The 69,390-nt window shown below is 40.2% G+C and overlaps 4 protein-coding genes across 8 annotated transcripts; 3 read left to right on the forward strand and 1 right to left on the reverse strand.

The window, feature by feature from the left end:
- Positions 19,632 to 31,242, forward strand: LOC109213179. 2 transcript variants are annotated; one of them, XM_019376938.1, is made up of 9 exons: positions 19,632 to 19,762; positions 24,478 to 24,783; positions 24,862 to 27,407; positions 27,497 to 27,639; positions 27,831 to 29,732; positions 29,891 to 29,939; positions 30,026 to 30,270; positions 30,358 to 30,465; positions 30,570 to 31,242. In XM_019376938.1, exons 2-9 carry the CDS (start codon positions 24,594 to 24,596, stop codon positions 30,799 to 30,801), a joined length of 5,415 nt encoding a protein of 1,804 aa, XP_019232483.1. In that variant the 5' UTR covers positions 19,632 to 19,762; positions 24,478 to 24,593; the 3' UTR covers positions 30,802 to 31,242. The 2 variants fall into 2 exon arrangements, with proteins under 2 accessions (XP_019232483.1, XP_019232490.1); XM_019376945.1 differs by lacking the exon at positions 19,632 to 19,762 and adding an exon at positions 20,312 to 20,408.
- On the forward strand, positions 35,364 to 37,128 carry LOC109223045. 4 transcript variants are annotated; one of them, XM_019387307.1, is made up of 3 exons: positions 35,364 to 35,491; positions 36,228 to 36,345; positions 36,448 to 37,128. In XM_019387307.1, exons 2-3 carry the CDS (start codon positions 36,295 to 36,297, stop codon positions 36,787 to 36,789), a joined length of 393 nt encoding a protein of 130 aa, XP_019242852.1. In that variant the 5' UTR covers positions 35,364 to 35,491; positions 36,228 to 36,294; the 3' UTR covers positions 36,790 to 37,128. The 4 variants fall into 4 exon arrangements, with proteins under 4 accessions (XP_019242852.1, XP_019242853.1, XP_019242854.1 ...); XM_019387308.1 differs by having other exon boundaries at positions 36,239 to 36,345; XM_019387309.1 differs by having other exon boundaries at positions 36,279 to 36,345.
- LOC109223046 (UDP-glycosyltransferase 83A1-like) lies at positions 38,039 to 40,067 on the forward strand. Its single transcript, XM_019387311.1, has 2 exons — positions 38,039 to 38,608; positions 38,968 to 40,067. Exons 1-2 carry the CDS (start codon positions 38,119 to 38,121, stop codon positions 39,840 to 39,842), a joined length of 1,365 nt encoding a protein of 454 aa, XP_019242856.1. The 5' UTR covers positions 38,039 to 38,118; the 3' UTR covers positions 39,843 to 40,067.
- On the reverse strand, positions 40,368 to 50,948 carry LOC109221327 (expansin-A23-like). Its single transcript, XM_019385802.1, has 3 exons — positions 50,592 to 50,948; positions 41,744 to 41,792; positions 40,368 to 41,017 (listed from the first exon to the last, which is right to left on the reverse strand). The coding sequence occupies exons 1-3, from the start codon at positions 50,946 to 50,948 to the stop codon at positions 40,395 to 40,397; spliced, it is 1,029 nt and encodes a 342-aa protein (XP_019241347.1). The 3' UTR covers positions 40,368 to 40,394.

The raw sequence follows: 69,390 nt of genomic DNA on the forward strand, positions 1-69,390 counted from the left end.
GAAGTCTTTGTGTTAAGCTTTAATCCGTGTGAATCTGCTTTATGACCTGAAATTAGACATACGACCAAACACTCTAAAACAATACTAATGTTTCTACCAGAGGATCGTCGCACTCTGAAATTTTTCATATACTTGAACATAACAAAATTCTTTTCTTAGAGGTCTTTGACAGTTTGTACAATTGCAATTGCGTGTGTGTAATTCTTAACTCCATTTTCTCTAATGAGCACTCTTTAGCTCTTGTAAAGCTCACTGCCCTAAAGTTTTGGGATGCCTGAAAACCAATATGACATTTGAAAGTAAGGGGGAAAAGAGGGTGCTGCTGGTTGTTTCTTCGTGGGCGCCATGGTTGTGCTTGCCATTGGCGATCGTTGGCAAGTGCATTTGGACTTGGACAATATTGAATCCTGCTTGTATCTGTTTCATGATAGTTTTCCTTTGCTTAGTTTAGTTTAAATGCTTAATTGTTGTCTAGTTGGTGGATTGAGCCCATGGAATGGAAGTTGAGGCATTTGGGTTGTTGTCTTGACCCAATAAAGTAACAGAATATGGTTTAATCAAAATTGGCGAGGATGTGATTAGCAAGAATTAAAAACATCTTTGAGGCGCTATGTTCAGTAGCCATAGTGAATACGCAGGAATGCTTTAAATACGCTCTAGATTAAAAATACGATCGTGGTTGCGTATACGTTCGCGTAACATGACCATGATCCTAAATTAATTTGGAGTATGCGTTCGCGCAACTTCGCTCAATCTTTTCTTAATAATAAAATAGGTTACAAGCTTTTAATTACTTTTAGCTCACATAAGTTCATTAAAATCACATATGGCCTTTTAGTAATTTCGTAGGCTAGATAAAAATAATATTTCGTAGAATATCCTTTAGGGCCGTTTAAAATACCAAGTGTGGTTGCGTATACGTTCGCGTAACACAACTACATTTCTAAAAACAAAGCCGGAGTATGTGTTCGCGCAACTTCGGCCCAAACTTTTCTTAATAATAATTAAGCGTTATTAATTGTGGACACGTTCGCGTGACATGATTTTTGACGCACCAAACAGGCGGGTATACGTACGCGTAACCCGTCTCAAGATAAATTTTTTTAATAAAAGCGGTGAAAGAAGCAAAAGCATATAGGTTCTAAAATTAGTAATTAAATATTTGATTAAGCCAAGTATGATCAAAACGACCGTGCTAGAACTACGGAGCTCGGGAGTGCCTAACACCTTCTCCCGGGTTAACAGAATTCCTTACCCGAAATTCAGGTTCGCAGATTGTATACAGAGTCATTCTTTTCCTCGATTCGGGATTAAAACCGGTGACTTGGGACACCATAAATCTCCCAAGTGGCGACTCTGATTTTTAAAAAATAAATCCCATTTCGATTGTCACTTCAAGTTAGAAATAACTCCCTTACTATACCCCTTTACGGGGGTGTAGTAAGAAAAAGGAGGTGTAACATTAGTCGCTTATTACACTCTAATTTACAGCACTTTAACTGAGTTTGAGCTTTAATCACTAGTGTTTTGCACTAATTGTGTGTTTTATGCCTTGTAGGAGTGATTCCGAGCTATGTAGATGTTATGGAATGAATTCAAGTGATTTGGAGCTTTAAAGTCTGAGTAAAATCCAAAGGAATTAAACCGGGATCGTGTTCGGGGATCGACAGATGATAGGTAAGAACGAACGAAGAATCGAGTAGGCCTATTGCACACTGTCTAGTAAAATGCACATAACTTTTGGCACAGAATTCCATTTGGGAGCCACAATATATAGTTGGAAAGCTAATTCAAAGGGATACAACTTTTATGTTTTACATTTTTTCAAATGTCCAACAGAACAAGGTGAAAAGCGCATATATAAGGCAGAACACTAGTCAAAATGCGCGGTCAATGCGCGGCGCACGTCCTGTCCGGGAAAAGTGTCCTTTTTTGCGTAGGAGAAGGTGTAATTGTTTGGGACCTACTTGGTATATATACATGGAAAAATGGTATTTTGAGGACTTTGGACATAATTTATACCTAAGGAGGCTAAGGAGACCGGGGATTCGACCTAAGGAGGCAAGAACACACTAGGAGCAAGGCGGAGGATTCTTCTACGAGTTTTTCACTTCCTTCTTCCTATTTTTATTATTGATTATGAATTCTAGTATTGTAGTTATTCATACTATTATGAATAGCTAATTTGTTATCTTGGATTTTGATAGAACCTATTGGAGGATGATTTTCCTGTTATGTTAATATAGTTTTGCCGTAGTATTTTCTCTATTTTTTCAACTACGTATTTATTGTGGTTAGTGAAGAGATCTCAATTGAATGTGCCTATTTAGTGTGTATTACTCGGTAGAGAGTGCATATTTAGGTAGTTGTTGAACAATATCACTCCTAACGTATATGAGGGATCAATACGGAGGGTTTAAAGGTGGGATCAGGGATAACAAAACCTTGGTGCGATCCGAGTGAGCCGTACTTAATGTCAGCTAGCATAATTTGGGAGAATGTGCCTAGTAAATTGTGGTAGTTACTCGGGAGAGAATTACAACACTCATAGCGCTCATGATCGGTAGAGAATACTTAGGCGAATTTAAAGAAAACGTAGCGAAAAGGATTTCGAAGGGGAATCATAACTCTAGACCTCCTTAATCTTGTCTCTAACCCTTAGTATCTTTAGTTATTAATTTACTATTTTAATTTATTAGTTAATTATTTAAACACAAGAACTTAATATCTATAAATTAGGGAATTGTTTGGACTTGTGTTTCTTAGCGATATTGAACAACTGTTACTAAGCCTTAGTTCTCTGTGGGATTTGACTCCGGACTTGTAAACTAGATTATATTTACAACGATCGCTTAGTCCTTTATAAGGCATAGTTGGGCGTGATCACCTACAATACCTTCTATGTTAATTTCTTTTTACAATATTTATAATTTCAAAATTAAAAAGTCAATCAGAGTTGTTTTGGTATGAATCGGCGTTGGTTTCGAAATTCGGAAGTTCATAATTGCTTAGGCTTGAAACTGGGTTGCGATTTCGTAGAATTTATGTTGTTTGATGTGATTTTTGGCCTTGAATAGGTCCGTTATATAATATAAATATTGAGATAGAGAGATAATATTATATATATATATATATATATATATATATATATATATATATAAAAGTTAGGAATTGTTCAAGCTTGTCTTCGTGGTGATAGTGAACAGCTGTAGCTAAGCCTTAGTTCTCTGTGGGATTTGACTCCGGACTTGTAAATCGGATTATATTTGCAGCGACCGCTTAGTCATTTTTATAAGGCATAGTTGGGTGTGATCAAATTTTGGCGCCATTGCCAGGGAACTAACGGTGTAGTTGTAGGTGTACATATTTCTAGGTTGCAAGTTTGAACTTTTATTTTTGTTTTCGTGTATTTGATTATTTATTTATTTTTAATTTTTTTATATTTGATCTGAGAGACATGGCATCTTGGAATTATGAGAGTTTTGATGTTGGTAATTCTACTTTTGATCCTCCTTATGTATTTAGTGGAGGAAACCACCCAGGGCAAAATTATCAAAATATTCCCGAGAGCGAGTTATGTGCACCAAATCAATCTTATGTGTGGAATGTGTGTGATATGTGTGGTGGTCAAGATGGTTACTTTCATGGTTGTGCTTATATTTCTTATCTTCCCCCAACCTTTACTTTGATAGTTCTTCTTTTTCTTGTGAAGTTAATAGGAACAAAGAACCCAGGGATGATGACCTGAAAGAGATCAAGGATATGCTAAAGTGCCTTGTGGAACAATATGATGAGATACAACTGCGGGTACAAGGGCAAGATGCAACTATTCGCAACTTGGAGGCTCAAGTGAGTCAACTAGTTGAAGCTTTTAATGCTCAATATGCCAATATTATGGATAGTAGCCAGGAGCAGTGTGCATTAGAGATGGAAATTGAGGTGCCAATGGAGGGGTCCAAAGTAGAACCCCAACACTCTAACCAGCTAGAATTTGAGGATGCCGATGTTGAAGAAGTAACACCAGAGTCAACCAGGGACGTTGAAGATACAAATTTAGTTGACTCTAGTGTGATTGGTGTTGAGGAGGTTAAAAATCTTGAAGTTCATGTATTTGAGCGCGTTGGACCTCATTCCAAATACTTTTCTACATTATGTTCAGATGGTGAAATAGAAACTGAGCCGTATGAGCCAATGCAAGAGTCAAAGGAAGAGGAAGATGAGCCCTATATTCTGAAATTTTCAAGGCCGTCTAGGCAAAGTGACATTCCTCGGTTGAAAACCAAAAAGTTCATAAAGTATCAATTAATTTTTGGCTCGCAACAATTTGTATCACTCTAGGGCATGATCATAGAGCAGAATCAAAATTTGGGGTCCAATTCATAAGTTCGAAGTGGAGGCAGAAAGTGATTCACGTCGTGCCGCGACGTTAAATCAAGTGCTTGTTGGGAGGCAACCCAACTTTACTGCTTTCTTTTATTTTTTATTATTAAGCGAATCTTACTATCTGAAGGAGCTTAGCTTCTTAAATGACTCTTAATAAAGAAAGCTTTTTTGAAGAAAGCAAGCCTTTCAAGTAGGGCTTTTTTTAAAAATTGTATTATTTTTGTAGTGTCAATTTTTGATTTTGTAGGAGCATGGAAAGTAAAGCTATTGGAAGGATGCAACAGCAAACCAAATGGTTGGAACTAAGTGTGAGGTACCCGCACGAAGGACCAAGCCTGGGAGAAGTCTGAGTACCCCATGAGCTGATAGTGCTTCGGCCTTTGGCCTACCAGGGAGTTTCTTTTACCCTCTTATTCGTTATGATGTGCATTGGGGACAATGCACAATTTTAAGTGTGGGGTGAGGAGATTGTCTAGGTGACTTTCTATGCTACTTTAGATGTGTTAGTTTAATTGAATAATGCTTTTTTTTGAAATGATTGGACTTTTCCCGACGATGGATCTATTAGACAATTTTCTTGAGGGATTTAAGTCTAAAGAAAAAAAAAGATTTTCTTTGTAGGTAGTGTAGTAATTCCCCCTTAGTTTTTCTTTGTGCCGCAGTTCTTTTCCAAGAGTTTTGTTTGAATCGGGTGTAGTTAGTTTTATTTTTTCAGGAGTAGGAGCCAGTGTGAAATGAATTGACTTGAAGCAATATCTCTTGAATTTGTTATGCCTTGAGAATAGCGAGTACTTTGGTTGTGACGCTTAGGCTCAGTTTTTGACTCTAGTATAAGTACCTTAAATCGTAGATTCTTAATTTTGCTTAACTGCTTTGACTAGAGTGTCTTGATAAAAACCAATCCTGAATGAGCTATGTGTCATGTGTGTGTAAGGTTTTGTGTTATTTTGTGCGTTGCATTTGATGCCTAGAACTTGCCCCGTGTGTTTACAATGCAAAATAGTAGTTTTGTTCAGTCTTGGAAGTGATATAGGCGTTTCTTTGTTGATTTGGATATGTATATTTTACCCGCCTAATTGTTATGTATCGTAGTTAACCCCTTTGAGCCTATAATCCATGTTCTTTGCCAATCACATTACAAGCCTTATCCCTTCGTTTGAATTAACCATCTATTTGAACCTTTCAACCTCTCATGAGCAGTTGAATTGTTATGAACTTTGTAAAACTTAAAGTGTGGGGTGGTTTATTTGGCTTTTGAGTGGAACTAATAAAATAAGGAGAAAGGTTACTGTGTTGAAAAAAAAGTAAGAGCCACTTGAATTGAAGAAAAAAAAGAAAAAAAGTAAAAAAAGTTGTATTGCTGTGAAAAATATTCTTTGATAGTGGTGACTCTTGATGTAATTGTGCTTAAAGAAGTATGGGACAATATACATTGATGTGAAGGTGGAGTTTTGGATTGACATAAGTATGTGCTTGAATGTTAAAGTATATGTATTAAAGTGCTTAGGGAGGTGTAGTCACTCTTATATCCAAATGTATCCTACCCGACCCGTAGCCTACATTACAACCAAATAAAGTCCTACCTGATCCTAGACTGAATGAGCTCGATTAGTAGATTAGTACACTACGGGCAAGCCTATGGTGCATCTTTTGTGGCATATGAATGTTATTTCTGAGAGTGAGTGAATTCTTTCTATCTTGAGTTCCTAAGTGCACTTAAATTTTATTGTGTGGAACTACTCTCTTTTGTTGTGTGAAGGCACGTGATTCATGAAGGAAAGGTAATATTAGTGACCTCTATGTTAGAGTAAGTTGGTGAGTTGTGAATAATGCGTGGTACTTGTGAGTCAAATCTTGAGGTGAAGATGTTACGTTTTTGTGCTTAGTCTATTTTAAGTATTCTTAGTGTGATAAGTTATGAGAATTATTTAAAAAGGTCGTGTCTATATAAAGTATAACTTGATTGCTCGAGGATGAGAAATAGTTTAAGTGTGGGGTGTTGATGATAGGCTATAATTACGTATTTTATTCGCTTATTACAATCTAATTTACTGCACTTTAATTGAGTTTGAGCTTTAATCGCTAGTGTTTTGCACTAATTGTGTGTTTTATGCCTTGTATGAGTAATTCCGAGCTATGTAGATGTTATGGAATGAATTCAAGTGATTTGGAGCTTTGAAGTCTGAGTAAAAGCCCAAGGAATTAATTCGGGATCATGTTCGGGGATCAATGGATGATAGTTAAGAACGAATGAAGAATCGAGTAGGCATATTGCGCACTATCTAGTAAAATGTACATAACATTTAGCTCAGAACTCCATTTGGGCTACATAATATATAGTTGGAAAGCTAATTCAAAGTGCTACAACTTTTATGTTTTACGTTTTACCAAATTCCCAACAGAACAGGGTGAAAAGTGCGAGGCAAGTGCGCGGCCGCGCACTGGCCGTGCATGTCAGGCAGAACACTGGTCAAAATGCGCGGTTGATCCGCGACCGCGCACGTCCTGTCCGGGAAAAGTGTCCTTGTTAGTGTAGGATAAGGTGTAATTGTTTGGGCCCGACCCTACTTGGTATATATACATGGAAAAATGGTATGTTGAGGACTTTTGACATAATTTAGACCTAAGGAGGCTAAGGAGACCGGTGATTCGACCTAAGGAGGCAAGTACACACTAGGAGCAAGGCGGAGGATTCTTCTACGAGTTTTTTACTTCCTTCTTTATTATTGGTTATGAATTCTAGAATTATAGTTATGCATATTATTATGAATAGCTAATTTGTTATCTACGGTTTTGATGGAACCTATTGGAGGATGATTTTCCTGTTACGTTAATATAGTTTTGCCGTAGTATTTTCTCTATTTTTTCAACTACGTGTTTATTGTGGTTGGTTGAAGAGCTCTCAACCGACTGTGCCTATTTAATGTGTATTACTCGAGAGAGAGTGCATATTTAGGTAGTTGTTGAACAACATCACTCCTAACGTATATGAGGGATCAATACAGAGGGTTTAAAGGTGGGATTAGGGATAACCAAACCTTGGTGCGATACGAGTAAGCCGTACTTAATGCCAGCTAGCATAATTCGGGAGAATATATCTAGTAAATTGTGGTAGTTACTCGGGAGATAATTACAACACTCAGAGCGCTCATGATCGGTAGAGAATACTTAGGCGAATTTATAGAAAACGTAGCGGAAAGGATTCCGACAATAGGGAAAATCATAACTCTAGACTTCCTTAATCTTGTCTCTAACCCTTAGTATCTTAGCTGTTAATTTACTATTTTAATTTGTTAGTTAATTAGTTAAACACAAGAATCTTAATATCTATAAGTTAGAAATTGTTCAAGCTTGTCTTCGTGGTGATGGTGAACAGTTGTAGCTAAGCCTTAGTTCTCTGTGGTATTCGACTCCGAACATGTAAACCGAATTATATTTGCAGCGACTGCTTAGTCCTTTTTATAAAGCATAGTTGGGCGTGATCACCCATAAGCCTCAAGCCCAATGATCCACTAGGGTTTTCTTGGAGACTACTCCACCCCACACCTATATAAAGGGGTCAAGGAGAAGGCTAAGACAAGCATGTAAGCAGAAAGAAAGGCTAAAGAAGCTCTGAAGAATAACATCAAGGTCTCAATCCATATCTGCAATCGTCGTCTGTGGTCAAATTCCAAAGGCGAACTCAAATAATAGGCGGGCGGCTTCAAATCTTCCGTTCATGATAACCCAACACCAAATCCTGGTTCGTGACGACCTTCATATTGTTCGTGACGCACTTCAAATCTGAAATCCGTCAAGTTCAAGTTCAAGCTCTCAAGCTCTTGAACCATCATCCGTGAGGAGAAGAATCAGAGGACTACATTGTTTACCTCGAAAACACGAGTAACAATTAAATTTGATTTATGGTTTTAAAGATATGTGATTTAGTTCAATACTAATTAATAACCAAGAAATCCAGCGTGTAAATGAAGGAAATAAGTAGAATCAAACCAGTATGTAAGCCAGTCTCGACCTCGAGCCAAGGTGACCTCGAGGTGAATCAAGAACAATAAAGCAAGAATAATAAAGTTAAAAGACAATTCTGATGAACAATGAGTGATAAAGTGAGAGAGTATATTCTTTGCTAATGATTCAATGTGTTTACAAATGATTGGGGGTCCCCTTTATATAATGGGGGAACCCTAAATAAGGTACATTTCTATTTACAGTAAAGAATCTCATTGGGACAACTGTGTAACCGCCTAGTACAGATTCATACAAATCTATTCCGGGATTTATGCCACGATCTTGGGGACGTGGCAGGAATCTTGCTCATTCTGTTGCAAATCCATAGCGGCATTATCTCGAGACTAGTCATATTAGGCTCTGATGTTCCTCGAACACTTAGTTCTTCGAGCCTCGTACTCCGTCCTTAGGCTCAAACTCGGTCCATGGTAAGTCTATTCCTCGACGCGAGCCTTCTGTTCCTCGATATGAACCCTCGAATCCACAAAATCGGGGGCACCTAATTTCACCGTATACATACATAAATGATGTTAGACTAAAGGAGCCAAATATCTTAAACAGAAACAATGCCAGATATTTCACGGCAAATCCATCATTCAAGTACTAACACTAAGTGGGCGTTTGGACCTAAGAATTGTAATATTCTGAAATAAAGTGAAAAAAATTCAAGTGAAAATAGTATTTAAAAATTAGAGTTGTGTTTGGATATGAATATAATTTTAGGTTGTTTTTGAATTTTTATGAGTGATCTGAGTGAAAATTTTGAAAAGCAGCTTTATGGAATTTTTCAAATCTTCGAAAAAATCCAAAATTCATCCTCAAGTGAAAATTACAATTTTTTGGCCAAACACTGACTTCGAAAAAAGTAAAAAAATTTCGAAAAAAATGAACAGAATTGCATGGCCGAACGGGCTCTAAATAATAATATCTACTTAATTGTATTTCTAATATTTTTTTGTCTATTTAGATGTTAGTTGGCTTCTGTTTTTTTTGGAACTGCATATGTACTATTCCAATCGTTTCAATTTATGTGACACACTTTCTCTATTAATCTGTTTAAAAAAGAAATGACATATTTTTATTTGAAAATAATTTAATTTAAAACTTTTATTTTACTCTTTTTACCCTTAATGAGAAGCTTTTATAGCAAAAAAAATATCATGGCCCCACATAACTTTTTTCTCTCAAGCTTTAATCGTAGTATTTATACTAAGCCTAAATACAATGTCACATAATGGTAAGATATTGGATATATTTAAGGTTATTGCAACATAAGCAATCAACACTTTTATCACGTTGTAACATAACACTAACTTAATATTTTTAGATAAAATATTTCTTAAAAAAATCATATGAAACAAAAAAAATAAGCAAGACTGGACGCTTCAATGTGAGAATATTTTGATTTTGTGAAACATGAGCCAAGAGTTCATACGTAATAAATCAGAAATATTAAGCAGTGTCACACACATCAAAAATATTTAACTTATCAAAATGTTGGGAGTATTTAGTCATCATCTTTTGAAAAGTGAATGAATTAATAAAGTTAGATCATTCATTTTAAATTATTTAAAAAATCTAAAATTGTCTTTAGAGTCGACATGGCAATACTTTTATTTTCATATAGTTATCCAGTAATGAACAAACCATCCACAATGAGCTATTCTTTTTGAAATATAAATGATGTCAAAGGACATGAAAATTATAGTGTATAAATTCATTTCATTGGCTCGAACTCGGTCCATAGTGAGTCTATTCCTCGACGCGAGCCTTCTGTTCCTCGATATGAACCCTCGAATCCACAAAATCGGGGGCACCTGATTTCACCGTATACAGATAGTCCTCGCGTTTCTTAAAGTAAAATGATAAGAAATGATTTGGACCTCGATTTTCCGGAGTCTCTGATGATGACGCCATTCCCATGATGTAGGCGCTCGAAGTGACCGAAACGTCCCGCCAGTTCGCTTCCCCAAAATATTAAATGCGTGCCAATAATGGTCGGCCATCAGCGCCGCCGAACCGTCGCCGCTTATCTATAAATATGGGACTCCCCTTTTGAATTAAGAACTTTACTCTTTATTGCATTCTCTCTGATCCCTTCTTCTCTTCATCTCTTTCTCTCACCTCCTGCTTCCGCCGCCCTTTAAGTGCCGTAAAATGCCAAGCTCCGCCATCTTCCACATTTTTAACTTAAAATCATGGCAAAAACCTCTAAAAGAGTTCCTAAAAAAGAGAAGGATTCTTCTTCCTCTTCTCGGCCGGCCAAACTTGTGGCGCCGGCCCTTCACGAGATCATTCCCGGCCTCTGTGTGATAATCAACATTGAAAATCCCCCTAATATCACAGGCCGATGCGAACATGTATCTCGATACATTAGCTCAATATTGAAGAAGTATCTCAAGGACATGAAGACTGACTGTGGCTGGGAGACGAGGTCGTGGTACAGATCCCCGGCCCCGAGGAGAGCATCACTACTCATGTAGAGGGGTTCTTAAGTGTTTACACTTACCCCTTCACACTAGGTCCCCTTGATCTAGTAGTGATTGACTTTTGCAAAAGGTACGAGGTTACCCTCGGCCAGATCCATCCCTCTTTTTGGCGCATCGTGATTATGTTGCACTACTTCTCCAGCAAGGCCGAGGGATTAGAGTTTACCCTCAACCATCTCATTCGGTTGTATCAGCCTCAGCTATTTCGAGGGCTGATCAAGCTTCAACGTCGATCGAAAAAAGCTTTCTTTGCTAGTAACGACGAGGATAAAGACCGAGGTTGGATGAGCCGGTTCGTAAGAGTGAGGACCTCGCACGTCATCCCTAGGGGAAAAATGCCATTCCCGAAGAAATGGAACTTCAATTATAAGTGAAGTCATTTTCCAAATACCCTCTCATATTCCGCTTCCGAGTTTCGTAATGCCTTTACCTTTTTTGCAGTTGTTGCTTGGATGCCCCATGTGATCCCCGACCTCGAGGATTGGGTCCGAAAATTAGCTGCAACCTCCTTGTATGATGAGCGCAAATGGCGTGACTTATCGAGGGGCAAATGGGAGGCCAAGCACCACAGTTAGTTCTTCTCCCGGGTTTTCTGATGCTTTCCTTTTACTGGAGATGTTTTCCACACTTACGCTCGTCTATGCAGGTACTGGAGATGTCTCTGAAATGAGTCCAGCCCCGCCCGGGGAAGAGACCGAGTCCCCGATTCCAAAATCGGGGAAAGACAACAAGAGAAAAAGGGCTTCGGAGCACGAAGACTCCCCCGATGAGAGGGCCCCTACTCAGAAGCCAAGGAGGAAACTGATTCATGTGGATGTAGATTCGGCCCTCCAACTTCTGAACGATGAAGAAAATGAGGGCGAAGAATTGGCACTGGTGCATCGAACTAGGAAATCGGTCGAGGCCGCCAAACCCTCCGAACTAGAGACCTTGCCTCGTGGTGAGGGCCCTTGAGGTCGAGATCATTCCCCCGCCTTCAACAAGTACACCGGAGGGGATAAGTGTCGAGAACCCTTAAGCTAATCAGAGCCTTGAGTGAAGAGCTCGGGGCCGTGACAATAGGTCACTCCCCTTCTCTACCATCTTACTCTGAGGAGGCGATAAAGGACGCTCGAGCTCTGCGAAAGCCCGACCCGAGAAAGGTCCTTGAAGAAGATCCATTTCAGGATTGTTTCACTGGGGTCGATGATGCCGCCGACCTTAATGACGCATCCACCCTCTTTGAAGAGGCTCATCGTCTCTTCTTTCGGGTAAACACTAACTTTTATTTGTATTTTTTCTTCTCCCCTTCTCTTGACTGATATCTCTTTGTTTTTTGTGTATGCCATCATCAAGTTCAGGGTCGAGCTGAGCCAATGTGAAGCCTAGCTCAGGAAGTCTTTAGATGAGGAGAAGGCCTTGAGGCTCCATTGTAGCCAAAATGAGGAGGAGCTCAAGGACCTCCGGGCTGATTTGGCCAAATCTCGCAAAAACGAGGCCGAGCTAGACAAGTAGGTAACCATGATTTTGAAAGAGTATGGTCTTCTTGGCCATACTGTGGAGGTTAACACTTCAATGTCTTAGCAGCAACAAAAGTTGGAGGTGATCGGGCAGCTCCGGAGTGAGGTCGATCAGGTTAAGGCTGTTGGTGGCTTCAAAACAATGCCAAGCCTGGACCTTTCACATTCGAGGCTCCGTCCGTGAAAAGGGTCCATACCCCTGATGATGTACCCGATTTTAGCAGAAGTTCTTTCTCCACTTCGGGTATGAGGGTCGGCGTAAAATCGGCCACGAAGTCAGCTAAGATTTGAGACTTGATGGCCATTCGGGGTTGATATTCGATGTCATACCCTCCAAGTTCGACGGCCTATTTGGCCAGCCGGCCCGATAGTTCGGGCTTATGCAAAATATATCGAAGGGGATAAGTGGTCAACAAACATATGGGATGACATTGAAAATATGGCTTTAACTTTCTAGATGCGCTTATTAATGCAACTGCCAATTTATATAAGTGTGGATATCGAGTTTCAGCATCACCTAGAGTTCGACTTACATAATAAACAGGGAATTGCGTACCTTGCTCTTCTCGAACCAGTACCCCACTTACCGCTATCTCTAACACCGCCAAATACAAGTAAAGCTTTTCGTCTACCTTCGGAGTGTGAAGCAGAGGTGGGCTCAATAAGTATCGCTTTAAATCTACCAATGCTTGCTGGCATTCCGGGGTCCATGCGAAATCCTTTTTCTTTTTGAGCAAGGAAAATAATCTATGACTTCGATCTGATGACCTTGAAATAAATCGACCCAAGGTGGCAATTCGTCCTGTTAACCTTTGTACGGCTTTCACACTATCTACGATAGTGATATCCTGGATGGACTTGATCTTGTCAAGGTTAATTTTGATCCCTCGATTTGATACCATGAATCCGAGGAACTTGCCTGAACCTACCCCAAAGGTACATTTCTCTGGGTTAAGCTTCATGTTGTACTTCCTCAGGATTTTGAATGTTTCCTGGAAGTGAGCTAAATGGTCCTCTGCGCGCAGGGACTTAACCAACATATCATCAATGTAAACTTCCATTAATTTACCTATCTGTTCCTCGAACATTCTGTTAACTAAGCGTTGGTGTGTTGCTCTAGCATTTTTTAGCCCGAAGGGCATTACATTGTAACAGTATGTTCCAAACTTAGTGATAAATGAGGTTTTTTCCTGGTCCTCCGGGTTCATCTAGATTTGATTATACCCGGAGTAAGCATCGAGAAAGGTTAGTATCTCGTGGCCGGCCGTGGCATCGATCATGCGATTGATATTAGGCAATGGAAAAGAGTCTTTAGGGCATGCTTTGTTTAAATCCTTATAATCTACGCACTTTCTAAATTTGTTTCCCTTTTTGGGAACTACAACTACATTGGCTAACCATTCGGGGTATTTTACCTCCCGAAAAGACCCTATTTTAAGAAGTTTGGTTACCTCATCCTTTATGAATGCATGCTTCACCTCAGACTGGGCCTCCTTTTTTTACTTTACTGGTTTGAACCTGGGTCGAGGCTTAGCCGGTGCATTGTTATTTCCAGTGGGATCCCCGTCATATGTAAATGGGACCAGGCAAAACAATCCATATTATCAATAAGAAATTGAATGAGTTTTTTCCTGAGTTCGGGGGTTAACCCCATACCCAGGTATACCTTTCTCTCGGGCATGTATTCGATCAATATGACCTGCTCCAGTTCCTCGACCGTCGACTTGGTTGCATCGGACTCTTCGGGAACGAAGAAAGTTTGAGGAGTTAGGAGATCCTCTTTTTCGTCTTCGGTTACCTGCTGCTCCGATTCGGTCGAGGTTGGGGGCGGTGATTGCTATTTAGCCGTCTGCTTATCTTTGGTGCTTGACTTTTTCGAGGTCAAAGGTGCTGGTACCGGTCTTCGACTGCAAACATCTCTTTTGCAGCGTGTTGTTCTCTGTAAACCATTTTGACACCATCCACTGTTGGGAATTTCATCATCTGATAAAGGGTTGAAGGTACTGCCCTCATGTTGTGTATCCATGGTCTCCCGAGAAGTGCATTATACCTCATGTCGCCTTCAATGACATGGAATTTTGTATCTTGGATGGTCCCGACCACGTTCACTGGTAGGATTATCTCCCACTTTGTTGTTTCGCTTACCATGTTGAAGCCATTTAGGACTCGGGATGCTGGTACAATATGGTCCTGAAGGCCGAGCTGCTCTATGACCCTCGATCTGATTATGTTTGTTGAGCTACCTGGATCCACTAGAACACGTTTAACTTGAATTTTATTTAACAAAATAGAAATTACCAGGGCGTCATTGTGCGGCTGAGATATGCCTTCCGCTTCCCCATCATTGAATGATAGAACGCCCTCGGGCACATAGCTCCGAGTTCGTTTCTCCGGTGATCGACCCTTGGTGCGTTTGAATACAGGCCCTTGTGGAACATCGACACCGCTAACGATCATATGAATTACGTGTTGCGGTTCTTCATGCTCATTTTTTCTGTTTGCATCTCTTTCCCTGAAGTGGTTCTTTGCTCGATCACTGAGAAATTCTCGAAGATGGCCTTCGTTGAACAACCGAGCTACCTCCTCCCTCAACTGCCTGCAATCTTCGGTTCTATGGCCATGTGTGCCATGATACTTACACATCAAGTTTGGATTCCTTTGAGAATGATCGATTTGTATAGGCTTGGGCCACCTGGTGTCTTTAATTCTTCCGATAGTTAACACAATCCCTGATGCATCTACACTAAAATTATACTCCGACAATCGAGGTGCTTCAGTGGGGTCGGTATGTCTGTCAAAACCATTCTTACTCATGAGTCCCCGAGAGTTTTGACCCCGATCATTTCTCCGATCATTCCGAGGAGCATTACGCCCTGAACCGTTGTTTCTTCGATCGACATATGGCTGATACCGTTCCTTGTTTGATCTCGATTCCCTGTCCGTATCCATCGGGGGCTTAGCTACCAATCTATTAGGATGAACCGAACTCGAGGGGGCTCCCAACTGGTCGTCCTCGACCCTGATCATTGATTGGTAACGATTATGTACGTCCGACCACGTCACAGCTGGGTACTCTATCATATTCAGCTTTAATTGTCGTGACGCGATTGAACTCCGCTCGTTCAAACCCTGCATAAAAGCCTGTACTACCCAGTCATCCGAGATCGGTGGTAATTCCATTCGCTCCATTTGAAACCGAGACACGAACTCCCTTAACATTTCGTCGTTCCTCTGCCTTATCTTAAAAACGTCTGATTTCCTTGTCGCCACCTTTATGGCCCTGGCATGTTCTTTCACGAAGGCAGCTGCTAACATAGCAAACGAATCGATAGAGTTCGGGGGCAAGTTGTGGTTAGAGTCGTCAATATGGGCTTGGCCCGTTGGGCCAGCCTAGCCCAGCCCGTGATTTAGCAGGGCTGGGCTAGAATTTTTGGAGCCCGTTTAAAAATGAGGCTTTTAAGACCGGCCCGAATAAGCCCGTGGCCCACGAGGCTTGATTGAGGCCGGCCCGGCCTGTGGGCCTAATAAAATATTTACTTAAAATATATAAAAAATAAAAAGTATACTGCCTTTAGATATGGAAAGTCAGAATTGGATCTTTACTAAGAGGAACCAAAACTTAATCTTGAGAAGTTTCAAGAGGTGATGTTGTCATGTATTGGAAGGACCATTCTAGAAAATATCCCGATCTTTCAATGATGGTGCGTGAATGTGATGTACTTAGCATTCTTATTACCATTGTACCATCGGAATCAATATTTAGCATTGGTGGCGTGTTCTTACAAAGTACAGAAGTTGCATTTATTATGAAAATGTCCAAACACTTGTTACTACTTGAAATTGGCTGCACAGGTTTTCCCGAACTCAAACTTGTAATATTTTTATGTGAATTTAAATATTATTAATTTTTAAAATTTAATTTTTTTAATATTTAACTAATTAATATTGCATATGAATTTTAGATGAAAGTGAAGATGTTAAGACAACCTTGTCACAAGCGGATTCAAATGTGTTTGATGAAGATGATGTGTTGGATATCTCATAAGCATCATGAACGTTCTCTTGAATAGTTTGTTTTAGTTTTGACTTTTAGTGAATGAAATATAGTCTTGTCTTTTACTTTTTCTTTTTAGTATTTATTGTGATATATTGGAACAATATAAAAAGCTATTAAGTTTTGCGTATTTTTTCCAATAAGATATTTTTTAACTTTTAAATAATTATCTTTTTTTAGGTCAGAACTTAAAGAAAAAATATAAAATTATATTTTTAAAAATGATGGGCCGGCCCGTGGGGGCCCGCGGCCTACATAGGGCTGGGGTGGGCTGACCATTATAAGGCCCATCAAAATAGTGGGCTAGCCCAGCCCAGCCCGTCAATTGCTAAAGCCCACGTGGGCTGGGCTGGGCTAGCCCGGGCCGGCCCATATTGACAGCTCTAGTTGTGGTACCAAATCATGGCTCCTTTCGACAAAGTTTCCCTAAAATTTTTCAACAATACTGATTCGATCTCATCATCATTCAGGTCGTTTCCTTTAATCCCGCAATATTATGAGGTAATATGTTCATTAGGGTCGGTTGTCCCGTTATATTTAGGTATATCGNGAAAATGTCCAAACACTTGTTACTACTCGTAAATTGGTTGCTACGACTTTTTACCCAAACTCAAGCTAGGTTAATTTTTTTATGTTAATTTGACTATTATTAGTTTTTAAATTTAATATTCTTAATATTTTATTAATTAATATTGCATATGAATTGTAGATGTAAATGAAAGTGAAGATGTTAAGACAATCTTGTCACAAACGGATTTAAAAGTGTGTGATGAAGATGATGTGTTGGATATCCCATAAGCATCATGACGTTCTCTTGAATAGTTTGTTTTGACTTTTGACTTTTAGTGAAAGAAATATAGTCTTGTTCTTTTACCTTTTTAGTATTTATTGTGATGTACTGGAACAGTATAAAAAGTTATTAAGTTTTGACAAAAAAATTTCAATAAGATTATTTTTTAACTTCTAAATATTTATCTTTTTTCTTAGGCTAGCACTTAAAGAAAAATAATAAAATTATATTTAAAAATGATGGGCCGGCCCGTGGGGGCCCGCGGCCTACATAGGGCTGGGGTGGGCTGACCATTATAAGGCCCATCAAAATGGTGGGCTAGCCCATATTGACAGCTCTAGTTGTGGTACCAAATCATGGCTCCTTTCGACAAAGTTTCCCTAAAATTTTTCAACAATACTGATTCGATCTCATCATCATTCAGGTCGTTTCCTTTAATCCCGCAATATTATGAGGTAATATGTTCATTAGGGTCGGTTGTCCCGTTATATTTAGGTATATCGGGCATGCGAAACTTTTTAGGAATGGGCTTCGAAGCCGCACTCTAAGGGAATGGTTTTTGTATGAACTTTTTGGCATCCAAACCTTTCAAGACCGGGGGTGCCCCCGGTATTTGATCAACACAGGAGTTATAGGTCTCAACTTTCTTATTATTATCCTCAATCTTCTTCTCTCCGGACTCGATTCTCTTGGTGAGTTCCTCGAGCATCCTCATAATTGTGGGATCAGTCCCCGAGCCATTACTGTTTGATCTTTCCGGTATCGGCTTAGTACGTCGACTGTTTTCTGGTTTGACTATACTTGGAGTTTTGTGCTGACTCTGAAGCTGAGCGATAGCAACCCGTTGAGCTTGTAGCATCTCAAATATTACTTGGAGGCTGACTCCTCCGTCTCCTAGACCTTGTGTTCCTTGGCCACCAGATCAGGCTTCCCTGCGTACACTTCTTCCGAGGTCCGCACTTAAATCCGCATCCAAAGCGATGCGCGTCCTAACATCGACTGGTTCCCCATTTGGCACTTCCATAGGGTTAACCGGTGGTACACCGACCCTTACATTGTTGTTTTCCCCATGAAATCTAAGATCCTCGTCACCATGTACGGGTGTGTTTTGCGAGTTTGACATATTTTAACCTGAAAACAAATTCTGAACAAGAACAAGTGTGAAAATAACGTGTGTTATCAGAATCAATACTGAAATAATCACTATTATCTTTAGCCCTACGGTGGGCGCCAAACTGTTTACCTCGAAAATACGAGTAACAATTAAATTTGATTTATGGGTTTAAAGATATGTGATCTAGTTCAATACTAATTAATAACCAAGAAAGCTAGCGTGTAAATGAAGGAAATAAGTAGAATCAAACCAGTATGTAAGCCAGCCTCGACCTCGAGCCAAGGTGACCTCGAGGTGAATCAAGAACAATAAAGCATGAATAATAAAGTTAAAAGACAATTCTGATGAACAATGAGCGAATAAAGTGAGAGTATATTCTTTGCCAATGATTCAATGCGTTTACAAATGATTGGGGGTCCCCTTTATATAATGGGGGAACCCTAAATAAGGTACATTTCTATTTACAATAAAGAATCTCATTGGGACAGTTGTTTAACAGCCTAGTACGGATTCGTACAAATCTATTCCGGGATTTACACCACGATCTTGGGAACGCGACAGGAGTCTTGCTCATTCTGTTACAAAATCCATAACGGTATTATCTCGAGGCTGGTCATATTAGGCTCCGATGTTCCTCGAACACTTAGTTCTTCGAGCCTCGTATTCCGTCCTCAAGCTCGAACTCGGTCCATAGTGAGTCTATTCCTCGATGCGAGCCTTCTGTTCCTTGATATGAACCCTCGAATCCACAAAATCGGGGCACCTGATTTCATCGTATACATACATCTCTTAGATTTAGAGATATTTTAGAGATTGTAATCCCATCACTTGAAACTGAATATAATATTTATCGCTATATTTCTTGTCTTGATTATTATTTTCAGGAGCGAAATTTCGTCGTTACAGTTACAATATATAACTTTCGATCCTATAAAGCTCGTTAAAGTAAGCTTAATAATGCAAAGCAAATAAGTCATTTCATGTAGACATGTACTCGTGTATTTTAATTTTAAGACAAAAAAAGCCACGTAGGAGTACTGTTTCGTGGATCATTAGTATGATACATATGTTTTGCTGATGAGAATGCTCAACTGTTGTTAGCGATGCCCGCACGTGACCTAACTTCCGTCTAAGCCTAACTTCTTCCGTTGAAGGACCAAAGTGCACCAAAATTGTAAACTTAAAAAACATAAGTTTATCCTCAATGTAACCTTTGAGGACCAAGTTAAACTAAACTATAAACTTAGAGGACTGTTGCGGCTAAAAACTCATTTCGATTACTTTATCTCTCTCTCTACGGGGCGCTTCAATTTCTCTTTCGTTCTCTCTCTCGCAGCTCTACAATTCCTATCGCCGATTCAAAACCCTAGAATTCAGATAACCGAACCGGTCGGTTGTAAGCTCCATTGGTATCAGCATCGACATCTTGTAAGTTTTTTTTAACAATTGTCTTCCATATCTTATAACGAGCCCTAATTTTCTCCATCTCTGCCGAATACACTATTTTTCATTCGATGAACTCGATTTCTTTAGGTTATTAGTTTTTGAGGTCCGGGTACAGTGTTTTAAATAGCTTGTACTATCAGCTTTGTTCTTGATTGTTGAGTAAATCTTTGCATTTTGATGCTATTTAAGTGTTTTCGGATGATACGCAGAGTTGTTTTAAAAATCGCCTTTTTGTACTTAGATGCTCTAACACACAATTTAGAAATTATGTATATTCTTTGTATTGACAGTGACGAGCAAGGTTGTGCTGAATGTGTGCAATGTGAGCGGATGATTATCACTAGTCTGTAGGTTTAGGTGAGAATTTAGTATGAAGTCTGAATTCATAACTTCTGTGATAGTTTAAAGTTTGTTACTGTATCAGAAACTCAGAAGCTACTTTTTGGATAAAATAACTGTATCACTGTAAAAGGAAAACCCCATCTACAGGGATATACAAAAGTAAAGAATCTTTCCCATTTTTTTTTACAGTGGTGGTCTTCGGGCCAAATTGCACGCATCTCGATTATTCCACAGAGTACCTGCTACCTGCTACCTGGCACCTGCAACTAGGGGTGCGGTCAGTGCGGTACAATATTTAGATATTTTGGTTCAGTATTTTCGGTATTTGGTTCTTAAAATGCTATACCAATATCATACCTAGTTAAATTCGGTATGTTTCGGCTTTTATCCTTTCGGTTTCAGTTTATTCGGTCCAATAACTTCACTTTGTTCGGCTTGAATATTAACTAGTGCATAGAGCCGTCAGTGTTGTCAAAAGCGAAAAGCTCTAAAAAGCGCTCGAGGTCTATTGGAGCTTTAAGCACAAAGCGCAACTAAAATGTGGGCTTTAGTAAAAAAAGCCGCAATGAATGAAATATTATATATTAACTAGTGCATAGAGCCATCGATGTTGTCAAAAGCGAAAAGCTCTAAAAAGCGCTCGAGGTCTATTGGAGCTTTAAGCACAAAGCGCAATTAAAATGTGGGCTTTACTTAACAACGTAATACACTTATTTGTTGATTATTATTGTTATTAAGTATTGCCTGATTCAAGATAGAACTCATGGGCAATAAGGCACACGCCTTAGTGCCTTGCTTACACTGAAGCGCAACTTAAGCGAGCGCTTGCTTAACACAAGACAATCTCATCAGGAGAAATTTTCAGCTACCTAATAGGTGTTACATGTGCCTCTGCAAGTCCGAGTCAATTAATCATTTGTTTCTTCACTGCTCAGTTACAACAGACATGTGGAACATGTTCCTAACTCCGTTTGGTCTGCATTGGTCTATGCCATGTAGTGTTAGGAAGGTTTTTGTGAGTTGGTGCTCATGGAAAGTTGATAAAACCACCAAAAGGATCTGGGCCACGGTTCCTGCTTGTATTTTGTGGTGTATATGGACCGAAAGGAATCAGAGATGCTTTGATGGGGTCTCAACTGCCAATCATTCTCTTAAAGCCAAATGTTTAGTTAATCTTTTTAGCTGGGTTAATCTTACCCCTGTTTATAACCTTGAACCCTTTTTGGAATTTATCAACTCCTTAGTCTTATGATAGATCTTTTGTTGATATTTTTGGGCTGATACTTTATGTTTCTTTGTAACATCTGCATCTTCTAGATGTCTTTGTTAATAATATTCACATACTTCATAGAAAAAAAGCGAGGTGAAGCGCGCTCCCTGAGACGCCTTAAATGAGCCTTTGACAACATTGAGAGCCATATACTGTAATTTTCTTAATTAAAGTATCCACAAATGCAAAAAAAAATATGTTCTAAGTTTACTCAACTGTTGATAAAATCTTTGTACAAAACCAGCAAGTATCAAGCCATAGAGAGAAAAAAGGTACATAAAGGAATAAATTTGTTCATTGAAAATGTTTTGTTAATTGCTGAACTTAGAGAGTATAATAAGGACTAATCCAACCTTAACCCTCAGGGGTTGGCCTGGTGGCAATTGACTTGAGCCTTGGGGTTTGCTCCCTTTCAAGGTCTCAAGTTCGAAACCCATTGGGTGCAAACAATTTCTGAGGGCCATCGGACTGGGTAAAACCTGAATTAACCGTGGTGCACTGGCGGGAAACTCCTTGCCGAGGGCCTGTGCACCCCCGGGATTAGTCGGGTTTCTTAGAGACTCGGACATCCGGTGCAAATCAAAAAAAATAAAATAAGGATTAATCCAACCTTAGAAACATTACGTTAAACTGCATGACAACCTTGCTTGGCAATCTGGAGAGTAAGAGTTAGAATCTGCAGCCTACCTTGTTCCTCCATTTTCCTAACGAAGTACATGGCCGTTACTACCAATCTCAACATGAATGTCAAAGAAAAGTTTTGCGTAACTTAGCATGTTATAATCAATAAATATGTGTATTGTGTAACTTAGTATATATTTCGGTACGGTGTCGGTATTTCGGTATTATTTCTTTAAATACCAAATATCATACCTAATACTCCCTCCGTTTCAATTTATGTGAACATGTTTGACTGGGCACGTAGTTTAAGAAAAAATGAAGACTTTTGGAATTTGTGGTACTAAACAAGTCAAAAAGGGGCGCAAAGTATTTGTGTGGTTATAAAAGCTTCTCATTAAGGATAGAATTCTAAGTTTAAGCTAAATTGTTACCAAATCTAGAAAGGAGTCATTCTTTTTGGAACGGATCAAAAAGGAAATATGTTCACATAAACTGGAACAGAGGGAGTATCATATCTTTTGGATTTAGTGGAATAAGGACCACATTTTTTTTATGAAGTAGTATTATAAACGACATCAAGAAGATGCATGGAAGCAAAATAAGTACAAAAGGAGTGAGTTTGTTAGCTCTGTTCAATGAACCTATGCAATCGCTAAAGAGCTAACAAAGTCCAAAACTACCATGTTTTTTCTTAAGGCGATATGATGGATCCCGTCTAACTGTCTTGTTAGCATGAGTAGTTTGGCTTGTCATTTGCTGACAATTCTTCCATATGGTTCAGGAGAAAACGATTACATAGATTTTGCAGCTCAAGGTGCCAGTAGCGCCAAATCGAAAAAAAAAAATCTCCACCACAGCAATATGGAAAAAATTTGTTGCCATTACCATATAGCATTACAAAGTAAATTAGTTTAATTCTTAGGAAACTTTTCGCATGTTAGGAATGTGATCCCACTGTTTTGCAGTAGGATTGAGTTGATACAAGGGTGACATAGTTGAAGAGGGCAGCAAGATGGGTCGTGGGGTCTCGATGAGGTCGTAGTGCCTTATGATAAATTTACTGGGACTACTTGGCCTTGGTAAATAAGAAAATAGCATCACAAATTACTAACTATGACTATGAGGATCAGTATTCAAGTTGACCAAAGACCTGTGCTATTTTGTAGGTGTCCTGGTGTATGCCACAAGTTAGCATTAGGGACATTGTGAGATCATGTGCACACTGTGTTCCTTGCTAAGCCAGTCAAACTAAAAGCTCATAAAACCAACATGCTAGTCCTGTTCATCGCGTGGAATTATAGATATGAGTCCAAAGGAAAGTACGCATTGACATGTATGTTAGATTGTTAGGTCCAATTTTTGATTTTCCTCTGCCGGGGGGCTGAGAGGATGTCCGTGAATCCAATACTCTCCTAATGGCCTGCCTTTGACTGTGCCCGGGGGGGGGGGGGGATTTTAATCGTGGCAGGCAAAAGCTATCTTGAAAACTCAGCAAATAACTACTATTATGCCTCAAAACCTAGACATCAATGTTAGCCATTCACTCCTTTGGGCACTTTTTGTCTTTTCGGAAAAATTATTGTGTCTCTAAAATTAGAGATTCTCTATCTCTCACACTTGACCATGTGATTATGTAGAATCCCTAACCAACAAAAGACACTCGTGTCAAACACCAGACCTGTGTAAGTGAACCAGTAACGACAAAATCTTAGTCCCAACTAATATATATCGTATGTATGGGCACTTTGCTTCATTGTGCTCTACTTTCTCTTTATTATCCATATAGCTTTCGAGAGGTTGTAGTTTTTTCAAGACAATTTTGCTCCATATATTTTTAAGGTTACATCGTCCTTTTTTAACATTTTCAATCATCATGATAGCACCAACAGGCGGTGCATTTGAAGGTCTACGTAAGATATGGCCTAATTGTTTAAGGCAACCTTCTCTATTTTTTGCCTCTCTGTGCTACTTGCATTTTTGTCAGATGTGAGCACATCATGTGAATGTTAGGTGGCCCCCAGTTTTTAGACATATTTCCACTTATTCCCCTTTGTATTGTTCACCTAGGAAGTGGAGCATTTTTCGAATGTAAATTTAGATGGTCTGTTGAGCTTGCTGTAGTCACGTGTAGATGCTTTTTAGATATCTAATCTTGATCTTTTCCAATTCTCACCTTCGTTTTTTGCTGTTTATGTCATGTCCCCTTGGTCCACCATATAGGCTGTTTCTTTGATTTGTACAAAAGGATAACATTGAGCTTCAATGCCTGCACTTGTTCCTTGTGATTTCTGTCTATGTAGTTTGTATAGATGGTGTATGGATGTAGTTCATTAATGTTGATGTTTAATTCTCACATCCATACTACCTTTTCTCAGTCTCAAATAATATCACAAAGAACCAGCCAAGTGGGACTAGCAGCATGAACTTTTCAGCTTTTAAGTAAACATTAATGATCCTTTTGCAGGAGTTTTAGGACAGACAGCTGGTATATGCTCTGAAGTATACATTGATTGTAATGCCAAATGTTAGAATAGTCAGTTGCAACATTTTACGGTCAAAGGTTCTGGACTTAAATCATCTATGCCTGGCAATGAAGTTGGAGATAGAGTTCACAAATTTTTTGCACAAGACATTTTATCACAAGTACAGCCTCATTCGCCGGTAGTGGACGTCAATTGGCCAACTTCAAGTGACAATATGTGGGCTGGAAGCCAGAGACAGACAGGTGTACTGAGTTCCAACACAAAAAATTACAATTTGCAGAACTCTGGTAATTTAACATGTTGTTTGCTCTCTATTTGCTTGCTGAATAGCTGTTTGTGTGATCTCTTACTTTTCCTGCATGCAGACACTGGGAGAGGACTAAGCAGTTATCCATTCAATGGGCAGCATGGTTTAAATTTTACACAGTCAATTCCGAGGCTTGAGTCCGCTAAAAATCAGTCACAAATCCAGCAGCCAAATTTGAATGGTTTCATGTATGGTAATCAGTTTTACCAGACAAGGCAGGGCGAAACAAACTTCCCCGCTGTGGATACTAGTTCCGATCAATGTAATATAGCCTCAGGAGGCTCACCTTTTTTTGAGTCACAGCAATGGTTGGGTCCTGAACAGCACACAAGAGCAACTGTTAGATCAGAACCTTCTGATAGTCCTGTCAGTGTTGATCTTTTTGGTGGTCAGCAAATCTCTCATCAGCAATCAAACATGCTGCATTCTTTGCAGCGGCAGCAGTCTGGGATTAGTGACATGCAGCAATTTCAACAGCAAGTTATGTTCATGAAGATGCAAGAGCTTCAGAGACAGCAGCAACTTCATCAACTAGAAGCGAGGCAACAGAATACATTAAATCAGGTTTCCTCCTGTTCTAAGGTGGCATCTGGTGTCCATTCCCCAGCATTAGTTAACGGCACTGCAAATTCTGGTACACTAAATCATTCCTGGGGAAATGAGCTTGGCAACACAAATTGGCTGCAGTGTGGTTCTCCAGTACATCAAGGGTCCTCCAGTGGAATCATTCCAACCAATAATGGCCAAGCACAACGTGTAATGGGTTTGATTCCTCAACAGAATGATCAATCTCTATATGGGGTTCCTGTTTCTAGTTCAAGACCGTCTCTAAACCATTTTTCACAAGGGGTGACAGATAAGCAAGCTGTGCAGCCAATGCCAACCTTTAATAGTTCATTTCCAGTTAATCAATATGCTCCAGTAGCAGATCAGGTCAGTGGGCAGGATGGGACTTTCATCTGTAGTCAGAGCCTCCTTGAAAATGTATATGGAGATGCTCCAAGCCAAGCTCTGTCTAATGCAGTAGATGTGGGTAACCTTCAGCAAGATGATACTATGCAAAAAGCTTCAGCTCTCCAGGACTTCTGTGGCAGACAGGATATAGCTGTTCCTTCAGAGACCTCACATGAAGAAGCTGCAGTGCGAGCTTCTTCCGCACAGAACGAGGTTGGACTAGATCCTACAGAAGAAAGAATTTTATTTGGTTCAGATGATAATATATGGGCTGCCTTTGGCAAGAGTCCTATGAGTGGTGAAGGTGGTAATCCTTTTGATGGTGCTGAATTGCTAGATGGGATTTCGTCTATCCAAGGTGGTACTTGGAGTGCTCTTATGCAGTCTGCCGTTGCAGAAACTTCTAGTAGTGATGCTGGACTACAGGAGCAGTGGACTGGTTTAAATTTTAACAGTACTGAAATTCCTTCTGGGAGACAGAATTTGACATATAACAGCGACAGACATAGAACATCTTCTGCTGAAGACAATTTCCCCCAAGCCTCATCTTTGAAATCTGTTTCTGTTCATCCCTCTGATAATATCGATATGAGAAATAGCTGTCACAATGTTCAGGGACACAGGTTTCCATTTGAGCCAGGCAAGAGTCTGCAATCGAATTCTTCTCAAAGACTTGTGCAATCATCAGACGAAGGAAATAAGTGGTCCAAGTCAGGTCAATCACAGATGTTAGAAGGTCACCAGATGGTTGAGAAGACTTCAAATCCTCTTGACAGAGAAATGATCTCAAAAAACATTTCTAGTCCTTTGACACCCGAGCTTGGTGGAGTTAGGGAACAATATAACAACTCAGCTGGTTGGAATGTTCTTGAATCAGCAGTGCCTTCTGGAGATGCAGTAAGTGTCTCAGGAGAGAAATCATTTAAATGTTCCCAAGATTACAATCAGAAGAAATTCATTCAAGGTGAAGTTGTTCATAGTGGTGCCAGGTGGAATTCTAATCCTGGCCATAATCCTACAGTTACTATGGAGCGCGCAGAATCATCTGTTGGTAGTCCCCAGGCAAACTTGGAGGTCTTTAGCTTGCATAATTCTTCCGCTATACGAAACTCAAGTACCATGAGGAGTGGCGAGGAAACCAGTCAATTTTTCCAAAATAATCATCAAGCTAGTTCTTGGAAGAATGCTGATCCACTGGTAAAATCTAGTGTCAGCAAAGGCTTGGATGTCTTACAGCATCATGTTTCTGAGGACAACCAGCTTTTGCATTCATCTCTGGATATTGGTGACAAAGAGTATAGACTGCATGAGATGGAGAACAGCGATAAACAGGAGAACTCAAATGACAGCCATCGTTCTAACTTATCCCCTCATTCTTCTGCTGGTGGTGTTGGGGAAAATGTTTTGTCAGATGACAGGGATTCAAGGTTTCTGCCAGCTGGGAAGCAGCAGTTGTCTAATCATGTTGGTCGGAGAAATTCTTGGGCTAACAAGTTTCAGTACCATCCTATGGGTAACTTGGATAAGGATGCAGATCCTTCTTATGGAATGAAACACCCTACTCATTCTCAGCCTATGTTGCGGCAGACTGCCCACCATGGCCAGTCAATGTTTGCTCAGGTTCCTAATATTCAGGCAGAATTCGAAAAGGTTTTATATCTGATTTATGATAATATAATACTGTAAAGTTCTGTAAACCTGTGGTCAGTAGTGAAAGGACAATGTTTCCTGATTTACAGGCACGTTCATCTGATGTTCTGGCCGATGGCAAAGGCTTTGGTCAGGTGCGCTCTGGCGGCAGCTTTCCTGGTGGTGGATCTAATATGTCTTCACCGTTAAATAGATCTGTTGGGCTATCACCAAATACGGCTCCACAATCTAGGTTGTCAATTCTTTATTCTGTAGCTTACTTAGTTAATCTCTTAGGTACACAGCGATAGCTTATATCTCTAATCTCTTCATAACTTTACATGGTTCTTTGGAACCATGTTGACTGTAAAATCAGCTGTACTACTCTTTTAATCTGTTCATGCTGTATAGATCTGTTGTTTTTGACTGGTTTTCTCATTGCAGTCCAAACATGCTACAGCTTCTTCAGAAGGTGGATCCATCGAGAGAGCATGGTGCAATGGCTCACTTCAGCAATTCTGAGCAGAAAGCATCATCTGAGGTGCCTGAATCCGGAAATGCTGATGGGTCTGGTGGACACCTCCGGCGAAATCAGTCTTCTGCCTCTCAAGGTTTTGGTCTTCAACTTGGTCCTCCATCACAGCAGATCTCTGTCAAAACCCATCTCTTGTCATCTGAGGGTCCTACCAGAGCTCTTAGCTCTTCACATTCAAGCCATGCTATCGTTGAGATTAGAGAAAAAAGTCAGGGGCAGATGCCCCGTCCTCATCAGGCTCAATCTTTGCCTGCCCCGTCAGACCTCCGACCACAAGAGTTGAAGCATAGTACATCTAGAGTTCCAGGAAGTACAACTAGTGAAACTACTATGCACACCATGCCTGGGAACTTCTCTTCAGCATTTGAATCAGCTTCTGTCCTTACCCACTCGAGAAATCAACTTCAAAATCCCCACATGGTTAGGGCTAGTGGGCAAGACTCCACAAATCAATCTATTAGTGTATCTTTTGATGAACATGCTCCCCATTCAACAGAAAAAGGAGATTCTGGCAGAGGACCCTTGCTGAATGGGGCTGGCAATATACCGTATGGCCCTGCTCTCTCTGGGGGCAAGTCTCAGTTAAGTAATGCCAGTGGTCCCCATGGAAGCGTCCCTACTAATCGAGTGTCAGCGAAGGAGTCAGTATCAGCCTCTCCATCTTTTTTAACTCCTGGGATATCTCTGCAGGGTGCATCTTCCAAGAAGTTCGCTAATATGCGGATGAATTTCCCACCACCACAGCACCTTTTTAGTGGTCAGTATAGCAAGGAGCCTTCCCATATTCCCCAGCCGAATCAGATGAATATTATGGAGTCATCATTATCTGCTCCAGAGAGGCAAGGTGATCAAGATGCCTATAGAGGAGGGGCTTTCATGTCTGGGCTTGGTAGTAGTTCAGTGACTTCTCTGTGTTCTGTTGAGGCAGAAGAACTGCGAGAAAAGGAGAGCACTTCTGAGCCAGCAGCTTCGGATAATGTGGACTTAGTGCAGAAAATGATTGATTCACAGGGTGGAGAATCTATTGTCAAGAATCTCCCCGAAGGATCTCCTTCAAATTCGGCCTCTATGCAGAAAGATATTGAAGCCTTTGGCCGATCACTGAAACCAAATAGCTTTCCCAATCAAAGTTACTCCTTACTAAACCAAATGTGGAGCATGAAAAACGCGGACACCGATCCATGCAATATGGCCCTCAGAAGAATGAGGGTACCAGACAGCAATGTAGCTGCACAGCAAGTTCCTTCTGCTGATTCTAGAATGCTAAGCTTCTCTGGGCAAGATGATTTGCAAAGAAGTGTGTCATTTCAACATGGAGGAAGGATGACTCCTCCGGATGTTGCATTCCGTCAGGATGAATATCAGACTGGCTCTCATAACGGTGATACTAATTCTGTCATGCCTGAGCAAACTCAGATCAGTCCACATATGGCACCATCTTGGTTCAACCGGTACGGAAGCTTCAAAAATGGGCAGATGTTACAGATGTATGATGCACACAGAGCTGCCGCCATGAAGACAGCTGAACAACCTTTCACACCTGCGAAGTCTACCAGTGGTTTGCATGCATTTAATTCTATTCAGCAAGTAATCCATGCAACTGCTGATAGAAGTCAAATTGGTAATCTTGGGCCAAGTTCAATTGCCAGCTCTGCTGCAACTGAACATTTTTCTTCTCTACAAATGTTGCCTCTGAACATTGGTCAGCAGCACCCAATCTTGAAACCCAAAAAGCGGAAACGTTCTACATCTGAACTCACTCCTTGGTACAAAGAAATTTCTCTGGATCTATGGAGCGATCAGACAATCAGGTTCTCGTTTCACAGCAACTTTTAATAGATCCCTTTCCTTTTAAGCTATTTGTCTGCTGCCGGATGTTTTCTGTTATTCCTTTTGTTGTTTTCATTTTGGTTGTTATGTTATTTCCAGCTTCATATTTATTGATGCATGTTAATTTTTTCGTTGGCAGCCTGGTGGATATAGAGTGGGCCACAGCAGTTAATAGGGTTACCGAAAAGGTATCTTGATTTGCCTACTAAAATCCTATTATTTCTACAATTTGGTTGCATTTCAGTTCTGACAGCCTATATTCTTCTAATAATAGGTTAAAGAAATTGAGTCGGTTGATGATGGGCCACCTAGGCTTAAAGCTAGAAGAAGGCTTATATTGACCACTCAGCTTATGCAGCAACTATTTTATCCTCCGCCTGCAGCAATTCTTTCTGCAGATGCTAAATCAGAGCATGAGAGTGTGGCTTACTCCATATCCAGATTGGCATTAGGGGATGCATGCAGCATGGTCTCTTGCTCGGATGGTGATACCAATATGCCTCATGATGGAAAAGAACCGTAAGTTCTAGTTATTACTTGAGATTGATTAATTGCATCTAGAAATTTGTTGCTTCAGTCCTAATATTTTGTTTGGTGTATTATTAGATTTCCTGACAAGTGCAAGGTATCTGAGAAGAAAAATTGGCATCAGTTTGCCAGAGCTATGGAAACGTTAATGGGAAGAGCGAGGAAGTTAGAAAGTGACTTTGTTAGGTAACTGGCTCATATTCGTTTATGCTTCTGTCTTTATTTGATACTAACAAAAGCAGCTTCCATCAATTTCACATGGTTCTAATTTTGCTACCACTATGGTGCAGTTTGGACAAGAGAGCGTCGGTATTGGACGTGATAGTGGAAGGACAAGATTTGGAGAAGTTCTCAGTCTTCTATCGATTTGCAAAGTTTCATGGTCGGGGGCAATTCAATGGTGCTGAGTCATCATCAACAGATGCAGCTGCACATAGCCATAAATCTTTTCTGCAAAGATATGTCACTGCGCTTCCAATGCCTAAAAATCTTCCTGATAGGGTACAATGTCTTTCATTATGATCATTAATTTAGTTAATATTTTTTCCGCGTTCTCGTCATCTATCCAGTAGCTCCCTAGGAAGTTTTGTCGCTAATTATGTACTGGCACTAGCAGCAGCATGAATAGAACCACACAAATGCAATTGCAGAAAGAACAGTCTCTAAATTGCCACCTCAAATGCAGTATAGGCAGTCCATTTTGCACGTTAGCCAATTATGACATTGTCAAGAAATGTGGTTCATTCCATGTGCATCTCTCCCGAGCTAGAGAGAGAGATGTCCATATATAGTTAGTTCAGTGTTGTGAATGTAATGGTAATTATTTAAGTCAGGTTTAGTGCACTTCAAGTTCGCATCTTCTAGGTAAATATATAATGTATAATGCCTAGGCTTATCTTAGTAGGTAAATATGAATTGTCAGCTTTTGCGAAATTAATGTTTTGGCTGTATGTACCTTTTTCATATTCCCGCTCTCTTCCCCTCCTCCCTTCCGCCCCCCCAAAAGAAAGAAGGATTTCTTTAGACCCCCATAAAATAGAACATGGTAAAACTGTTCAAATGTCAGTGGCCACGTTTTCTCTGGTCAACGCTGCTTCAGGCGATGAGTGGCAGCATGTTGAGCCAGGCTTTGATATTTACATGGTATGAGTTGGGAAGAAATTTTTGACTAGTTTGACCTAACATTTTGTTTTATGCGGTTGCTTACAGAAAGTAAAAAAACTGATGGTTAAGACGAACTGTTTTGTCCTCGGCAATTCCCAAAAAGCAAGTTTGGAATAATAACTTAAGCACTGAAGTTGCTGGGATTATCTCCGTTCATGTACTTGAGTTAGCTTTTTATGCTGCTGTTATAAAAGATATACTAACAGTTCAAAACAGATTCCTTTCAGTGAAATTTTACGTGAATGCCAATTTTGGAATCCACACTAGTCTCGTCATCAACGTATATATCTCAGGGTAGTGAAGCGTATATTCTCCCTCCCTATTAGTGGTGGCAAAATGGAAACCAGTTATAAGAACCATATTATCCACAAAGAAAATGGAGAATTAATGGATAACTAATGAGTTTAACTTTTACATTTATAAAACTTCAAATTGGGGTTCTTCAAGTTTGAGAGACTTAGAATTCCCCAAAAGTGATCACATTCAAGAAGCCATGTGTTAACCCTTTTTTTATCCGTATTAAAATGGGCCTGGTCGAATAATTTATCCGTTTTTTTGTATTACTCATTTTTTTGACCTATCCTTATCCACCCGACCCACCCGACCCGTCCATTTGCCACCCCTACTCCCTACTAATGAAATGTCGGCTTGTCTTGTGCTCACTTGGCTGACCATCTTCATCTTAAATCCTCTGAAGTTTTTAGTTAAGCTGTTATTGAAAAAAAGAAAGAAAGAAAAGCTTAATTAAAGAAAGTGTAACGTGCACCTCCTGTCTTACTATAGCAGAAAACTCGCCCACTCCCTGAAGAAACATAGGGTCAGTTAAAGCCTTAACTCTACCATCGTCCTGAACAGTGTAGTGAAATTTTGTATATTCCAATATCAATAGTAGATGCATAAATTGGAGTAGTAGATTTAGCACCTGAATGAGACAAAAGAAGAAATACAAGAACTTCTGCAGACCCAGAAAAGTACTTTTGTATCAGTTACATTTGAGTAATCAATTTAAAAAGTATTTCTGAAAATATCAAAGTGCTAGCTAAGAGCGAAATTTTCTTTTTCAGCTTTTGAAAAAATAATTTATACTGCTATTCAAAAGCGTTTATTTTTTTTTTCTTCTTAAAAGATTAGCCAAACATTTTAACTCTATAAAATAAGCACTTTATTTATTAAAAAAAAAATACTTTTGACTTCACATCAACTTGACAAAATCGGCTATAAACCTGCCGTGATAATGAAAAACAACATCTATAATTTACAAATTTTCATCAAATAAAACAATGACGGGTCTCTAATTAGTATCATTATTGCCTTTCAGATTACCTAGTTTCTTTGCCATCGGGCAGAAGATATTCTGAAAGTCTTATGATAGAATATCATATACCTTGAACGTTGGAGTATATCCTAAAGTAAAAGAGCATGGTTTCATTAGTAGGTAGAGCATGTCTTGCAGCAAAACGAAGTTTCTTTAATTTTAATTGATTTCAAGTTACAGATGAATATAATCTTCCGGTCTTGCTACCTCAAAACATTTTGCAGAGAAATGGTGATGCCATTAATTAATTAGTAGTAATACGCCCAAAAGAAAGCTTTTTACAGCAAGAAAATGTTTTTTTTTTCCCAAGCAAAACCTCCTTGCAACAAACATAAAGAAAACATACTACTACTAAGTACAGTATTTGATAAGGAGGGAGCAGAGCAATCATAGAAGTGGAGAAGGCAGCAAAGTTGAAAATATCGGATCCATTTCCAATGGGTTAGGACTAAGAGTGTGTTTGGTAGGAAAGAAAAAGTTTTTCATGGAAACATGGAAAATGAGTGATTTTATTACTTATTTTTTCTTGTTTGGTTGGTGCGTGAAAACTGTTTTCGGAAAATATTTTTTAGTGTTTGATTAGAGAGTATACAATATTTTTAGGAAAATAATTTTTATGCTACTCTCCTCAACAAACCTTCCCAAAATCCTCATGTTTCATGTACTCCTTCCCCACCTCCGGAACTCTATTTTTTTTTAAAGAATTTAATTATTCTTACAAAATCCACACAAAACCCAAAGGAACATTGTGCTGCTTTACTTTTTCACACAAGAACAATGTTGAAATTTGAGTTCAATAACTTACAAAAAAAATCCTTTTTTTTTTGTTGAAAAAGAAAATATACTTTCTACAACATGAAAAAAATTACCCATTTTGTTGAATGAAAGAAAATATTTTTTCTTTATCATGAAAAGAAAATACTCAATTTTGTGAAAATGAAGGAACATATTTTTTCTACATCATGAAAAGAAAGTATTCGTTTGTTGAGATGAAAGAAAATACTTTTTCTACACCATGAAAAAAAAATACCCGTTTTGTTGAAATGAAAGAAAATAATTTTTTCTACATCATAAAAAGAATATAATCATTTTGTTGAAATAAAAAAAGTACTCTATTTACAACATGAAAAGAAAGTACTCTTAATAATACTTCTATTTAGGGTGGGTAGTGGGCGAGGATGAGGTGGGTGTGGTGTGGTGGGAGGTAGGGGTTGTGGTGGTTGGGGGTGAATGGGGGTGGGTGGGGGTAGGGGTGGTTTGTGGTTGGCATGGATGGGGTGGGTGGGAGTGGATTGGTGGGGATGAGAAATATGGCGTAGAAGGTTGGAAAAGAGTTTTGAAAAATACTTTCATTCTTTTGACGGGGAAAATATTTTCCCTCCAATTGGAGGAAAATGATTATAGTTTACGAGAAAAATATTTTTCAAAATATTTAAGCTAACCAACATGGGAAAATTAAAAAATATTTTCCTTCATACCAAACACACCCTAAATGTGCACTTATTTTTAAAACTTTGAGAACAAATAGTGCTATGCGATTATAAATAAAAGAATTAACCTAAATAGTCGTTCACTCAATCACTTAAGTTAAAAAGACATATGTATAATACGAGTGAAATTCATGTATTAGTTCATACACAAATTTTAATTTATCTACCGGTAAGTACTAAAAGTGCTTTTAAAACAAAATCATCCAAAATTCATAAGTTGGTGGCATCCCAAATGTATGACTTTTCAGCTTATAAGTATTTTTAATTTGACAAAAATATTTTATTATTTTATCTCTAATATATTTTGTACTCTTCAATATCATTTCCTAAACACAACTACTAATTCCCTCTCCATCACTTCCACCGATTGTCATTTTTATATAAAGATACTTTCAAATTTATACACTATATAATTCTTATAAGTTTTATAGATATTTAAGTCATTTTAACAAAAAAAAAAAAAAAAACATGCTTATCAGTACTTTTTGATAAAAATTTAAATTATTTATCAATTTCACATGTTAGTGCTTTTGAGCTATACTTTATAAATTGGATTTTTTCACTTTTAACCCGTGCCAGAAACTATTTACATTCGGTAGTCCGTACGAATTTTTTTTAATTTTATTTATACACTGTATATACAAAAAATACAAAAGTATATATTTCAGCTATTATTTTGAGAGCGGCGAAATTCAAAAATAGCCAGATTTACAAATGGTAATTGAAAATAGCCCCAGTTTCAAAAGTAATCGAAATTTAGTCATTTTTCATATAAAGATAAATATGAACGAAAACACTGTTTAAAATCCGGAAAATATTCCAGCATAATATACTGAAGTTCCAGTATAATATACTGGGATTCCAGCATAATATATTGTAGTTCCAATATAATATAGTGGTCCAGCATAATATGCTGGAATTCATACACATGTGTTCCAATCTTCAGTATGTTATGCTAAAACTTTTCGTGTTGCAGCAAAATAATGCTTATTTTTCAATGACTTTGCAAATACTGGCTATTTTTCAATTACCAGTCAAAAAACTGGCCAGTCCATGCTATTTTCACTGTCATTTTACCAACTATTTTAACCTGCTAATCCAAAAGCGCTCTTAATTTGCTTCGTCACCAAGGCAACTTTCCCAAATTTACCTCCCAAAAAATCGTTCCATTGGACAAATACGGGTAACTCAAAGATCGTCGACAGAGTTTTATACAGGGAAGTTGCTTCTGCCTGGTAAATCGGTATGCACATTGTATACTCTTCAACTGTATTTGAATTTTACACCTAGCAACGGAGAAATTGTTCTCTTCCTGCTTAAACATGTTGTACTTTTACTCATTGTAGTGTTGATGTGGGTTTTTTTACAGTTGAATCGTTTATTCTTTTGGCGTAATGTAGTGTTGTTCCTTGAAGCATCAAAATCAATGTCCCCCTAAGAAATTTGTAAAGAAAGAGAGAAAAATGGGGGAAATTGGGACTTTCAAATGGAGTCGGACGACGGGACGAATGGGTTGGGTTGCTATCAAAAGACCCGTGAAGTAGTTCATTCAAAGAGGCAACATATAATAGGGCAAAGATCACTTTTAGCTCGAGTCTGAAAGTATTACATTTGATAGCCGCAAAAGTGTATAAAAATGTATATATATATATATATATATATAATATTTTTCGGCTATTATTTTGAGAGTGGCTATACAATGTCATTTTTTTTAATATAATATCCCTTAATTCATTTTTACTCAATGCTTCGATATTTTTTAGAATAATGAATAAATTATTTGAACTACTTCCTAACCCTATTTTAAGCTGTTAAACATTCCTTAAGAATAGTGGTTTGTCTACGATTCTCTGTGGGTTGTGTTTAACTAGGTAGTATAAATTTATTTATCAGAACTAATTATGAACCGTGCTGTTAATAAAATAAAATTTGATTTCTTTTTCGTGATTCATATCTTTGATTTTTTCCCCGCAATGAAGTATCATTGCAGAGAACAGCAAATTCCTTTTTAATTATTCACACTAGTTTAGTCTTAGAAGAGGGGAGATGAGGAAGCAGCTGAGGATGTCGTGGCAGCGGGTTTGTAGGCTCATAATGGTAAGCCAGTTACTCTAATCTAATTTTGATCTGCCTCTAAATTATGCCTTATTAGCAAATCTTGCAATATATTTTCTTCTGAAGCCAAAAATCCTTGTGCAGATATCTAGACCATTTGGGAAGTCGTTGCGAGATAAGGCAATAGCAGTTGCAGGAAGAGTCACTGTGAAGAAAGATGGAATGTCTTTGAAAGCTTCATGTCCGGTGTGTTTGGAAATTATCAGCACACCACTTGATTCTGATCTGAAAATGACGTTGGCTGTACACATGAGCTTATGGCACCCGGATGATGTTCAGTTGCACTGGGAAATGATGCAAAACAAAGGAAGATCAATTGTTCACATGCCCTCTTTCTGCTTTGGTGTTGGGACGGCTGCTGGAATTGGAGCTCTGATTGTTTTTCTTGCCAGAAGCCATGCTCGAGCATTTGGCAATAAAAGGTGAAGCTTATCTCTATGTCCGGCTAGAGAGAGGTTACGATGATCTTTTTCTGTTTTGCTGCTAGTTTTTGCCTCAGTTATGAAGAATTAGCCTAGTCTAAAGCTGCTACTTCGCGGAATTAGGAAATCAAATAGATAGACTTTTCAAGTGGATGAATGTTGTGAGTTCATATTATTGTTATAAAAGATCCATGGGATGATAGTAGTTAGAGACGGCAGAGGAGTTTTCCTATTTCTCTGTGAAAGATTATGTGATTTTTTTTGTTCCTGATCTGTGTTACTACTAGTTACTATTTGTTTATTTGTTTTGAGTAATCCATTTTGTTCCTTCCTTTCTCTTCAACGTTACGGAAAGTATTTTATTTTTCAGAGTAGTTTATGTATTTTTTTTCTTTTGGAATGTATTTTATCTAAGTTTTTACCATTCTACAACAACAACAACGACAAAAAGCCTAGTGCAATCCCCAATACTGGCATTTGTTTTATTGGGAAGTTTGTGAACATAACGTCGGATAGTTGTGGGAGTTTTGAAATTTTGCTTAGTACACAAAAGAAGCTCATGGAGAAAGTGTCTCAAGCAGTTTAAATCTCCCAAAAAAGGAAAAGTTTCAACTGAACCACACACGCATGAAACGCCATATTTCAATCAACTGGTCAACAACATCAAATTAAAGTAATCCAGATTTTGCTTATTCTTGACTAAATTGAAAAGGTACTTTACCAAGGTAGTGAGTGTAATCAGCTAGAGGTGGCAAAATAGTTAAAAGAAAACAGTTATCCACCCATATTATACATCAAAAAATGGGTTGGATGATGGGTTGGTAATGAACCATTTAAAAACGGGTCAAATATGGATAAAGAACCATACTATCCACTTAGAAAATGGTTAATCAAATGGATAACCAATGGATAACTAATGTGTTTAACTTTTACATTTGTAAAGCCTCAAATTGGAGTTAGTGATCATATTTAAAAAGCCATGGATAATATGGATATTCATATTATCCGCCAGATAAACCCGTTTTTATCCGTCTCAAATACGGGTCGGGTGGGATAATCCGTTTTTTAAATTATCCGTCATATCCGACCCGACCCGCCTGTTTGCCACCCCTATAATCAGCTATAGATTCAGGAAGGATAAGTGTAAGGTAACTAACCAAGGTATATTAAGTGAGTTAAATCAGCTATATACTCGGGAAAGAAGAATGTGCCCTCTTTCTGTTATAACAAACCATGCATCAACTTTGGCTGTGTACGAGTCTAAGTCGTCATCTCATACAAACTGTATAAAATCAAACAAATTTATAGCAGAGGTGGTACTTGGAAATTGTCCATGGATACCGATGGCCGTAAAGTTTTTGGCAGTCATGGCCATGTTCTGGTGATGACTTATCCCTTACAAGGTCACGCAGCGCCTCTCATCAAACTTTCACATCGTTTAGCCGAGTATGGGGTGAAAGTCTCATTTGTGAGTACAGAGTTCTCGTCTGCAACTTTGTCCGATGAAATTCCAGATTCTGGGGAAGGAATGATTCGTCTAGTCTCGGTTCCTGATGGGCTCAATCCTGAGGATGATAGGAAAGATTTACATATATTGTCTGAAAGTATTAGGAAAGTTATGCCTGCTCATTTGGAGGACTTACTCAACAAGGCCAGCGACAAGGTCACTAGTGTTATACTCGATTCACCATTAGGATTTCTGATCGAAATTCCTAAGAAATTGGGGATCAAGACTGCTATTTATCTCTGTTCTACACCAGGATGCTTGGCCTTGGGTCTCAATATATCTAAGCTTATGGAAGCAAAAGTCATTGACACTGATGGTAAGCTAATGTCCCTTATATATAATCCTAAACTTTTTATTGTTAATATTGATCGTCTGCCCATGTACATAAGAACAAAAGAGATTTGAGAAGTAAAACTTAAACTGAAGCAATGTATGATCGACTGATTCAACTGAATCAAAACATTTTTTATACGGAACATAAATATATATGTGAAATATCACAAAAATTTCAATAAATATTAAAATCTGGACTCGTAATTGCAAATTAGTGGTGAGAATATAAAAGTTGAAGTCATCTAAGTTTAAATTTTGGACTCATCTCTAAACTTAGTGCCATGACAAACGTTGGCTGAGGCACTTATGAATCTAATCTTGGGAAGATTGTAACTCTTGCAGGAACTCCATTAAAGAAAGAAAAAATCCAAGTGCTGCCGAATTTACCAGCCATGAGCACTGCTGAATTTACATGGTACCATCCACAGGGCACGGATGCACAAAAGATAATGTTTGCATCTATTAAAGAAATTTTTGAATGGATGATAAGTTCAGACTGGATCATTTGCAACTGGTTTAGTGAACTCGCCCCTTCAGCTTCAGCTTTGGCCGCCAATATTCTTCCTGTTGGTCCGTTACTTGCCAATGGGCAATCTGCTGGTAGCCTTTATTCAGAAGATTCAAGTTGCTTGAACTGGCTTGACAAACAAGCTCCAAAATCAGTTATTTATGTAGCCTTTGGCAGCACTTCAAGATTCAGCCTACAACAGGTTGAAGAACTGGCATTAGGCCTCGAGCTTATGAATCGTCCATTCTTATGGGTGGCTTGGTCTGGCCTGGCAAATGGTTCGTTTGCTCTGTACTCGAGTGATTTTTCAGAGAGAGTGGCTAATCGTGGGAAGATCGTTGAGTGGGCACCTCAAGAAATGGTGTTGGCTCACCCTTCCATTGCTTGTTTTGTGACTCATTGTGGTTGGAATTCGACAATGGAGAGTCTAAGTATGGGAGTCCCTTTTCTATGTTGGCCTTATTTTGGAGATCAGTTATATACACAGACTTGTATTTCTGATGGTTGGAGAATAGGCTTATCGTTGAATGCAGATGAGAAAGGGATCATTTCCAGATATGAAATTAAGCAAAAAGTGGAAGATTTGTTATCAGATGACAGCATAAGAGCAAATTCACTTAAGTTGAAGGAAATGGCTAGAAACAGCATAAGTATAGGAGGATCTTCCACCAAAAACTTGGAATTCCTTGCATCACAAATGAAGCAATGAACATACAAGGCTTGATTATTAATTTTAATTACGTATGTGGATAAGTGAAGTAAAATTGCTTATTGGCGTGTTATGGGCATTTGCCGAGCCACGTATAACTAAGGGGTGTCAACTGTCAACTACTGACGATCCTCCCCCAGAAAATTACACTATGTTGATATGTAAAAGAACTCTATTTTATGCATATATATTATATGTTGAATCCCCTTGGCCTTTTCGTATATTTATCTTCTTTTTTTATATTTTGACACCCTTTAGTGAAAATTTTGGTTCAACCATAGATTCTCTCTGTAAATAGAAGTTAATTTATTATGTATGTGGATAAATGGGTTCAATTGAGGTATTGTGTTTATCTTTTGTTTCTTAATCTAGCTCTTTTTGTCCTAAATAAATATATTACACTAAAAGCTATAGCGAATGAATGTACGAAACAGAAATTTAGAGAAAAGATCGATAAATAACAATAACAACAACCCAGTGTAATCACACAAGTGGGGAGAAAAGATCGATAAACTCTATTGATTATGAACGGTTAATCATTTCCACAATACATCACGAGTTAAAATTATTCGTCGCTTCAAAATTCTGACCAAATTGCCAGTTAGTAGGAACAACATTATCAGATTGAACCCATTGGCCATCACTAGTTTGTACTTGGAAAGACAAGCTCTGTCCTACCAATTGTGCAGAAGTTTGCCAATTTTGGCCCCAATTTCTTGACATAGTAATCCAACCAGTTTTAGATCCTTTGATTTTGACATTGGCCACATCTCCAACACCTCCAACATTGTAAACAAGAACAAGAATCCAATAAGGATTCCCTTTGATCTCAAACTTGATCCCTCCTTTTTTGTGGCACTTGACTCTCCTATAAACTACAGGAACAACCCCTGCTTTATATTTGGCTATTTTTAGAAACATTGGCTCTGACAAATCAAAGTGTTCTTGGGGAGGATTGCACCAAACATCTACAGTTTTTGTGTAATTTGGTGGGCAGAAATTGGTGGCTGTTATTGTAATTTTCACCCCTGCATTGCACCATTGAGGAGCATTTACACACATTATTTCAAAGCAAGCTCCACATGTTGCCCCATTGTGAAAAAGTGCTGTACTTAGTGCTGCTGTTTCCAAGCCATATCCTTGCTGGAATAAATTTCCATAGCCACAAGCTCCCTCTGCAATAGTATCCAAACTTTCGTTAATATGTATATTGTGAACCAACCAAACTATGCAATATCTTTTTTTTTTGGTACGTTGGAAATATTAAATGGAAATATTAAAATCTCTCATAAGCTACATTGCTTAAATCTACCAGGAGCAAAAGCTACGTATACTTGATTGCTTCTTCCAGTGGCGGAAGCAGGATTTTCCCCAAGGGAATTTAAAAAAATAAACATGCGAAGAAGTTACCGGGATTCAACATCTTATATATATACACGAAAAAAAAAATTAAACCTTACATAGACAGTATAATTTTCCGCGAAGGGGATTCGGCTGAACCTCCTTCCACCCACCTAGATTTGCCCCTGGCCGCTTCCCATACTACAAAGTTGCAAATATTTTTTTACGCATATGTGAAAATGTTCATGTAATACCATCTTTCTCTGTTCTATCTTTTAATTCAATCTTCAGATGAGACGATAATAATCTTTCACATACTCGTGTCTAACCAGGACCACTAGCCTATTATTAGTAAAAACGTTTCATCAACTGAGCAAGCTTCACTTGTTTTTCTCGATTTCTATTTAGATGGAAAATTTGTTTCATTTCAAAGAAGAAAAAGAAAATTATAATTGTGAAATGACGTTCATGCTATCCATATCATGGTTTGGAAATCATGTAGCCTTTATAATATTATTAGTGCAAGTATTGTAACAAAGTATTGTACAAGTATAACTTACGCATGGTTTCGCCACCGGTTTGGTCTCCATAAAATGTAGCACGAGCATTCTCCACCCATCACCATTCAAAGCTCCTTCTACCTGTTTACTTTCAAATGCTACAACTATAAAACTAGCAAAAATGGTGACGAACAAACATAAAAAAGTTTGATGTCTTGCCATTTTAGGCTTAACAATATTTCTCTAAATTAGTTTCAACTCTGTGGTTGATTTGGCTGGATAATGGAGTGCTTTCGCGTGAAATTTATAGCCAAAATCTTAAGAGGGTAACAACACTAAGGCCATGAAAAAAAGATAATCCCAATAGAGATTACAATTGTTGTTGTAAATTTAGAGATAACGGAATGATTAATTTCGCAAATTAATGCAATAATTTAGTCATTTGCTATTATACTAGTAAGATTGCTGCAATTTAGCTGGTCTTCCCAATTAGTCATGATTTGCTTTTACGTGCATATAAGTAGGCAATCTGCGTCAGTTTTGCTAAAGATAAATGGGGTTAAGTTACTTCATTTGTCTTATATTTTAATGAGAAAAGTAAGATAATAGAAAATTAGAAAGTGGCTACCAGTAAAATGTAAGGAAGAGCTTTTTTTTTCTTTATTACTTTTCTAATATTGGGTCTTTAATGTAATTTATTATACATTACAACAATCAGATTACTTATAGTAATGTGGTAACTAAGAGTACTAATTAGATTAATTTTTTAGAGTACCTAATGATCATTTCACTTTGATACTTAGAAAAAAAGAACTTGGCTTATCTCGTAAATTCGATTTTGTTTAAAGCGAATGATTGAATGAAAAAAATGATAAATATTGATATTGATAATCTTTCAAAGAATTAACAATAAAAATCATTATTTCAATGGATAAAATGTCTCAAACGTACTTTAATTCAACTAAGAGAGAAAAACGATGTCAATTTCTTTGTAGTTGTTAACTGCCTTCAATTATGTTCGTATAAATTTTAAACACTCAAAGTCAGAAATGTTTTCTAGATATTCAAAAATCTTTGTCAGTATTGATTTAATAAAATTAAATCATGAGTAAACAAAGAAAAAGAATGGGAAGACCAAAAACAAAACAAATAGAGGTGACGGATTCGTATTCTTGATAAATTCTTATTTGTTCGGTGGCGAAACAAGAAAATTTTCCAATGGTGTTCAGACTAGAAAAAAGTAAAAAATCTCTTGACAATGGTTGCTCAATTTCTGTTTATACATCTAAAATTAATTTACTTATATATACGGTGTAATTTTTCGTAATATTTTGACGAAATGTGGTCAATTGACCATCCTTAGCAACAGGTGATTTCGCCCCTGATTTTGATTCTCATAAATTAGGCAAAACACATATAACCTTGAGGTAATTAAAATGTATATTTTTGGTCTCTTTATATAATAAATATATTTGGATAACTTCTAGAATTATATTATCTTCAAATATACAATTAAGCAGTTTAGCAATTAATAATTTGTTATATTTGTGAAGATTTTCAATCAAGGGGATCAAAAGTGCATATATAAATTAATTGAAGGTTGAATGAGCTTAATCAGAAATCACAAGGTCCAAAAATTCGAATTTGTTGATATTTGAGGGACAAAATGTGTAAAAATTCTCAGTAATTTAAAACCAAACAGCTTCTATTTCGCTTTGCAAACACACAGGGCAAGTTCTAGGTATCGCATGCAAGCACAGAATGCAAGTAATAGCTCACACACACTTGGCATATAACTCATTCCGAATCAGTTTATCAACACACTCATACGAGCGTTCAAGCAAGACAAGATGTGCAAAATTAAGGCATCAAAGTATGAGTCTACAAACGAGCCTAGACGTCGCACCCTCAGTTCGTTTTTGTTATTCTCAGGTGTGTACATCTAGAGTTGCATTCTAGCCTTCACCCATCTTGGTCCTAAAACTACAAAAGAAAAATCTATCTAACCCGGTTCAAGAAAAGCCCTTGGAAAAGAACCGTGGTCAAAAGAAAAACCAAGGGATAATTACTACACTACCTAAAAAATAAAATAAAATAAAGAAAAATCTACCTGGACTACTTCCCTCAAGAGTACTGTCCAAGTGGTCCGTCCTCAGGAAGAGTCCTCTACAATTTTTTTTTTTTTTAATTATTCAATTAAACTAACACAATTAAAATATCATAGAAAGTCACCCAGATAATCTCCTCACCCCACACTTAAAATTGTACATTGTCCCCAATGCACACCATACTAATAAGAGGGTAAAAGAAACTCCCTGGTAGGGCAAAGGCCGAAGCACTAGCAGATCATGGGGTACTCAGGCTTCTCCCAAGCTTGGTCCTTCGTGCGGGTACCTCACACTTAGTTCCAACCATTTGGTTTGCTGTTGCATCCTTCCAATACCTTTGCTTTCCATGCTCCTAGAAGAAGAAAAAAAAAATTGACACACTTTTCTCGCCACTTGGATGATATGAACTGGGCACCTAGCTTGGAATCAAGCTTGTGACCTCGAGCGATCGGGGGTGGTACGTTGATGATCGAGCCAAGCTTTAAGTACTTCATTTTGCACTTCTTGGCTTTCATGTGAGGAATGTCATTTTGCCTCCTTGTTCCCTCAAATTGTAAGATGAATGGTTGTTGCCTTTCCTCCTTGCAATCCTTCATTGAGTTGTGTAGATCAATTCCCATATCACCACACAGGTCCCATGTTGAAAAATGCTTGGAATGCGACTTCAAACCTTCATTTTGCAATTTTTCTCGGATTTTGACATCCTCTTTTTCCCCCGGGTTAGAGTCAATCTCAACCAAATTTTTATTTACACCGGTTGACTCTAATCCTATTTTTTTCTCGGCATCATTAACACTCATGGAGTCGGTTGGCGGATGTTCAATTCTTGAATCCTCGAAGTAATGCTCACTTTCTTCCTCGAAATTGGATTCTTCTTGGTTTTGATCAAGTGCCAAGGAAAGATTTTCGGCTTCCACATCTAAGGAAAGTTCTTGGCTTTCATTAACTTCCGAGGCTTTTTGGACCTCTAAAGCTTCAAGCATTTCTCCCATTTGTGAGTGACACCTTTCAAGTGCCAAGTCATTTCGGAGACTATTTTCCAAAAGCTCCTCCAAGGTACTTTGTTCTTTGTTTCCTCCTTCAAGTAAACATTCCAACATGAGCTTGAACTCTCCATTTCGGCCATGCTCAACTTCTTCAACTCCCATGGCCCTATAATTTTCATCACAAAAAGTAGAATCATCATAGTGTGGGCTTGGGGAAGGGAAGGACAAATAAGCACAATCATCCCAATAACCATTTTGAAAACCACACTTATCACAAATACTCCACTCATGGGTTTGAGATTGTGCACACAATCCACCCCTGGGAGAATTTAAACAATTTTGCCACGAGTGTGGTCCTCCATAATAAGGACAAGGGTCATCAAAGTATGAACAACTACCATCCGACCAATTTTTATTATATGATGCCATTTTTCAAATCTAAGAAAATAAACACGAATAACAATAAAAATAGACCAAGGTAAGAAAAATTAATTACACAAATATTCACAAGTTGGGTATAGAGAAAACTGACTACACTAAGAATTTTTGTACTTCTTTCAATTGTAATTGATAACACCGTTAATTCCCCGGCAACGGCGCCAAAATTTGATCACGCCCAACTATGCCTTATAAAAAGGACAATGCGGACGTTGCAAATATAACCTGAGTATTGTGCCCAGAGTCGAATCCTCAGAGAATTAACCTATCAATCACTATCTTTAGACCTACTAAACTCTTTAGAATCAATTTCCCAAACGTTGAGAATCACAGTTGATGGTGTTTTTAATAATTAAGATTAACAGTAACTAATAGCTGCAAAGTAAAGATGCTAAGCTGTAAACAATAATGAGAAAGCGCTAAGGTACTGATTTCCCTTATTGATGGAATTCCTTCTGTTTATGTTTTATACAAATTCACCAACACATCCTATCAATCATGAACGCTCTTCTTACCGTAAATCTCTCCCGAGTAATCACAGTAATTTACTAAATGCACTCTCCCGAGATACACTAGCTAGCTTTATTTATCACAGTTCACTTAAGATTGCACCCAAGGCTTTGTTATTCCTAATCCCGCCTTTAAACCCGCAGTTATAGATCCCTCTTATACTTTGGGAGTGGTGTTGTTCAACAATAACCTAAATATGCACTCTCTCCCGAGTTATGCACACTACATAGGCACAGCTAATTGAGGATCCTGTCAATTAACTACAACAAACACATAGTTGAACAAATAGAGATTGAAACTAGCAATTTGTATTCACATAAATAAGAAGTTCATCCCTCAATAGGTTCCAACAAAACCTTAGACAAAAGATTTAGCTGCTCATGACTATGGGTAAATAAACTAGAACAATATTCATAATTATAATTGCAAGAAAAATTAAAGAAGAAGAAGATATGAAGTTTTAGGTGATCTCTCACAATTGTTTTGCTTGCTAAAAATATTCTCCAATATAATCCTCGCCTCCTTTGGGCGAAGTCTAGTGTTTAAAATAGGGTTTTGGGCTAAAAATCCCGTATTTTGCACTTAAGTCCCTGAACTTTTCCGCCTCTGCCGCGGTTCTGCCGCGGTCGCGGTCAAACCGCGGCCACACACCTTCTCTGAATCTCAACTTGTCTGCGACAGTCTTCTACCGCGGTTCTGCCGCGATCGCAGTGGAACCGAGGCAGTCCTTCTTCAGGCCTGGCTTGAGCTGCTTCGCGTGGTTCACTTGGCGGAATTTTACGATTGACCTCTTTTTCTCCATATTTGATCCCAAAAGTACTCCATAGCCTTCTCTTGTCATATATCACCTGCAAAGCATGAAAAACACTAATCAGAGCATTTTGTTATCACTTTTATCATCAAAACTATACAAGAAGGTGGTTCTTTAGGGCCTAATTATAGTTAAATTTACCTATTATCAATTTCCAGTACTGCAAAACATCTCTTTAACGTATTTCGTGGAAAAACTTATTCTATAACCTATAAATGAACAAGTTTGCTCTTCGTATGTTATCTTATTTTCTTCTGTAACAAAATTAACTTATTTTCATCCAACTTTTTCTTATTGGATGCATACTTAATCTTTTCAAGTGACTTAAAATTAAAGCCAATACATAAACAAAAAGGAAGAGAAGAAAATTGAAGAAAAAGAAGATACATTTCTCTGCATGCTATGTTTTAAGCTCGTCTTTCTTTTCTCTTTTACTGTATTTTCTATTTATATTCATGAGAGTTAAGAAATTATTTCAAAAATTTGAATAAAGGATAATAGGATAACCTCAATTCTGACTTGTCAATATTTTATACCATTATTTAACATGAGTGTGCTTTAAGCTCTGGATGTATAATTTGCAAATACTATGCAATCTCGATAAGGAGTTTCAGGTTTTGGACATGTTAACCTAACAAATAAAAAAATTAAACCATTATTCATATTTTGACCTCACTAAATTTCTTTTTGGAAAATATCCTCCTGTCAAAATTTTAAAACACGCTCAATTCAATTTTGAATTACCCGCCAAAAGTTTGAAGCACCAAAACTTTTGAGTTTTGAGGATCACCAGAATTTTGTAGCACCATTAATTATGATGATCATTAGAATTTTCAGCCACAATATTGAAAAATCCTGGTGAATTCAAGATTTGTGGTAAAATCTTACAATCACCATAACTATTGCGTGCTTTAAAATTCTGGCGTCCATGAAAAGTCCTGGTGAGCAAACTTTAAAATTCTGACATTAGACATTTTTCTAAATTTTTATTGAGTAATTTATGCTATATACCTAGGGGTGTCAATGGTTCGGTTCGCCCGGTTATTTCATGAAATTTGTACCATATCAATTTTTTGATTGTTCTATTATGTATAACCAAAATTAAACCTTTTGAAAATGTCCGAATCATATCGGTTTCTCTTCGGTATCGGTACGATTCGGTTAATTCTCGATACTTTTTTAAGTCACTAGTAAAAGTAGAATGCATGTATACGGTCAAAATCGGAGAGCTCGAGTTGGAGACTTGATTACATTCCGAGCCCGGGTTCGGGGAACTCGAGGTGAGAATCAAGCCAGGCCCGGGTAAGCACATCTCGAGAAATAAATTGAGGACACGTCATGATCTGCCTCGAGGGCAGTACAATTTCGAGGGCACTCAAGAAAGAGCGGGAATTTCCAAGAACACGTGGGTCAGGACTTAAATTATAGGATAAGATTTGTACGAAATAGTACAAGTCCGTACAAGGTTATTATACAGCTGTACCAATAGGATTCTTTATCATAATTGGAAATGTACCATATTAGGGTTTTTCCCTCCTATATAAAGGGGACCCCAATCATTTGTAAGGATATCTAATTGACTGCAATAGAACATTCCACTCTGCTTTTCTTGTTTATCGTGCTCAACATTTGGTTTTAGCTTTATTGTCTTTGCTTTATTGTTCTTAGATGACCTCGAGGTCCCTGGGTTAATCAAGCTTGAGGCCCCTATTGCTCCAACAACACTGATTTGGTTCACCAACTCTTCTTACTTAAGCCTAATATTACTTGTATAATCACTAGTATTAGAATATATCACATATCTTTAAAACCACAAATTATCTTTAATTGTTACTAATATTTTTTGAGGTAAACAGTTTGGCGCCCACCGTGGGACGAAAGATAATAGTGATTATTTTAGTGCTAGTTTTCTGATAACACATGTTATTCTTCACACTTTTTCTTGTCAAAGATTTTTTGATTTCAGGTCGAAATATGTCTAGCACACAAAATGCACCTGCTCACGACAGTGAGGGACTCGGAGAAAACAGCGGTATAGGGGTTGGTGTACCACCCATAAACCCTGAGGAAGTGCCAAATGTGGAGCCAGTTGATATCAGTTCGTACAACGCTCTAAACACGGACGCAGGCACAGACCCCCTAAGGAATGCACGTAGGGAAGCCCAAGCTGGAGGCCAGGAAACACGAGGAACGGAAGAAGGAGGAGTCAGCCTCCAAGTGATATTCGAGATGCTGCAAGCTCAGCAAGTCTCCATCGCTCAACTTCAAAGTCAGAACAGAACTCCTAACACTGCCGAACCGGTGAACGCCCGGCATGAACCAGCGCTAGAAATGCCCGATGAAAGTGGCTCGGGGACTGACCCCACAATCATGAAAATGCTCGAGGAACTGACTAAAAGGATCGGGTCAGCAGAAAAGAAGATAGAAGACAACGATAAAAAGATGGAAACTTATAACTCCCGAGTAGACGAGATACCGGGAGCACCTCCACTTTTGAAAGGTCTAGATGCTAAAAAATTCATACAAAAACCTTTCCCCCCAAGTGCGGCTCCGATGACCATTCCCAAGAAGTTTCACATGCCCGATATACCGAAATATAATGGAACAATTGACCCTAACGAACATATTACTTCGTACACTTGTGGAATCAAAGGAAATGACTTGAATGATGCTGAAATCGAGTCAGTATTATTGAAAAAGTTTGGGGAAACACTATCAAAAGGAGCTATGATCTGGTATCATAACTTAGCTCCTAACTCTATTGATTCATTTGCTATGTTGGCGGACGCCTTCGTGAAAGCACACGCCGGGGCCTAAAGGTGGCCACAAGAAAATTGGATGTCTTCAAAATAAAACAAAGGGATGACGAGATGCTAAGGGAGTTCGTGTCCCGATTTTAGATGGAAAGAATGAAACTACCGCCAGTCTTCGATGACCGGGCAGTTCAGGCCTTTATGCAAGGTTTGAATGAAAGAAGCTCGATAGCATCTCGACAGCTAAAGCAAAACTTGATCGAATATCCAGATGTGACATGGTCGGATGTGCACAATCGTTATCAATCAATAATTAGGGTCGAAGGCGACCAGTTGGGAGCCCCCTCGGGCTCAGTTCACCCTAACAGATTCGCGGCCAAGCCCCCGCGGGACACAGACCGGGATAAAGATTCAACAAAGAACGGTATCAACCATATGCCGATCGAAGGAACAACGGTCCGAGCCACAACACCTCTCAGAGCGATCGAAAAAGTGACCGTGGTCAAGTTTATCGAGGACTCATGGATAAGAACGGGTTTGATAAGCACGCCGACCCCGCCAAGGTCCCTCGATTATCAAAGTACAACTTCAGCATAGACGCATCAGGGATCGTCTTAGCTATTGGGAGAATCAAAGATACTAAGTAGCCCAGGACAATACAGATCGATCCCTCCCAGAGGAACCCGAACTTGATGTGTAAGTATCATGGCACACATGGTCATAGAACGGAGGATTGCAGGCAGCTAAGGGAAGAAGTGGAAAGGTTATTCAATGAGGGCCACCTTCGAGAATTCCTAAGTGATCGGGCTAAGAACCACTTTAGGGAAAGAGATGCAGGCAGGAAGAATGAACCTGAAGAACCTCAACATGTCATTCACATGATCATCGGTGGATACGACGTCCCACTGGGACCTATATTCAAACGCACCAAAGTATCCATTACAAGGGAGAAACGGACTCGGGATTACGTGCCCGAGGGCACCCTCACATTCAGCGAGGAAGACATCGAGGCCTTATCTCAGCCTCACAACGATGCACTGGTAATTTCTACTCTTTTAAATAAAGTTCAAGTTAAACGTGTTCTCGTGAATCCAGGTAGTTCGGCAAATATAATTAGGTCAAGGGTCGTGGAGCAGCTCAAGCTGCTCGATCAAATCATACCGGCATCTCGAGTCTTGAATGGATTCAACATGGCAAGTGAAACAACTAAGGGAGAAATCATCCTCCCAGTCAACATGGCCGGAACCATACAAGACATCAAATTTAATGTCATCGAAGGTGACATAAGGTATAATGCTTTACTAGGAAGGCCGTGGATCCATAGCATGAGGGCGGTGCCATCGACCCTTCATCATATGATGAAGTGCCCACAAAGAATGGCGTGAAAACAGTATATGGAGAACAACATGCAACTAATGAGATGTTCACAGTGCACGACTTGGCACCGATATTGACACCATCCATATCAGAAAATTTGAAGGACGAACAGGCAGCCAAATAGCAATCACAGACCGTGCCCTCGGTTGAGTCCGAGGGACAGATGCTCGATGAACAGGTAGCTGAGGACGAAGAAGAAGATCTCCTCATCCCCCGAGCCTTTGTTGCCCCCGAGGAATCGGATGCGACAAAGTCCACGGTCGAAGAACTCGAGCAGGCCATATTGATCGACCATCTTCCAGAACGAAAGGTATACCTGGGGACGGGGTTAGCCCCCGAACTCAGGAAAAAAAATCATTCAGTTTCTTATTGACAATATTGATTGCTTCGCCTGGTCCCACCTAGATATGACAGGGATCCCACTAGAGATAACTACCCATCGACTAAGTGCCGATCCCAGATTTAAACCAGTGAAGAAAAAGAGGATACCTCAATCCGAGGTAAAGCATGCATTCATCAAAGAAGAGGTAACCAAACTTCTCAAAATAGGATCCATCAGGGAAGTAAAATATCCCGAATGTCTAGCTAACATAGTGGTAGTCCCTAAAAAGGGGAATAAACTTAGAATGTGTGTAGACTACAAATATTTGAACAAAGCATGCCCTAAAGATTCTTTCCCATTGCCCAACATCGATCGTTTGATCGATGCTACGGCCGGCCACGAGATCCTTACCTTTCTCGATGCCTACTCCGGGTACAACCAAATTCAAATGAACCCGAAGGACCTGGAAAAGACTTCATTCATCACGAAATATGGTACATATTGTTATAATGTAATGCCCTTCGGGCTAAGAAATGCAGGAGCCACATATCAACGCCTAGTTAATAAAATGTTCGAACACCAAATAGGGAAATCCATGGAAGTTTATATTGATGACATGCTAGTTAAGTCCCTGCGCGCAGAGGACTATTTGACCTATTTGCAGGTGACGTTTGATATCCTAAGAAAGTACAACATGAAGCTCAACCCTGAGAAATGTGCTTTCGGAGTCGGCTTGGGCAAATTCTTGGGTTTCATGGTGTCGAACATGGGCATAGAGATCAACCCAGATAAAGTCAAAGACATCAAGGAAATCACCGTGGTAAACAATGTGAAAGCTGTACAATGGTTGACTGGAGGGATAGCTGCCCTAGGTCGATTTATCTCGAGGTCATCAGATTGGAGCCATCATTTCTTTCCCTACTCTAGAAGAAGAACAACTTCGCATGGACTCCGGAGTGACAACAAGCCTTGGAAGAATTAAAACGGTATCTTTCGATCCCACCCCTGCTCCATACTCCGAAGGAGGATGAAACACTCTACTTGTATATAGCCGTGTCCGAAGTAGCGGTAAGTGGCGTGTTGGTTCGAGAGGAGCAAGGTACGCAATTTCCTGTCTATTATATGAGTTGGACCCTAGGGGATGCTGAAACCAGGTACCCACATTTGGAAAAATTAGCCCTTGCATTAATAAGCGCATCCAGGAAATTAAAACCGTATTTTCAATGCCATCCTATATGTGTACTGACTACATATCCACTTCGAAATATCTTGCATAAACCCGAGTTATCGGGCAGATTGGCCAAATGGGCCATCAAACTTGGAGGATATGATATCGAATATCAACCTCGAACGGCTATCAAGTCTCAAATTTTGGCAGACTTCGTGGCCGATTTCGCGCCTTCCCTCATACACAAAGTAGAAAAGGAACTCTTGCTAAAAACGGGTACGTTGTCGGGGGTATGGACCCTTTTCACAGACGGTGCCTCAAATGTGAAAGGGTCTAGGCTTGGCATCATTTAAAACCACCTACGGGCGGTGTCATTAGGCAATCTATCAAGACTTCTAAATTGACTAACAACGAGGCCGAGTATGAGGCCATGATTTCAGGTCTCGAACTAGCCAAGGGCCTTGGGGCAGAAGTCATCGAGGCAAAGTGTGACTCCCTTTTTGTAGTAAATCAAATGAAAGGGAGCTTCGAGGTTCGAGACGATCGAATGTAGAGGTACTTAGACAAAATTCAAGTAACATTGCACCGCTTTAGGGAATGGACACTGGACCATGTACCTCTGGAACAGAACAGCGAGGCCGATGCACTTGCAAACTTGGGGTCATCGGTAGAAGAAGACGATATCATCACGGGGACTGTCATCCAACTATCGAAGTCGGTGGTCGAAGAAGGCCATATAGAGATTAATTCAACAAGTTTAACGTGGGATTGGAGGAATAAGTACATCGATTACTTGAAGCATGGGAAGCTCCCCGCGGACCCAAAATAGTCAAGAACACTTCGAGCCAAAGCAGCTCGATTCTCGCTCGATGAAAACGGAACGTTGTACAGAAGAACCTTGGATGGACCACTAGCAGTGTGCTTGGGACCCGTGGACACTAATTATGTACTACGGGAAATCCGCGAGGGTACTTATGGGAACCATTCTGGTGCAGACTCTCTGGTTTGCAAGGTGATCAGAGCAGGGTATTATTGGGATAGCATGGAAAAGGATACCAAGGAGTTTTTCCGGAAGTGTGATAAATGCCAGAGATTTGCACCAATGATCCATCAACCCGGTGAACAACTCCACTCGGTCCTATCCCCATGGCCATTCATGAAATGGGGGGATGGGCATCGTCGGCCCCCTACCAACGGCGCCAGGTAAATCTAGATTTCTTTTTTTTATGACTGACTACTTCTCAAAATGGGTTGAAGCGCAAGCCTTCGAAGAGGTAAGAGAAAAAGAAGTTATCGACTTCATATGGGACCACATCATATGATGGTTTGGGATACCCGCCGAAATAACATGTGACAATGAGAAACAGTTCATTGGCAGCAAAGTGACAAAATTCCTCGAGGACCATAAAATCAAAAGGATCCTATCAGCACCTTACCACCCAAGTGCAAATAGTCAAGCCGAGTCCACAAACAAAACCATCATTCGAAACTTGAAGAAAAGGTTAGATGATGCAAAGGGGAAATGGAGAGAAGTGTTACCCGAGGTGCTATGGGCATATTGGACGAGGTCGAAGTCAAGCACGGGGGAGACCCCGTTTTCTTTGGTATATGGGTCCGAAGCATTGATCCCATTCAAAGTCGGGGAACCTAGCGTCAGGTTTCAGCATGCCACCAAAGACTCAAATCGCGAAGCAATGAACACTTCCCTCGAAATACTAGATGAAAAATGTAAAGCCGCATTAATTCGAATGGACACACAAAAATAAAGGATCGAAAGGTATTACAACAGAAGGACAAACCTTCGACATTTCGGAGTCGGGGACTTAGTCTTGAGGAAAGTCACTCTCAACACTCGAGACCCAAACGAAGGAAAACTAGGTCCCAATTGGGAAGGACCGTACCTTGTACTCGGAGTCGTAGGGAAAGGATCCTACAAACTCAGCACAATGGAAGGCGAGCAACTACTAAACAACTGGAATGTATCGTTACTCAAGCAATATTACTGCTGAGGTATGACCTCCTCCCCTTTTCCATTTATATTTAAAACTAACTCCTTGCAGGTATTTGATTAGAGATATCGAGGCACCTTTCAGTTCGAAGATCTTGGGTTTTAAAGCATGCGTTGTACTCTTTTTCCCTTGGACCGGGTTTTATCCCAAGCGGGTTTTTCCAGCAAGGTTTTTAACGAGGAAACACCTATATGCTACCTATGGAATATTCAACAAGTGTTCAAGGCTTCCTTTTAATCAACCTCGAACACTGGGGGGCATCACCCTCGGAGGACGCATTCTCGAAGAAAGAAATTCATGCCAAGGAGGGCCTCGATAGGGGAATGTTGTAATGGGCCAAACGGTCAAATGAACCGTGTCCATGTAGAATAATTGATCTCCCAGCGGCAAAACATGTACACATGTACCAACTACTTGAAGAAGCATTTTTATTATATCAAAACACTTTGTGCATAAAAAAAGTGTATTATTTTCGCACTTAACGGCCTAAAGGCCAAAACCCCGAATGCACCCAAATACTCGGGGACTGTCATCAACAATCGACACATCGAGTCATCAAACACTCGATCTTATAAGACCTCAAAGAGGCACACTCGATTTCACAAGACCTTGGGCACCCCCTCGAAAATAATATACTCGGGGTCTAACTTTTCAAACAAGTTCAGAAAGTTATCGGGAAACAAGTCCAAGTGACAAACCCGAAGGCTACTACCATACTAAAGACTACGGTCACATAAAAGCTACGGCAAAATAGTGCGATTCGGAGACGTCCGATTTCTGCTATACATTAAAGGCCTTGAAACATTGAAAAACCGATTAAATCAAGCTACCCCCGGCAAAAGCAAAATATAAAGGGCTTCGATAAACTCGCCCCCCCGAAAAACCTACGGGCTTCGATAAATTCAGCCCTCGAATAATCCAAAGGCTTCGATAATACCAGCCTTCGAGAAAACCTCAAAAGGTATTCGATTATTTCTACACAAACAAAATGACTAACGAGGTTCCGATACGTTAAACCTTCGAAACACCTAACGGGTACAAAAACACATGCTAAGGCATAACTAAAATTTCACTAAGTCTTTTAGCCGAAATGAGGGAAAAAATTATATAGCCTTTTTAGAGGTCGATACGACCCAATTCAAAAGGCCTAAGGGCCAATTTTAAAAGAGCCTAAGGGCCAATTTAAAAGAAATATAGGGCCAAAAGCTTATGGGAGTCCGATATTTCACTCTCATTCAACTCGGACCCAAAGGCCCCATTGTTCCAAGCTCGCATCAAAATGATTTTAAGCTTGCCAATCATCTAAGACCTTAAGGGATACGATCTTGAGCAATAAAAACCTAAGGGTTTATTACGAGCCTTAACCGATACTCGAACTAAGCATTTGAATCATCGGAATTTCCCACAAACAGGGACAAAATAATAGTCAACACAGATCAAGGATAGAGCAAAAAGATACTTTATATTCATAATGGAAAGTTACAACACATTTACAATGCCCACAAGGGGCCCTTGCTCAAAAAAGGAACCTAATCTATTTTCGGGGTCGCTCCCCCGGGAGTGTCGTCTCCAGAACCTACATCTTTAGTGGCTCTATCCTCGGGAGTCTCCTCTCCTTCGGGAGTATCTTCTTCGTCTTCCTCGCCCCCTGAGCCGCTCACCATATCCTCGTCGTCGGAGGAGACAAGAAACCTAGCATCGGTTTCCCGCGCCTTTGCTTCGGCTATCTCCTCGGCAAGGTTGAACACTCGGGCATGGATTTCCTCGAGAGTCTCCCTCCGGGCTTGGCATTTAGCCAATTCATTGCTCAGTCTTCCCCGGTCGGAGGCCTCCCTGAGCTCAGCTTGAACGTCCGTGGTTTCCTTCAAATATATAGCAATGGATTTATCGGCTGTAGCTTTCGTCTTCTCAGTTTCGGCTTTGGCCTGTACAACCTCAGCCTTAGCCTGCACATCTTCGGCCCAGGCTTTAGCCAGCTCGGCCTCCAATCCCTTGATTTTCCTGGCCTGAGCCAGACCCTTCACTTCAACGCCCCGGAGCCGAGCTTCAGCTGAGTTCAGTTGGGCTGTAACAGCTTCCTTGTCGGCAGCAAGTTGATCCATGTTCTTCTTCCACTAAAGGCAATCAGCCCGAACTTGATCTACCTCGCCCCGGAGCTGCCCAATCATATTCAACTTTTGCTGCAGCTGAGATATCTAAGTATTAGCCTCCGAAGCAGGGCCAAGAATGCCAAACTTTGTTAAAATCACAGTTACCTGCTCATCCAGCTCGGGCTCACTTTTTTTGAGCTTTGGCCAAAGTAGTTCGGAGATTCTTAAGCTCCTCTTCCTTCCGGCTACAGAGGAGCCTCAAGGCCTTCTCTTCGTCCAAAACTCTCTTGAGCTCGGCCTCATATTGGCTCAGCTCAGCTCTAAACTTTGCAACGGCCTAGACATGAAATGGAGACATATCAGTCGAAAGAAAAAAAAGAAAAATTACAATATTAAAGGTAAGTACTTACTCAGATAAGGAGACGTTGAGCCTCTTCGAAAAGGGAGGATGTATCATTAAAGTCGTTGGCATCCTTGATCCTAGCATAGAAACCCTGAAAAGGATCGTTTTTGATGACCTTATTTGGGTCGGGCATAAGCATAGCGTTGGCTTCCTTGATTGTCCCCTCAGAATAAGTTGGCAATGTAAGGGAGTGACCTGTTGTCGCGGCCCCGAGCTCTTCACTCGGGGAGTTCTCATTATCATTGGGGGTCTCAGCATCTACCCCCTCCGGTATAGTTTTTGAAGGCAGAGGGACAATCTCGACCTCTAGAGATATAGGGGCCTTGCCCGTTTCTTCCTTCGGGGCATCCTCACCACGGGATGAGGTTTCCAGTTCGGAAGGCTTGGCGACCTCGACTAGCTTCCTAGTTCGAGTCACCAACGCCGACCCTTCATCATCATTCTCTTCATCATTCGGGGAGTCTTGGGCCAAGTCTGCGCCCATTTGAACAAATCTTTTCCGCAACCTTCGAGCGTGGGTCTTCTTATCTTGAGGGTCTTTGGGTTTCGAGACCCTCTTTCTTTTTTTGTCCTTCTCGGACTTCGGGTTTTAAGGCTTGATCTTTTCCCCGGGCAGGGATGGCCTCATCTCGGATACATCGCCAAGGCCTGTACAAGCAAGCGTGAGTAAGTAAAAATGCCGCCAATATATGGAAAGTGTTAGAACTACTGAGAGGCACTTACCATGGTTCTTGGCCTCCCACTGGCCCTTTGATAATTCACGCCACTTGCGCTCATCATAGGAAGAAGTGGCAGCTAACTTTCGAACCCAATCCTCGAGGTCGGGCACTGCCGGCGGCGCCCAAGCATTGGTTTCCAAAAGAAGGGCAACGACGTTATGAAATATGGGAACAGAATATGAATAGGTACAAGGAATACGAACTCCACTAACGGTTAAAGTTCCACCTCTCCGAGAACGGCATTTTATTCTCGGGGATGACGTCCGAAGTTCTTACTCTAACAAACCGGCTCACCCAACCCCGATCTTTGGTTTCGTCAGTGCTGGCAAAGAAGGACTTCGATGTTCGGCGTTGCAGCTTGATGAGCCCTCGAAATAACTGGGGCCGATACAATCGAGCCAGGTGGTTGAGGGTGAATTCCAAACCCTCGGCCTTTTTAGAAAAATACCGCAACATGATCACGATATGCCAAAAGGAAGGGTGAATTTGACCAAGGATGACTTTGTACGTTCTGCAGAAGTCGATCACCACCGGATCGAGGGGACCCAGTGTGAAGGGGTAAGTGTAAACACTCCGAAACCCCTCCTTGTGGGTAGTAATGCTTTCATCGGGGTTCGGGATCTGAACCTCAAGCTCATCTCCCCATCGACATTCCTTCTTCACGTCCTTGGTAAGCTGCTTCGTTATTAAGCTAATATATCGAGATACGTGCTCGTGTCGGCCCTCGACATCGAGAGGATTCTCGATACTGAAGTCGTTCTTAATAATGCAATTACTAAGGGTGAATTCCTCAAGCGTTGGCGGTACCACCGATTTGGCCGGCCGGGCGGCAAAGGAAGATGATGCTGTATCCTTTTTGGGGACCGTCTTGGAATGGCTATAAGCTAAATAATACGGGTGCATTGGGATGTGGTGTTTCCGGCAAGAGCTTGGCGTTTTTCCGGCATTTAAAGAGGCGGCAAAAATAAGCGATAGAAGAAAGAGAAGAAGATGGGAAATGGATGAAGAAAGAGTAAAGTTTTTTTTAGAGGAATCGCCTCATATTAATAGAAGGGCAACGACGATTCAGCGGCATCAGTGGCCGACCAATACTGGAATGCATTCAATGTTTTTGGGGAAGTGGACCGACGGGACGTTTTGGTCACTTCCTACGCTTGCACCACGGGGATGACGTTATTTAAAGACTTCGGGAATCCAAATCGTTTCATATCATTTCATTCTAAGAAACACAGGGACTATTTGTATACGGTCAAAATTGGAGAGCTCAATTTTGGAGACTTGATTACATTTCGAGCCCGGGTTCGGGGAACTCGAGGTTAGAATCAAGCCAGGCCCAGGTAAGCACATCTCGAGAAGTAAATCGAGGACATGTCATGATCTGCCTCGAGGGCAGTACAATTTCGAGGGCACTCAAGAAAGAGCGGGAATTTCCAAAAACACGTGGGTCAGGACTTAAATTATAGGATAAGATTTGTACGAAATAGTATAAGTCCGTACTAGGTTGTTATACAGCTGTACCAATAGGATTCTTTATCATAATTGGAAATGTACCATATTAGGGTTTTCCCCTCCTATATAAAGGGGACCCCAATCATTTGTAAGGATATCTAATTGACTGCAATAGAACAGTCCACTCTGCTTTTCTTATTTACCGTACTCAACATTTGTTCTTCAGCTTTATTGTCTTTACTTTATTGTTCATACTTTATTGTTCTTATCTGACCTCGAGGTCCCTGGGATAATCAAGCTCGAGGCCCCTATTTTTCCAACAACACTGATTTGGTTCACCAACTCTTCTTACTTAAGCCTAATATTACTTGTATAATCACTAGTATTAGAATATATCACATATCTTTAAAACCACAAATTATCTTTAATTGTTACTCACATTTTTCGAGGTAAACAATGCAATAGGCAAAATACATAAAGGCCCCATTAAACTTATCCAAAAATAGGTTTGAATACTTAAACTAAATAGGTTACCCCCTATTCTTGTTCGGAGTGAATTAAATGCCACCTTAAATGCTAACGTGGATTTTTTTAATTATTTTAAGAAAGTAGGCGCGTACAACTATCAATAAAAAAAAAAAAGAATCCCCTCTCCCCCTCATCTTCTTCTACACGCTACCCCCCCCCCCCCCTTTCGAACTTGGGCCTCGCCGAATAGGTATGAAGAAGGCCACTCCGGTACAACACCACCGCATCCCCAGAATCCTCTCCGACCAATATGTTTTGGGTTTAGCTCATAAATTTCCCCTCCAATTGGACCTTCGTTAGTTGCTCAGTCTCCGACAAAATGGAAGCCAATGTCCTCCGTTTAAGGTAATGCTTTCCTTTTAAAGAAAAAGATTCTTATTGTAAGTATGGAGAATTCATTTTTCTACTTCCTTACGTTAATTATTTAAATCCTTTTTCATATTTGCTAATTTGTTTTCATGATATAGGGTGTGTTTAGTATGAAGGAAAATATTTTTCAGAAAATGTTTTCTAATTTTCCCATGTTTGGTTGGCTTATGAATCGACCATTCTTATGGGTGGCCTGGTTAGGCCTAGCAAATGGTTTGTTTGCTCTATATTCGAGTGATTTCTCAGAGAGAGTGGGTAATCGTGGGAAGATTGTTGAGTGGGCGCCTCAAGAAATGGTGTTGGCTCACCGTTCAATTGCTTGTTTTGTGACTCATTGTGGTTGGAATTCCACAATGGAGGGTTTAAGTGTAGGAGTCCCTTTTCTATGTTGGCCTTATTTTGGAGATCAGTTATATACACTGTCATGACCCAAGTTCTCCCTCCGTGGACTGTCGTGATGACACCTAATCTCTACGACTAGGTAAGCCTAATATTTGCGAAAAATGTAACGAAAAGACAAAAGCTATCAACTAACAGGTAAATTTAAACAAGGTAATAAGATGCCGCTCGGCATATAGAATATTCACTTTTGAAAAGTACATAAGCTTTCCTAAAACCTGGAATGTCATAAGCCACAAGCTAAAGAAAGAGACAATACTCCCATACTCTAGAGTCAAATAAAAGAAGAACATACAAGAAGTGTTTGACATGGGGAGGAATAGATAGAGATTCCGAGGTCTGTGGACGCGACAATTATACCTTGAAGTCTCTACCGCCTCACTGGTAATGCGGCTTACATGCGGTACCTGGATCTCCACACAAAAAACATGTGTAGGGAAGGGCATGAGTACACCACAACGGTATCCAGTAAGTGCCAAGCCTAACCTCGATTGAGTAGTGACAAGATCAGGTCAAGGCCCTACTAGTATAAATATAATGAAATAAGACATAATGAAATATCGCAGTAAAAATAAATACGGAAATCTAACAGGAATAGAATTAATGAAAGACAATAGCTTAGAACACAGAGATAACAACAGGGGATCTCCTGAGATACCTTCTCGTAGTCCGAAACATAAATCTGCAAGGGGATCTTCCGGAATACTGTTCTGTAGTCCCAAAGTAAATATGCAGAATAGGGGGATCTCCCGGAATACCGTTCCGTAGTCCCAAAGTAAATATGCAGTACAGGGGAATCTCCCGGAATACCGTTCCGTAGTCCCAAAGTAAATATACAGCTCAACCAATAGAAATAACAGTTACAGCGAGGAAACCTACAGTTTAGACTAAGGCAAGCCAAGGAAAGCAGGAAAGTTTCACTAAATATGCTGCACAGAGTTCAAATAGGCAGTTAAAACACGTAGGCACGCTATTCTAAACTAAAAAGGATAGTTACATATGCTAGTGTAGTTCAAATAAGGAGCAATAAGTTATGACTAAGTGAAAAACGAAGTTTTACAACAAATAGCCCGTGTACGTATTCGTCACCTCACGTACACGGCGCTCACATATGAAAATAGTACCAAATCCTAAGGGGAGTTCCCCACACAAGGTTAGGCAAGCCACTTACCTCGAACCAAGCTCAATCAATCCGTGACAATGCTCTTTCCACGAATATCCGGCACCAGATGGCCCAAATCTAGCCAAATAAATTAAATAACATAAATATAATTACCAGAAACTAATCTAGCTAATGAATTCAAGGCTAAAGCAAGAAATTAGAAAAACTCCTTAAAAAGCCTCCTAGGGCCCACGTCTCGAAATAGGGTAAAAGTCACAAATTATGAACACCCATTCACTCACTAGTTTACTCGTACCAAAATTATCCAAATCCGATGTCTAAATCCCAATCAAAACTCAAAAATTCGGTTGAAGAACTTCCCCCATTTTTCCAACTTCTCACCTAAATTCCTTAATTTAATGAAGAAACAACTACGGATTAATGAAATACAACCAAAAACGAGTTAGGAATCGTTATCCCAAAGCTCTCTATGAAAATCCCTCGAAGAGTCGCCAATTTTTCGAGCTCCCAAGTCCAAAAATGAAGAATGAATTCAAACCCTCAAAATTTCCCCTTTTCTGACAGAGATTCCGTTTCTGCGAGCCTTCAACCGCATTTGCGGTCCCGCACCTACGGAAAATCCATTGCAGGTGCAAAGGCAACTTAAATGGGCTGGGACCGCTTCTGCGAGCACTGGGCCGCACCTGCAAGCCCGCTCCTGCGGTCCTCCACCGCTTCTGCGCATCCGCTTCATCCGTCTATCATTGCGCCTGCGGTCTCAGATGGACAGGGCCAAAGCAGCATCTGCGGCTCCATGGCCGCTTCAGCGGCACTGCACCTGCGACCCAAAGTGCACAGGTGCGATTACACCAGTTGCAGCAGCTTCAGCAATTGCCTAAGTCCCAACTCAATTTGTTGAACTTACGAAACACACCCGAGGCCCCTGAAACCTCAACCAAATATACCAACCAATCCTAAAACACCATGAAAACTTAGTCGAGCTCTCAAATCACATCAAACAACGCTAAAATCACGAATCACCCTCCAATTCAAACTTAAAGAACTTGAAACTTCAATTTTTCACAACCGATGCCGAAGCCTATCAAACCACGTCCGATCGACCCCAAATTTTGCACACAGGTCATAATCAACACTACGGATCTACTCCAACTTCCGGAATGGGAATCCAACCCCGATATAAGAAATTCCACTACCGGTCCAAATCTCCAAAAATTCGACTTTCGCCATTTCAAGCCTAAATGAGCTACGGACCTCCAAAACACAACCCGGACACGCCCTAAGTCCAAAATCACCTATCGGAGCTAACGGAACTGACGAAACTCCATTTCGGAGTCGTCTTCACACAGTCCCGACTACGGTCCAAATTCTAAGACTTAAGACTCCGTTTAGGGACTAAGTGTCCCAAAACACTCTAAAAACCAATACGAAACCTCCCGGCAAGTAACAATAGCATAAATAGATACGGGGGAAGCAGTTAATAGGGGATCGAGGCTCTAACTCTCAAAATGACCGATCGGGCTGTTACATCCTCCCCTCTTAAAACAATCGTTCGTCCTCGAACGAGCACAGAGACATACCTGAAGTGGTGAAAAGATGAGGATAACGGTTGCGCATATCTTGCTTGGTCTCCCAAGTCGCCTCCTCGACGGATGACCCTGCCACTGAACCTTTACTGATGCAATGTTCTTTGATCTCAAATTTCGAACCTGCCTGTCCAAGATAGCCACTGGCTCCTCAACATAGGATAGATCCTTGTCCAACTGGATTGAGCTGAAATCCAACATATGAGATGGATCGCCATGATACTTTCGGAGCATCAAAACATGAAATACCGGATGAACTCCTGCTAAGCTAGGAGGTAAGGCAAGCTCATAAGCAACCTCTCCAACTCGCCGCAACACCTCAAAAAGACCAATAAACCTTGGGCTCAGCTTGCCCTTCTTTCTGAACCTCATATGCCTTTCATAGGCGAAACCCGGAGCAAGACCCGATCTCCGACCATGAATACCACATCGCGAACCTTTCAGTCCGCATAACTCTTCTGTCTGGACTGGGCTGTGCGAAGTCTATCTTGAATCACCTTAACCTTCTCCAAGGCATCCTGAACTAAGTCCGTACCTAATAACCTTGCCTTGTCTGGCTTGAACCAACCCATTGGGGATCGACATCACCTACCATACAGAGCCTCATACGGTGCCATCTGAATGATGGACTGATAACTGTTGTTGTAGGCAAACTCCGCAAGAGGCAAGAACTGATCCTAAGAACCTCCGAATTCCATCACACACGCACAGAGCATATCCTCAAGAATCTAAATTGTGCGCTTGGACTGTCCGTCTGTTTGAGGGTGAAATGCTGTGCTCAACTCCACCGGAGTACCCAACTCATGTTGTACGGCTCTCTAGAACCGTGATGTAAAATGTGTACCCCGGTCAGAGATGATAGATACCGACACGCCATGAAGTCTGACAATCTCAAGGATATAAACTCGAGCTAGCCGCTCGAAAGAATAGGCATCACAAGAAGGAAATGAGCTGACCTGGTCAGCCTATCCACGATCACCCAAACTGCATCAAACTTCCGATAAGTCCGTGGGAGTCCAATAAAAAAATCCATAGTGATCCGCTCCCATTTCCACTCCGGAATATCTAAGTTCTGAAGCAATCCACCCGGTTGCTGATGCTCATACTTCACCCGTTGGCAATTTAGACACCGAGCAACATACTCTACTATGTCCTTGTTCATCCTCCTCCACTAGTAATGCTGCCTTAAGTCCTGGTACATCTTCCCGGCACCTGGATGAATAGAGTACCGCGAGCTATGAGCCTCCTGAAGAATCAGGTCATGCAAACTATCTACATTAGGCACACATAGTCTGCACTACATCCTCAATGCACCATCATCCCTAGTAGTGACTTCCTTAGCACCACCGTGTTGGACTGTGTCCTTAAGGACAAGCAGATGGGGATCATCATACTGACGCCCCCTGATACGATCATACAGAGAAGACCAAGAAACCACACAAGCCAATACTCAACTCTGCTCAGAAATATCCAGTCTCACAAACTGCTAGCTAAGGCCTGAACATCCAACGCCATGGGCCTCTCTGCTGCTGGTAGATATGCTAAACACCCCAAACTCTCTGTCGGCGATCCAAAGCATCGGCCACCATATTGGCTTTGCCAGGGTGGTAAAAAATGGTGATTTCATAATCCTTAAGCACCTCTAACCACCTCATTTGACGCAAATTAAGATCCTTCTACTTGAATAGATGTTGCAAACTTTGGTGATCAGTGTAAATCTCACTAGGGACACTGTACAGATAGTGTCGCCATATCTTTGAGGCATGAACAATAGCTGCTAGATCAAGGTCCTGGACATGATAGATCTTTTCATGCATTTTCAGCTGTCTGGACGCATAGGCAATCACCCTACGGTCCTGCATCAATACCGCACCGAGGCTAACACAAGACGCATCACAATAAACTGTATAAGACCCCGAACCTGAAGGCAATACCAATACTGGGGCTGTAGCCAAAGCTGTCTTGAGCTTCTGAAAGCTCTCCTCACACTCCTCTGTCCATATGAACGGAGCACCCTTTTGGTTCAGCATGGTCATAGGCTGCAATAGATGAGAACCCCTCAACAAATCGATGGTAATACCCCACCAAACCAAGGAAACTCCAGATCTCTATGGCTGAGGACGGTCTGGGCCAACTCTGCACTGCTTCCACCTTCTTCGGATCCACCTTGATCCCTTCATCGACACCACATGACCAAAAATGCCACAATCCAACCAGAACTCACATTTTGAGGACTTTGCATATAACTTCTTTTCTCTCAAGGTCTGAAGCACAATCCTTAGGTGCTACTCATAATTTTCTCGACTCAGGGAGTACACCAAAATGTCGTCAATAAAGACAATGACGAATGAGTTAAGATAAGGCCGAAATACACTGTGCATCAAATGCATAAATGCTGCTGGGGCGTTGGTCAACCCAAATGACATGACAAGGAACTCATAATGACCATACCGAGTCCTAAAAGCAGTCTTCGTGATATCTAGCTCCCAAATCTTCAACTGATGATAATGTGAAGTAAGTCAATCTTGGAAAACACTCAGGCACCCTGTAACTGATCAAATATGTCATCAATACAAGGCAAAGTATACCGGTTCTTCACTGTAACTTTGTTCAACTGGTGATAATCAATGCACATACACATATAACCATCCTTTTTCTTCACAAACAAGACAGGAGCACCCCAAGGTGACACACTGGGCCGTGAAGCCCTTATCAAACAATTCATGTAACTGTTCCTTCAACTCTTTCAACTCAGGAGGGGCCATACGATAAGGAGGAATAGAGATGGGCTTGAGTTCCCGACAATAAATCAATGCCAAAATAAATGTCTCTATTGGGTGGCACGCCTGGAAGATCAGCTGGAAACACATCAGGGAAATCCCTCACTACTCGGAATGAATCAATTGTAGGGGTATCAATACTGACATCTCTCACATAGGCTAGATACGCGTCACGCCCCTTCTCAACCATTCATTGAGCTTTAAGAAATGAAATAACTATGCTGGGAGTGTAATCTAAGGTACTCCTCCACTCTAATCGCGGTAAACCTGGCATAACCAGCGTCACTGTCTTGGCGTGATAATCAAGAATATTATAATGGGGATAAAACCAGTCCATGCCCAATATAACATCAAAATCAACCATGCTGGGCAATAATAAATCGGCTCTAGTCTCAAAACCACTAAGAGTAATCAAACACGATTGATACACGCAATCCGCAATAAGAGAATCTCCCACGGAGTAGACACATAAACAGGGGAACTCAAGGAATCCCGAGATACGCCCAAATGCGGGGCAAAATAAGATGACACATAAGAATAAGTGGAGCCTGGATCGAATAGAACCAATGCATCTCTATGACAAACCGGAACAATACCTGTAATGACCGAATCGGAAGCAACAACCTCTGTACGAGCAGGAGGGGCATATATCTTGCCTGGCCTCCCCTTCTAGGGTGACCTCTACCTCCCTGACATCCACCTCGAGCGGCTGAGCAGGTGGGGTGTCAGTTGGTTCCGTAATCATAGCTTGAGAACCATGTGGAGCACACTGTGGCTGAGAAGTCTGGGGCAATCCCTCACCATATGACAAGTGTCGCCACACTCAAAACAAGCTCTGGGAGGATGTGGCAGCTGTGGCTGACTCGGACCAGGTCTGCTAGACTGACCGCTGAAAGCACCCCGTGCAGGAGGCGCACTAGATACTGGCAGTGCGTAATAAGGCTTTTGAGGTCTACGAGGAGATGGAATACCACTGGAGGCTGGAAGAGCTGAATGAACGGGGTGACTCATATAGCCCCTACCATGAAGAATTGCAGCTGGGGCACGAGCACCAGAATAATGGCCAGACTCCCGAAACCTCTTGGCCTCTCTCTCCTCCCTATCCCGAGAAAGCATGCCCTCCACTCTCCTAGCAATACTCACAACCTACTGATACGAGATATCCATCTCCAATTCCCCGGCCATGCTCGTCCTAATGCTGGGAGTGAGTCCTCAATAAATTGACGGACCCTTTCTCGAACTGTAGAAACCAAGGCCGGTTCATGTCTACCCAAGTCACTGAAATGGACTGCGTACTTTAAAACAGTCATGGTACCCTAGCACAACTGCTCAAACTCTGTGTGCCAAGCGTCCCTGAGGCTCTGAGGGACATACTCCCTCAAAAACATATTTAAGAACTGAGTCCATGTAAGGGAAGTTGCCTCATCCGGACTGTCCAACTCATAAGTATGCCACCACTAATAGGCTGCTCCTCGAAGCTGGAAAGCAGCGAAAGAAACCCACTCGACTCTGCTATGCTCATAATGCGGAGGATACGGTGGCACTCCTCAAGAAATCCCTGAGCATCATCTGATGCTAGACCACTGAATGTAGGAGTGTCGTACTTCTTGTACCTCACAATCCTATGCTCCTCCTCCTCTGAAACTGCTGCCCTACCCTCGGGCTGAGCTGGGGCTATAGATGGTACCTGTATAACCTCTAGAATCTGATCAACCTGAACCGGCTGCTCTGGGGTGCAGGCAGCGGGAGTCTGTGCTCCTCCCCCAGCCTGAGATATGGCTGGAGCAAGGGGAGTCGCCCTGCCTGAGCTAGAGTGATGTACATGCTCATGAACTGTGCAAGGGTCTCTTGAAGAGCTGGAGTAGTAGTAGTAGGCTTCTCAGGTGCCTGTGCTCCTACTAGAACTACTGGTGGCTCCTCGGTAGCAGCTCGCTCGGGTACTCTGGCTGCACCACGTGGACGTCCTCGGCCTCGGGCGGCTCTAGTAGAGGGCGCAGGTGCTTGGTCATCTCCGGCTGCACGTGTCCTCACCATCTGTGAGAGAATAGAAGACAGAAGTTTAGAATTTTGAAGTCAATAATCTCGCACGACAAGAAATCAAATGAAGTGGAATTTTCCTAACAGTTCCATAGCCTCCCGAAGATAAGTACAGACGTCACCGTACCAATCCACGAGACTCTAATAAACTGGCTTGTGACTCATGACTCCTACGAACCTAGAGCTCTGATACCAACTTGTCATGACCCAAGTTCTCCCTCCGTGAACTGTCGTGATGGAACCTAGTCTCTATGACTAGGTAAGCCTAACAATTTGTGAAAATAAAATAAAGATACGAAAACTAACAATTAACAGGTAAATATAATAAAGGAGTATAAAATGCCGCTCGACATATAAAATAATCACTTTCGAAAAGTACATAAGCTCTCCCAAAACCCGAAATGTCATAAGCCACAAGCTAAAGAAAAAGACAGTACTCCCATACTCTAGAGTCTAATAAAAGAAGAAAATACAAGAAGTGTTTGACATGGGGAGGAATAGATAGGGACTCCAAGGTCTGCGGACGCGGCCGATATACTTTAAAGTCTCTACAGCTGGCTTGCCTCACTGGTAGTGCGGCTGATAAGCTGTACCCAAGTGAAAATTTTGTAAATCTCTAAAAGTTAACAGTCGAGGACGAATGTTCTAAAGGAGGGAAGGATGTTATATCCCGTACTTTAATATTAGGATAAGTCGTAGTAACCCATATGAACACAAAAGGATTAAGACCATTCATGAGATTATAGAAGTAAAAAGAGAAGGATAATACTTATCATTTCTAAATTTACCTTTCTAAATGGCTTCATAATGTTCTTGGAATGTACAGTGGAGGGTAATACTTACCCACTAGTTATTATTTTTATTTGATTTCTTTCCTATTCATCTGGTTTTATGGGAATGAAAGGATCTTATGATTGAAGCTTTCCATTATTTGGACTTATTGATACCATTGGCTAACTTACACATTTTTGAAATCTAACTAAATGCTTGTGTCAAAAATTGAGATTTTTATTCGTGACTATGTTATTATAAAACCTCATAAGTTTAACAACCTTGATACCGTCATATATTTAATATGATATTTTGAGTGGAATATTTTCCATTTTAACAATCAATATTATTTCATCCAAGCAAGGAAGAAACGGTTTTAATGATCAATAGACTTGCGACTCTAGTATACCCTTAAAGATAAATCGAAACCCTCGTTCTTCTCACACTTTACAACAACCTAATCCAAAACAACAAGAAGAATAAGGAAGAATAATAGGTCAGTCTAGAAGATCCTTTCCTAGGAGAGTATGATCGTTGCATGAGTGACACATGCAAGGGTGTGAAGGGAAATCGAGAGAATTGACAGGGAATGCTATGTGATGATGGTGGCTGATTGTTGAATTGAGAACTGGCGTGGCGTAAGAGTCGGGCATAGCAGGGGCAGTATGGATCAACAGCAATCATCATGACTTAATCGCTTGCTCACTTTATTAGACACTGGCTCGACCCAAGCAACAAGAAGCCTATTCTACTCTTGTAACATCGTCCTTGAAATTTTAAGGGAGTACGGTGCAATCTTTCTCAGGAAAATCATACGGATTTTCTCCCATCTCGATCCGCCGTCGCGTGTTTTATCACAAAAGATGGGGTGTTAGAGTGATTGTTAAGAGAATCGGTTCAGGTATGTTAAGGCTATCCCTTTTTTCTTTTTGGCATAATCTAAATGATACAAAGAAACTGAAGTCAAACGCACA

This window comes from Nicotiana attenuata, chromosome 2 (genome assembly GCF_001879085.1).
Source record: "Nicotiana attenuata strain UT chromosome 2, NIATTr2, whole genome shotgun sequence".
In the NCBI taxonomy this organism is placed as follows: domain Eukaryota; kingdom Viridiplantae; phylum Streptophyta; class Magnoliopsida; order Solanales; family Solanaceae; genus Nicotiana; species Nicotiana attenuata.

Bases quoted from the DNA above. Each gene is read 5' to 3' on its own strand.
- LOC109213179 (XM_019376938.1), top strand. From the start codon at position 24,594: ATGCCTGGCAATGAAGTTGGAGATAGAGTTCACAAATTTTTTGCACAA. The intron at 24,784-24,861 runs GTAATTTAACAT...TCCTGCATGCAG, and splicing joins TTACAATTTGCAGAACTCTG to ACACTGGGAGAGGACTAAGC. The intron at 29,733-29,890 runs GTTCTCGTTTCA...TTTCGTTGGCAG, and splicing joins TGGAGCGATCAGACAATCAG to CCTGGTGGATATAGAGTGGG.
- LOC109223045 (XM_019387307.1), top strand. From the start codon at position 36,295: ATGAGGAAGCAGCTGAGGATGTCGTGGCAGCGGGTTTGTAGGCTCATA. The intron at 36,346-36,447 runs GTAAGCCAGTTA...ATCCTTGTGCAG, and splicing joins GGGTTTGTAGGCTCATAATG to ATATCTAGACCATTTGGGAA.
- LOC109223046 (XM_019387311.1), top strand. From the start codon at position 38,119: ATGGATACCGATGGCCGTAAAGTTTTTGGCAGTCATGGCCATGTTCTG. The intron at 38,609-38,967 runs GTAAGCTAATGT...TAACTCTTGCAG, and splicing joins AAAAGTCATTGACACTGATG to GAACTCCATTAAAGAAAGAA.
- LOC109221327 (XM_019385802.1), bottom strand. From the start codon at position 50,948: ATGGCCTGCTCGAGTTCTTCGACCGTGGACTTTGTCGCATCCGATTCC. The intron at 41,793-50,591 runs GTAAAGCATTAT...TGATGGGTGGAG, and splicing joins ATGGATCCACGGCCTTCCTA to AATGCTCGTGCTACATTTTA. The intron at 41,018-41,743 runs GTAAGTTATACT...ATACTATTGCAG, and splicing joins AACCGGTGGCGAAACCATGC to AGGGAGCTTGTGGCTATGGA.